The 66,873-nt window shown below is 40.3% G+C and overlaps 1 protein-coding gene and 1 long non-coding RNA gene across 3 annotated transcripts in view; both read right to left on the bottom strand.

Moving 5' to 3' along the window:
* The window catches only part of LOC146439864 (uncharacterized), a 3,101-nt gene extending 334 nt beyond the window's left edge, over nt 1-2,767 (bottom strand). Inside the window, exons 1-2 of the long non-coding RNA XR_014851314.1 lie at nt 2,642-2,767; nt 1,890-1,945 (exon numbers count right to left, since the gene is read on the bottom strand). This is a non-coding gene — a long non-coding RNA (uncharacterized LOC146439864). The remainder of the gene's footprint in view (nt 1-1,889; nt 1,946-2,641) is intronic.
* A 34,708-nt stretch (nt 2,768-37,475) lies between these two features.
* On the bottom strand, nt 37,476-63,640 carry LOC146439863 (centrosomal protein of 85 kDa-like). 2 transcript variants are annotated; one of them, XM_085056097.1, is made up of 10 exons: nt 63,495-63,640; nt 53,251-53,368; nt 51,394-51,570; nt 49,562-49,714; nt 49,128-49,282; nt 47,637-47,754; nt 47,261-47,311; nt 43,887-43,994; nt 43,286-43,499; nt 37,476-42,198 (listed from the first exon to the last, which is right to left on the bottom strand). In XM_085056097.1, the coding sequence occupies exons 1-10, from the start codon at nt 63,620-63,622 to the stop codon at nt 42,035-42,037; spliced, it is 1,386 nt and encodes a 461-aa protein (XP_084912223.1). In that variant the 5' UTR covers nt 63,623-63,640; the 3' UTR covers nt 37,476-42,034. The 2 variants fall into 2 exon arrangements, with proteins under 2 accessions (XP_084912223.1, XP_084912224.1); XM_085056098.1 differs by lacking the exon at nt 63,495-63,640 and adding an exon at nt 57,897-58,058.
* Between the last annotated feature and the right edge of the window lie 3,233 nt (nt 63,641-66,873).

Here is a 66,873-nt window from a genome sequence, read left to right as displayed (position 1 = left end):
GCTAAGCTCATTTTCACCCTTTTGGTCTAAGTTGATCACACTCCCTTCTGAATCACTGGCCTAAATGAATTCATTCACAGCTTCAAGATCTTTAGTTATCCTGCCTCTCTCCTCCAGTCTGGCTCATAGCATGGGTCCTCTGCCTGCTGGCTGGCCTTGCATGCAAACATCTTGCTGCTTTATTGCTGGTGTAGTGCAGCCAAAGGGGCTCCTGGCCTCAACATGGAGGCTACTGGTCACAGAATATTTGAACAGGAGCTTCTTTCAGTTTCTGTATGAATGTCAGATTCCAGCTCTACTCCATTAAAACCGAAGATATTAAAAAGAAATTAAATATTAAAATGCCTCCTCTTCTACTATGTGATATTCCAACGGCAAATCAGTGCAGTATGAGACCAGCCATAGGAGATTCCAAAAAACACATGCATTTGCCTGCCACTTGACTTACAGTGAGGGTGAAGGAGGAGTGGCTGATGGATGATGAGCTACAGGTAACCTTCTGGTCTTTGGCTCTAACAAGTCAGCAACAAAAGTAGTTGTATTATTTCTGTCTGTGGAGTGACGTTTGGACTGAACAAGAGAGGGTAATCCACATCATTTGGTGTTCATGGAAAAGCCAAACATAAAAAGCAAAATGCCTCTCCAGCTTGTAATTATTTAAATTATTAACAGAGAAGGCATCGACAATCCATTTGCATAGAGATTGGCTTCCTCTCCTGCAGCTCTTGTTTTCCTCTCCACCCTCTGTGTGGCTGGTCTCACCAAAACAAAGCTTAGTTCCATTTAAAAAACAAGAGAGAAAAATAAAGATCAGTGTTTATCCAGGGTGTAACTGCTTCTCTTTCTCCTTGTACAAATGCCTCCTTTGAGCCACATTTGGTGCAAACATGAACTGTGGCTGAGCTGGCATGTATCATCACAGGCTGGGAGGAGGACTGTGAGTCCTCAGGCCCCAAACCTCAATTTGCACTTCTACCACAGACCTCCATTTGTGAGAGACGATGGAGAGATAGACCCAGCTGAGCTCCTTTTATTTCCCCTGGGTGCAGGAGGAAGAATGTCTGCTCAAGACCACACGAGGAAGCTTGTGTTGCTACAGCTACTTGAGTTCAGATTTTGTTGCTAGATATAGGGCCATGCTCTGCAGAGCCAGCAGCCTGGCACCTTCCTCAAGTTTACTTTAATTAGAATTTTTGCTGTAAGCTGCTGATCTGAAGAAAGCAATTGCAGCAGCTGCACTAGCAAAGGCTTGTCTCTGCTGCTGTAGAAGGGTAAACATCCCTGTCAGCTACAGCACAGATATTTTATTATGACAAGGGAATACTGATGGACTTTGCCCTGAGTGTGCATCATGAAATATCAGGGAGAAGCTACATGTTCATTAAAAAATACCATAGCACTCCCATTTTAACTTGTGCATTTTCCTTATAAGTTTTTCATTCTTTTTGCCCACACCTGGGGCCAAGAAACTTTTCCACATCAGCATTTGAACCTTGGAGCAAAATGCAGATACAAAAAGGCCAAAAAAGGCTTTGGCAGCCCAAGAGATTTTCAGTCACATGAAACTCAGTCTTGCACCTTGCTCACATGGTAAGCATTTTAGGCAGGCAAGAAGGTGTCTGCAAGGGCAGGTCCAGACTCCTGTAGCCCCCTGTGCTGGTGAGGGAGAAGACTCACAGTCGCGCAAGGTAAAGACGTGGCAGTGGGGAAGGGAGGAAAGTGGTGATTATGGACAGAGGGAGAGGAAGAGAGAGGAGTCTCTTGGGATGGAGAAGGGCTGGAGAAGTAACATTGGTTGTGAAGGAAAGAAAGGCTGGGGCAGAGGGGCCATGGCCTGGGAGGGTTATTTAAGGGTTAGAGAGGGGTGGGAGAGGGGTTCATCACCTCACCTGTGCCAAAACACTGCAAAATCCAAGGCTTTACCTCTCCTCCTGAGCAGCAGGGTCTGCAAGGGAAAGGTGCTCTGACAGCACAGTGAAAATAGAATCATAGGTGGCTTCTCCTTAGGAGCTGCACCTTGGGGTGTTTGTGTTGGATGAGTGTGAACCTAAAGCAAACAGTGCTAAAGCACATTAATGAACAACCATTCCCAGATATTCAAGATGGAAAAAAACCCCAAACTCCTCAAACAAGAATGATGGTGTGAAAAAGGGCTTCATTTGTGTTGTCAGACAAGACATTGCTGTTGTCTTGCTTTTTTGGGTTTTCTTTCCCTCCAAACGCAGACTTTTAAAAACATCTATCAGTGTGTGAGGGAACATTATTGCTGCATCGGGTGTTTGCAATCTGTGAACATGAAAGATGGTTAATTTGTCTGAGCAGAGAGAAAATAACCAATCCTAGTTTGTTTTTTCTGTATTTCCCTGTGTTGATACTGGCTGTGTTCTGACTGTTCTTTGCACAAGCTGAATGGCAATTGGTAAGTGTGTTTGAGGCGCTGTAAGAGCAGCGTCTGGAGTTTGCCACTGACACTTTAATCTAATGAGAAATGCCAGGGACCTTCTGTTGGTAATTTCAAAATATTTTGTTTGGAAGAATTTTAAGACTTATAAAATAAATCAGTCTCGTTATATCAACATTTCTGGACAAAAACAACTCCCAGATCTTATGCTTAATGTTTTCTCTCCTGCTTGCCTCATACTTGGCTTGCAGCAGAGCTAGGAAGTAAACATGTCACTTCTCTCACTGCTCATTTATCAGGAAGGAGAAAAGATGGGGGGAGAGAAAAAAAGGAAGAAAAACTGTTGAGGTTCCGTGGATGTCTTGTGTGATGGCTTAACCTCTGCAATTGTGAGTTCATAAAGCAGTGAAGCCACAATTGCTCTGATCTCTTCCTCTCCATTTGCCTAGCGTTGCATCAGAGTCTTTAACACCAGAGTCTGAGGACACACATATTTGATAAAGCAAATAAAGGAAAAGGAGTGAAGCAGAACACATTAGAGCACACTGAACAAAAGCTTTTAACCATTAACCAAGAACTACTCCAATCAGCAAATGTCACTAATGCGTTTGAAAATATAGCACAGCTGAAATGCTTGGGCATTCTGATTTCCATTAAAATGAAAGGTGTGGTGCACAGAAAATGACCCAGATGGTCTCTCCATCCATTAAAGAGGGCAGAAGGTAGAATCCCCAAATGGAAAATAGCACCTGGATAACACCACATCTTTCTTGGGAGCTACTGTAGTTCTGAGGCAGTGGCATTTATCCACATCCCCACAGAACAAATCTTTCTATAGGGATCTTGCATCTACAGCTGGTGACCTGAACCTGGCTTTTTCTATATATAAAAGTGATTTTCACTTTAGCAATTTAACATACAACTATTTGTATTTATATTACCTAGATCCAAGCAGAATTTTTTTCAGCCAGTTGATGCTGCAGCAGGTGATGCTCATTTGCATTCTGCAGGTGTTTGGGCTTTCCAGCAGGGCTTCAAGAGAAGGAATATTTTCTTTGTTTCCTATAAAGACTAAGGCTTTGAATTTTCACATGGAGAAACATATTACTTATAACTAGATCTGAATGCTTCCATTATGCTGGCAGAGCTGGCTATAAAGTGCTGCTCCATGTATCTTTTGGGTGACATTTGTACTGTGCCCATTTGGCCTTCATACATCTTTTTGCTGATGCAAGTGATCAGTTCTATTTTTGAGTGATGGCAGGGCCAAGTCTTGTTTCTGGGTGTTGTCACTGTGATGATTTAATAATTTAACGTTCCGTGATTTAATATCCTTTTTTTTTTTTCTGTATATTTACATCTCTGCTTGGAATATACTTGAGATATAAAAGTCCTACGCTTTCAAAAGCCCTTGAAGGACACACTGAAAATGTCAAAGGGTGTAGGTATTGAAATATGTTTGTCCTTTTCCTTATTTTATATGACATATGTTTTAAAATTTAAACATGCTGTTGAGTTAAAAACTAATGCCATAAGTGCTATATTGCTCTTACTGAGGTTTCCACATTTATACGTGTTTCTCCAAGGAATGTATGATGTTCTGTGTATTGTATTTAAAAACAGGAGCAAAATAACAGATTTTGCATTTAAGCAGAAAAAAGAACTGCGGCAAATACACACAGAGAGATTATTCTTAAAGTGCATTGCTCTCTTGAGCTGTCAGGTGATGTTTCTCTTTAAATGAGCTTTCTCATTTTGGATGCCTCCCTCCCATCTCAGTCCCCTGATGGACGATGCCTTCAGGCAGCTGTACACCTGGAATAACTTCTACAGAGAGCTACTTGATAACAGACAGCTTCAAATCTTGACCTTTTCTGGAGATATGTTGCACAAATGCTGGCTGGTCAACAGCTAATCCCCTTGCCTTCTTCCCAGCTGCCAGATGTTGCTAAAGCTTCAGGATGGCTCCTGCTCAGCCCTTAGGAAGATTTTTATGAACATATTTCTGATCCTGCACTTCCTCCCTTTATTTAACTTGGCATCTTCTGTACAGTCTGGCAATGGCATGCTCCCCTGAGATCTAGAAGTTTGTCTTTCTGGTTTGCTCCTTCTCAGCATCACAACTTATCCTCTGAATGCCCTTAATTGTGCTCCCTCCAGGTTTCCTTCAAGTCTTGGAGAATTTAATTCCTTGGTCACTTTCTCTCTTCCTTCTGCATCTTATCCACAAGTGAACTTGTCAATATAGCATCTGCCAGGTGAATACTCCCAAACCTTTCTCTCAACTTCAGATCAGCCTTGTTTGTCCAAACTAAACTGCCTGTGGGTCTCACTGACATCATTTTATAGGTGACAGTGTGACTTAAGCCTTGCTCAGTCTCTTCCCACCAGAGCTGCTCACCTCTGCTCTTAATTACTGTGAACTCTGCAGTCCTGAAGCCACTACTCTGTTTGATGGCTGTGCAGTTTTGTCCTGAAGAAGTGCTGCTGCTCATCTTGTTTTAATTAAAGTAGTTTCTCCTCAAAGATTGTTCTTTGGGCACAGCACTTAAGAGATCAATTCCGCTTCTTTTTCACTTCCACTGCAGATAAGAAGGGGGGAAAGTAATTGGCATAAATGTCTCCAGCAGCAGAGGCTTCTTGCTGTGTATCACTGAAGTGTTGTGTATTCAACTGGCATCAGACAAATGGATGCTGTTTTGGTGCTCTTTTTAAAGGTTTCCTAAGTATAAGGAAGCTAGTCACTTATTTCCTTTCAAATAGAGCAATCCTGTAGTACCTGAAATCCTGTAGTAAATTAGTAGTCTGTGTAAGACTGTACAGAAAGGGAAAGATATACCTTAAATAACTACTGTCACCAGTCTCACTCATTGTCTCATGGGCTGCACTTCTTCACACCCAGATGATCACAAGCTGCCCACAATCAAAACACTCAGAACTAGGATTTCAGTTTCCAAGTCCTCAACAGATCTCATGGGAAAGAAAACTCATTTCTGGGTAGACTTGATGTGCCTCTGAGAATTTAACAATTACTGTGGAATGAGCTTTTACCTCTGAACTTTGCTTATCTTGTCTTCCATTAATCTTAGGCACTATTGCTATCCATTGCCTTTATTTCCTCACTTTGGTTGTCTTTCTGGCTGTAAATTGATTTCTGGTTGTGTGAGAGGGGTGGGAGTGGCACATGTGATGTAGCCTTGTTGCCATAATCTTGTTTTCATCTAGATAAGAAGACCTGCATCCTGACAGCAACACATTTCTCTGTGTTTACAAGTCTGACTGCTCTGTGTGCATGTCTGTGTACTTGGTTATTGAGTGCTGTGTCCTATTGTTTTAACCCTTCATTTTCTTCTGGTGCCCTCACGCAGGCAAATTTTGGTTATTTCTTGGTATTTCATTCATGCAGTATTTTTTGGTATTTCATTCAGACAAATCTTGGTATTTCTGCTTGAAATATTTCTGAACCTAAAGTCTGAATGATGAAATAAGCTAAATTTTGCAATTATGGTGATTTATTTTGGTCATTTAGCCTTTTGCTGGTATATGAATATTTAAACCACAGGACATGAACTAGATGTACGAGGTTTCACTTCTGTTTAGGCTTTTTACATGACTGGATTATACTTCCCCTGTTGCAAAGACCTATAAAAAATTTAAAGATGACAACATGAACATGAAACAAATCGCCACAGCCAAAAAAAACCTTAAAATGCTGGAAGTTACTTCTTGAGCAGCAATAATTCCAGTATTTGTTTCACAATTTTCCAAAAAACAACTATGTGGGTTTTTTTCTTCCCTGAAGTATAAAAGCAGAGACACATTTATGTATTTATGTGGATAGCTAATTTGGAAATTAAGTGTTGGTATCCCTTGACATCAGGTCAGCTGAAATTGTCTGTCTGCAGGAGTTGCTCAACATGGAGTCTGCCTGGAGAAGAGGACCATACTCTTAGAGCTGAGCAGAGCATGGGTCCTTCAGGAGCTGTCTTTTTGGCTCTTTCAAAGCTGATATTGCTTCAAATAGGTGAAGTTGCTGCCATCAAAAAGAGATCTGGGCACCACAGGCATTCATTCATGGTGGTAAAGAGGAAGATGGTGGTAAAGAACACCTTATCCAGTGTTCTGTCCTGTGTAGCATTATTGCCCCATTCCCTCTGATGAAGAAAGTCGGGCTCTGATATTATTTTCTGCAATAAACAAACAATTTGAACACTGCTTTTGGTGAAAAACATGTATACTGGGCCTCCCCCCAACCTGACTTCCTTAAGTTGTCCTTTTGTGGGTTGACAGTACTGTCTTCCCCTCAGACCCAAAACTTTTAATATTGTTCTTCAGATGTGAAAAGCATTGATTGAAAGATAACTTAAAGCCCTATCCCTGTGTGTCTTAGTTTTAAATGTTCCAAGATTTAAAGAATTTTGTCTGCATGAGCCTTAAGACCTGATTTTTTTATCTTTATGCTGTATTAATTTGCAAACCTGAAGTTCCAGCTATTAACACAATCCCCAAAAAACCAAAATTTACAATTATCTTCACTGATTTTGGAGTCCTTCTATGAAAGAATATTTGGGACTCCAGTCTCAACAACAACAAAACATCTTCATTTTAGACTCCAGCAGTTTAAAACACAAGTCATTAATCTCGGAAATCTATGCAGAAGTTTACCTCTCTTCCCAGAACTCACTATTTCCATCTGATCTATCTGCTTTGGGTTAAAAAAAAAAAAGAAGAAAAGGGAGAAATTGCCGTGATGTGTGGTGCTGCTGCTATGCAGTTACTCTTTGTCTATTTTCTACAGCAACACTGACTTTTTAAATTTCTTGCAGTTACTCCATCCAAAACACTTCTCCTGCTCCTGCTACAAAATAGCTTTCAGTTCTCTTGCTTTAATATTTATTAATTTCCTTACCTCACTTCGGGAAAATATGTAGTTTGAGGACATTGTTGTGGTTTAATGAAAGCATTCTGTAAATTTCTGTCCATCAGCTGCTCAGTCTGAAACATTTTCAAATTGCCTGTGATTAAAGGCAAATAAATGAGGGTTTAATGGGAATTCCTCTCTGTTCGCTTCTAATTGTTTACCATACAGCGGCTGTGAGGGAACCATTCTTCACTGTGGGATCAAATGGTGGCTTTTCATCTGCTTTCTGTTTGTTGCAGTTTTTGAATCGTTTTGTTTGGATGTCAAAATTATATGGCTTGAAAATACCATTCATTCTGTCAAAACAGTTAACATAGGGTTACGATGGGGGATTACAAATTCCAGTAAGATGTGCTTAATATTAAGAGAAAAGCACTAATATTAAGAGAAAAGCACTTGTGCTGAATCCGGAGTTTTCTTTCTCCATGGAGATTACATTGCCATGTAGATTTTAATTTTTTCTAATGTTTAGGTTATTAGGACATTGTGGCCTGCAGTGAAAACTCAGATTGCGATTGAATTTGAGGATTTAACTTTTCATTTGCAATTATTCAAACAGAGGATTTGTTCCTTAAGAAGTTCATGAATGAGCGCCTTGGTGCCCTTTAGACATGACTTGGTTTTAATAGAAATGCAACAGAATACTGAAATATGGAGGTGCAGAATCTTTTCTGGCTAGAGCCTTTCTGACAATTGACATTTGATAAGTGTCAACAGAAATGATTTTTCTGACTGACTTTAAATGTTAAATACATATCAAAAACGGGGACCTACACAGCACCTCTTGAAAGTGTAGTCTCCTGCATTTATATGTGATGCAATGCCTTGTGTCCAAATTTGAACCTGGTTCTTACAGGATAAGACAAGGAGTACATCCTTTATACAAGAGGATGTGTGTGTGTGTGTGTGTGTGTGTGTGTGTGTATGGATCTCCCTTCCATCACTGCAGTCATGCCAGGATGTGCAGCACCCCACATGTTCAAGATGTGCACTTTAAACACCACATAACTGCTTATGAAGGGGCAGAAACAACAACAGGAGCAGAGAAGGGGTGCACTGTAAGAAGGGGAGAAGCCTTGGAGGGTGGATAGAGGCTACATCAACTCCACACCAGTGTAAGATCTGGGATGCACCAGTCTTCTCTGGCTGTGGTTTCCACGTATCATACTCCAGCAGGTCCTAAGTCACAAGGAATGGGATACAAAAAACATAACAATGGGCCAAGAGAAGGAACTGGACATAGTGAACAAAGCAGAAGTTGTAGGTACATGAACATGCTGTTAGCAAGAGAACTCCAGTGTGTGCTCTGGGAATGGTGGCAGGAGCTGGAACATCACATCTGCCACCTGAGCTGCTCAATGGAATTCTGCCTGAAAGTTTATGCTGCTCTTTTTCTTTTAATTAACAATGCTTGTGGCTTGCTGCAAAGGTCAATGACTGGACATATAGGAATGAGGTGTTAGTGGAGCTGTCTGCTTGACTTTATTAAATAAAGATTAATTTATCCTATGTGCACAGAGTACATGGCAGAGGTGTGTAGGGCTTTGGTCCCAAGTCAGGGTTTTTGACAATCTCCTTAAATAACAATTTGTCATAGCCATTATTGTCACTTTTCCACAGTGCATATTCAGAACATGGATGAGCTATTTTTGCTGATGCTCTCATGGGAAGTTGAGGGTTGAACTTCTATCTGCAATCTTATATTACATGCATAATGAATCATGTAAGACCACTGGAAAACCTTTGCACATGCCTTTTATCTTCTTTTCCAGTACACAAGCTACAGTTTGAGGCTTATTTTATTTCACTCCACAATAGCAACTGCATCTTTCAGACAGCAAAATTTGCTGTTTAATTTCAGATTGTGAGAAAAACTGGGGAGGGGAAAAATGTTACTCACTTTGAAAAAAACAGTAATAACAAAAAAAAAAAATCTCTGAAATGTTTTTGTCTTCCTCAGATATGTGCTGCTTTCTGTGATTTAGCAGAGTTCAGCCAGAGCTGATTTATGTACAACTGCACTAAGACTGGGCTCTGATCTCTGACATACAAAGAACTGGCTCTGGCAAATATATGTAATTGCAGGAACGGTAAGAAATTTTGAGGGACTGTCAGGAATGTCTGTGATATGGAGAGATTCGTTCTGTGGAACAAAAAAGCCTCTATACAAGTAGGTAAAATAACATTATCTGCTTATAGCTGTGTCTGAAAGGCTTGAATATCAAAGAGGGGAGAGATTCTGAAATCGGTGGCAAAAAATTATTTTGCAAAAAATTTAACCTGCAGGTAAATTTGTAATTATTACCTAACAATTAAAATGGTTTCCTAAAACACGATGAAGAAGCTGCATTAGTTAGGTGGATTGTTGAAAGCAACATAAGAAAAAACATTAAAAAAAAATTGAGAGAAAAGAAAGGATAAGCAAATCTCTTTGATTAGACCAGACTGTCAATAACCTACCAGTTGTTTGTTCTTTCTGATTTCAAGGAGTGCTGTTCAGCAATAATAGCATATTTGTTACTCAGCAGTCAGTTCTTCCTATGCTAATTAATGCAGTATAAAAAATTTCGTTATTCTATTAACAAATGCACTGGTTATAAGTCACAGTTAAATTTGTATTAGACACTTATACTGGCTTTATTGGAAGTGGTATTTCTTGAGGTTCAACTGATTTGGTCTCAAGAGCCCTCCACAGTTCCCACCATGGAGATGGGTTTTCTCTATAACTTTATTTCCAGGGCTGTCTGGGTGAAAATTTCACAGTTCCTCATTTTCTGGTTTAGATTTGAATTAGGGTTATTACATTCACATCAAATGGAAATTATAACTGCTAATCACATTATGTTCAGTGTTGTTTACCCAAGCTTACGGGTGTCAAAATAGATATTGCAATATTAGAATTTGAAGAAGCCGTCTCTAACAGTTGTAGTATGCATTAGTAAATGATAAACAGCTCAGATTTTTACTCCCTTGTTGGGGAAGCCTCTTCTGGCACAATTGCAAAATCTCATTAGAAGTCAGCCCTGAGCTGTGATTTTCAGATTGTGTGCATGATGCTCACTGTATTTCATATTCTAATACAATATTTGCCTTTCTGTATTAGTAACGCCACCTCACTCTTTCTGGGTTTTACCAAGTTGGAAAACTCTTGAAGTTAATTGAGGTCAATTATTGCTATGAAGAAAAAAGGACTTAGACTTTAGTGAGCATCTGTCCAATGTGTGGAGCTGCTTCTGCAACTACACACCTGAGTCCTTTCATTCTGGACTCTTCCAACTCTCTCTCTTTAAAAATAAGCCAGTTCCTGATCTAATGGGACTAAAAGCCTAAGTATCCTACTGGTACTAGCAAGATATCCTTTAGAGTAAAGTATTTTTCACTGCGAGTGAACAAAATCAATCTTCAGTATATAAAGATAAAGTGCCTCCTTTGCCTTCTTGACTGCACAGCCAGCGTTCAAACCAGAGTGTACAATTTATGTTCTTAATCAATATGTACCTCAGTTTCTTGGAAACAGCTTTGAGATGAAAGAACTCACTACATCTGTTTACACTCTGTAGTTGTTACCAGAGTGGTATCATTCTATCATAGCCTTTTCAAAGGCTGCATAAGGAAGATTAAGGAGGAGGGAGGCAAAAAAAAATCAAAACAACAAAACCAAAATAAATATAAAAGCTGCAGACAACCCCTTTTGAGTCAGCATAGCTTATCTTCCCAGGAGCTCTGTCACTGTTGAGAAAGTGCAACACTCGTTCCTTTTCAATGGTTGTAGACTTAGTCTTTCACCCAATATGTATTATTTTGAAGGACTTCCATAAAATCCACTTGGCCAAAATGTCAAAGAAACCAATGGAAGGTTGGTCAATACTCACCTGTGCAGAACTCAGCACAAGGCAGCACTGACTGTGCTTCCTATGCTCAGTGGCTGTCAGTTAGGGAGAAAAACCAGTTAGGGAGAAATTCCTGTCATCCATCCTAGAAATGGGAGAGCTCTTTGCTTGTTTGCTTTTTAATATATGAATGGAGTTGTTTTGTTGTTCTGGGGTGGGTTTTTTTTTTTTCTTTTGGGGGTTTTTTGACAATGGTATTCAACTTTCAGGGACATGGTTTGGATTTCAAGAAAGATGTTTGCTTTATTTAAGATTAGTGGGAATTCCTTTAAATTTAAGGAATGAAATCATCAAGAAAGATTTTTAGAGAATTTTCCTATTTTCCAAAACTTCCAAGATATTTCCAGTATTTGTTAATTACCAGAGAATTTTTGAGTAGTACCAGCTGCATTACTGATGTGCCCTCTTCAATGATAAACCCATGACTGCATGCATCATTAGCACTACCATTTGGGATCCTGAAAGCTGTGCCCACACTGTTTAATCTTTCACAATCGTACATTGGGCATCTGCAGACAATTTTCCACTGATAAATAATGGTCAGTGAGCAGAGGGTTTTCTTCAAAGAAAAGAAAATATGTTCACTATTTGTAACTGAAAGGACAAGTGAAGATGATAGATGATTTCAGGTTCAGATACAATAAAAGGTGGAAAGTTGTAACCAGGGCAGTGAGTAATGCAAAGGTTTCAACACCAAGAAATGCTCATCCCTGTCCTGGGGAGAAAGGCAAAGTGCTTTCTGCCTCCATTTAGAAATGTATCTTCAAAAGGCTGGCAAACATGTAGTGGGCTCCTCTCCTTAAGAGGTAAGAGCTCCTCTAGATGCTATGATCTCTTGCCAACCGTCACCCTGCCTTGTAGCCAGACCTGAAGAGCACTCCTGAAAACAAGAAACTTGTGATAACCTCCTGGTCACCATGCTGTTGCCATTTAGTGTGAGCCTGAGGGACTTCCCCTAGCAGGACACAAGCAGGATTGCCACATTTAAAACTTGGCAATTTGTCTTTTAGACACACCTCCTCTTCCAGCCAAGGCAAATGTTGGTTTAGTGCTCCTAGTCTCTTATCTGACTTCTCAGAAACGTGTCACTGTGTCCTTTTCTTCTCTCAGTGATTTGTTTGCAAACAGAACAAGCCTGGGCACTGGCCAGGTCTCAGCATACAGGACTTTTCTAACACAGGACTTACTCTGCAAAGACTCCCCCATCCTCGGTTTTGAACAGAGAGGGGTGCATTTTTCTGTTTACCATAGAAGACCTTTCAATTATCATATATAAACCCTGCTGTTGTACCTCTTGGGTTAAATTCACATGCAAACCACCTGCTGTCCAGCACCGTGAAGTGTGAAGATTGCTCTGGCTTTCAGCATCCAGGGTTCAAAGCCAGAGAGGGTGTCACTGTGACTTCTGAAGGACTCACAGCCAGACGTGGTGACAGTGGCACCCTCTGTGTCATTCCTCTGTTTGAAACAAGCTCTGTTGCAGCTTATTTTGGAAAGATGTGGAGCTGTTTGTCCTCAGACAGTGTGACTGGGGCCTGTCAGGAAAGTTCTTTTCCTTGTGTAAATTTATCTAATATTGAGTGTCCTCTGCTCATAATATCTTTTTTCTTAGAAAGTAATTTTTAGAGATAGAAGTCCATCAGCTGAGTATCTGCTAACAAGCAGCATAGGTCAGACCTTAATTTTTTCCTGAGGTTGAGTTCACTGAGTAAGGGATGTTTAATTGATGGCTACTGGTTGAAATACAGCCTCTCCCTAATCCTTGCTGATAAAAGCCTTGCTGATAGAAACTCTTCTTTATTACCAGCTCTCACATGAGGGAATCTCTACTCAGCTGTAGACCTAAAAAGCTTCATTTTCTGCATGGTCACAGGGGGGGCTGATGCCCACATTTTAGAGCTGGCTACCCAGTGGGCAGCAGAGTTGTAGTAGAAAAGTCACAGGTCTGCAGATCACAACATGCAAGGGCAGCTTCTCTCTCCAACTGTGCAAGTCAAAGCAGTTGTTATTTGGTGAGAAAAGTCATGTTTTGCTCTTATCTGTTAGTCACCCAAGAAAGCTATCTGATGGCAGAGCTAAAGTGGGAAAAATCCTCACTCTGCTGTTATTAACATTCCCCTTTTAGAGACCACCAGTAGAAAAAAAAGAAGAAATGAGACTAAAAAGGCAGAAGAGATTTCACAAGCAAACACTCTTCCTGGAGCCTTTGAATTAATCAGTAAAAGGACGATTTTGTTCCAAGCATTGATAAGTTGTCATTATAATTCTAAGAGCATTTCAACAGCCTTTCACCAGTTGCACCTCTGAAAGTCTTGTGACTTGTTCCTTGCAAAAGCTGCACCACGTGTAAGGCTGCTCTGCTTTTACAAGATAACGAGGCACCAAGAGATGCCAGGCACGGTGCCAGATAACAGCGCCATTAGAGCAGGACAGCACAGCACCTCTGACTAAACACCACCTCTGCTCGTTCTGAAAGCATCAGATGGTCACAGCAAATGCTGAGGGGTCTGCCTGGTGCGAGGGATAGCTTTGCTGAAAGCGTGATCTCGAGCTGGGATGTGTGACCCTGGGGTCACAGGGAGCCATTAACCAACTCTTGTGGTGAATTAGAGAATGTCTAATATGGGGGGAAAACAGGTGTTCAGATTGCTAACAGTGTGATTGTAAACAGAAGGCTATAAAAGGGCATTTTCTACTACTTCAGTGGTATTTTAGGCTTGCATCTTCCATTTGGCTGGTTTTTTAGAATAAATGCAGATACCTCAACCTCAGCGTAATAATACTCAGCAGAGTATTAAGTGCTGGCTTTTGCAGTCAGCTATCTTTATTCTGAAAACAGTTTGAATTCCTTATTTCTTCTTTTTCAATTCCAAGTAAATATTTGGTGAGTAAATTTATATTCTATAGTTAAATATTAGAAACAATTAGTTACATCTATTAACTCAGAGGAGGATTATGTAGTTTTCTCTATTTTTGGAAGCTGCAAAGAGTATTCCAAGTTCAGCTTATTTTGGGACAATTTAAAGACCAGGTAAATATAAAGTTTTGTGACATGGGAGAAGAGCAGGGGATACAAATAATGGTTTGCTTGCACAGGGGACAGGAGATGAAAAATTAAGCCTGTAGTTCCCCACCTTGGGACAGCAGGGGTTGAAACCCTCAAAGCAGCCCCTCAATGATATAATAAAGCTTGCATTACAGAAATGAGATTTCCTTTTCATAAAAAGAAATTCTAACAGATCTTGAAGGTCTCATCTTTACTTTCTTCCTGCTTTGCAGTACTTTGCCTCAGTCCCACCCTATGTTGCACAGCTGCACAGAAGTACTGTACGTCTATAAAAAATTAATTTATTAAGTCAGTGGTTTCATCTTACTTATCTCTGTAAAATGTGTGTACAGCTGTCCCAGTACACAGTGATATATTCATAGACTACAAGAATAAAGTTACACTTGAGAGACAAAATTGATTTCAAGTTCAGTGGCTGGTGCTGGCACCTGGCCTCCTGCCTGGGAGAGTTTGTTGCTGTGCTTGCAGGGTGTTAGTGCAGGTGATATTACTGACACAGAATTGGGCTACTCGGATTATCTCGGTGTGAAAATTTTAAATTGGTATAACTGAGAAACATAATGCTGTAGGTGATGGCTTTTGCATTTATTTTAAAGCTTTAATTTTAGGTTTATGAGCTCTTCATGGAGCTGAGTGGTTTTTTAAGATCAATTTTCTGGGTCTGCAGTTTTAAACGCTGTTTTAAATTTCGCTCCTGGGCAAAATCAATTGCATGGTCCCTGCTTAGCCCAAGGAGATCAAACATGTTGGGTCACCTAATGAGTGGATGGATGTTGCCCTGAGTGCAGATGATAGGATCTAGCATCCCACTGGAGGCATTGTCACTTCTGTTTAGAGAATACACCATGGCCACAGCCAATCCTTAACTTCCATGAGCTCTGGTTGATAACACACATAAGCCTGCGTGCATCTCTTTGGGTGGCAGGGAGGAAAAATGGTCTTGCCCAGAACCACTGGCCACCCTTGGGAAGTGTGGAGAGAGGGATCCCTTTCTGCACCCTGGGAAGCCTTGAAGTCCTGGGCATTCTCCTCCCAGCCTCAGTGCCAGGGTTCATCTTTTGCCTTCCTCAGCCAGCCAAGAGTGTGTTATTCCCACATCCTGGTGGGATGAGAAACTACAAAGACCTTGCTCCTTGCCTTCAGGGACCTGCATTCCCTGAAGGAATTAAAAAAAATGTTGCATGCTGCAATTGCTCATTCACCAAGCATGTGTTTGCCTGTCTCTCGATTATGCAGGCAGACAATACAGATCAAAGAAATCAGAATTACAGCTCACCAACAGCTCTGATGCTAATGACCCTGGGATGCAAACTGAAAGAAAATGCTATAAATCTTTCAGCTTTTCTCTCCCGAGAAAGTAAGGTTGATTTCACTGAAAAGCCTGCTAGTTGCCTTGCTTTAGGAGCCAATGTGCTCCAGCGGGGACCACAAGGATGTCCGTGGGAAGCTGACCACCCAAATGATTGCAGTAGCTCCATTGTTTTAAGGTGAGTGTCCCAACTTTGAAATGTGAGGGAGCTGAATAACCAAGTTGATTGTATATGCTAATGCTGCTGTGAGTGTTAAGCTTCCCTGCTCAGATTTTGAGCCAGAGATGAGGTGGCTTCTTTGGAAGAATGTGCCCTCCTTGGGGTGCTTCAGAACCAGATAAACCAGCTCACACTCCTGGGCAGTGCATCTCAGGAGGGTTACCCTCACTGCTTTGGAGAGGTTCAGCTGGACTAGTAGTGATATCACGATAAATTACTAAATTTAATCTCTATTGAAAATTCAAGGCGAAACCTCCTCCCCTTCCCCTTCACAGCATCCCAGCAAATGGAGAAGATCAGACTGGTGCTAAACGGATTGGCAATAAAAAGGGTAAACATTAAACACTTGGTGTTCTTTCAAAGGATAATAATGCATCTTGACCAGCCTAAAAGCTGAGTTTGTGTATATGTATGTGTTTCAAGATACAACTACATTAAAAATCAGTTTAGAATAATGTAAACACTACACAAATTTTAAATAAGAGCCAAAGCAGCAGAATGAGAAACCACCATTCCCTGTTCACGGTGGCTCTAGAGATATCTGGAATAAAAAAACCAATACAAGTTTGTTTTCATGCAGGTGCATGAAATGAATGCTTGTATATGAAAAAGGATGAAATGGCAACTGTATGTTTTGGTGTTGAGCAAATCTTGCAATAGATTTATCATATTTGATTTGTCCTTTTTTGTACGCAGAGGATATCACCAATAAAGCAATAAACCTCTGCTGAGGCAGGGATATGGCATGGCAATAGCTGTAGCTGTTCCCAAGGTATGTCAGGATCCAATTCAGTTTAAATTCAGGCGTGGGAGGACCAAGCAGACCGTGCACAGGAGCTGGGGGCCAGCCTTTTGCTCTGGAAGATGCAGATGCTGGGCTTGGAGCATAACTGTGTAATCAGAGGCAGGATGAGGGAGCAGCTCCATGAATAGCTGGTGCTGGAGAGAGGGAGAGCTTAACTGCATTGCTCACCTAGGTAAAGGAAGAAGCAATTTCTAATTGTGAAATTCTCATGAAAATCATGTTCTTGTATTTCTGAACAGCATTTCATAACACTGTGTGTGCATAGGGAAGCTAATGTACAAAGCTGGATACATATTCACTATCACAGCTTGACTGTTTTTATAATATTACTTAAATGCCAGTACTTGCTGTGCTTTCTAAATGTTGATCCAATTCGTGAGGGCTTTAAAGAAAGTGTGTGGGTGGCTGATCAGCATGGTTCTTTTTCTGTTTTATATGAAATGATGCTGTCATTTACCAAATAAAAAGAAATGATCATGCATATTTCTGCTTTGTTTTTTGTTTTTGAAGACAGATGTGTAAGTTGTCTATGTGTATAGACTGTCTAGTACGTTCCTGCTGACTGTGATTTATTTCAAGCCATCCTACACACATGCTAAGAGAAAACTGTTGAATTCTTAGTTGCTTCGTTGATTTGCCCATAAAACAAACTAAGGGTTCAGACTAGTTTTTAGTAGACAGGATTCTGTACCAAAAAATGTTTGAAATACCAGGATGCTCCAATGTCTCAGAGGCTGACAATACAGGTTTCCATGCAGTAGTGTATTTAAACATATATTTCCAGTTAAGCCTGGGAGCTATCCAGCCTCCTAATTAGCTAGTCATTAAACATCTGAATGGTCACAGGAACTTGGTTAACCTTCTTTTCCCTTTTCCTGATAGTAGTCTCTAATTAGTTATAGTGTTGTTCAGAATTCTTTTTCTTCTCTGCACTTTGAGAGAAAACATCTACCTGTCCCTGAAGAATTCCTGATTTAGAGACAAAGGGTTGGAGTAAGAAGTACTACTGCTGGGATGACAATTGTCAGAGGCACCTCATCAGAGACGTGGCCAATGTCCTTCATCAGTGAAAGACAGATTCTTCTCATATTACTCTCAGTTCTGCTGTTTCTGATCACTGCTATAATGTCTCAGCTAAGGCAGCAAAATGTATAGCCAGGACCAGGAGGCAGAGCTCACCAGCCTCATACCCATTACATTGTGAGTAGGAACTCTCTTTGCACCCTCCAAGAGCTCAGAACAACATAAATAAAGGAGGCATGGTTTAAAAATGAACACTGAAAAGCCAGGTTGACAGAGAAAAATGCCACAGCCTTTACTGTGCCTGTCAGGCTGCTGTACTTGTGTTACAGGAAAGTGATGACAAACCTTTTTGATGTTTGATGACACATTAATTTAAAAGACATTGTGACAGTGTCAGCTCAAATCTCTGTTCCTGGCACTGGTGCCAAATTTGGCAGTGGATCACCATCACCACAATAGTGTGTGCTTCTCTTTTGTTGCCTGCAGTGAAAACATTCAGAAAAGAAACTGAGAGATCAGCTCCAGTGTAACCTCCTCAAGAAGGAGGGCTCTGAGTTAAATCAAAGGTACCCTTATTTGTTTACGTTTTCCATACCATTTTTAAGTAGTTTGTCATGTGGGTTCACCAGCTATGGAAACTCCAAGACTGTAACTCCTTTGAGTGTAAGAAATCTGAACTATGTGTATGATAGAAACATGATAAAGGAGCAGTATGTAATGTCTATGAATATAGACAACAGCACAGGACAGAACATAAAACTGGGTGTAAAGAACTACTAATTTTCTCTTAACTATGACTTCATTTCAATTGCAATGTATATGACAACCTGGGCTTACTGATAAGCACAGGTCTGTCGCTGTTGAGCAGCTAGCAGAGTAATGAATGCATCAGTTCTCAGTGGCAAGAAGGAATGACCTTTATTGTTTTGATTTCATCACATATATAGAGTTCTCAAAAGTCATCCAGATTGGTCAGTCAGAAGCCTTCCCCCAGGCCTGATTGGCCAGGCCTGCACTGCCCAAGTTCTGGGACACTGTTCCAACAACATCCAAACTTTATCTTTATTTATAAAACACAAGAAAATTTCTCATGGGAAAAACCTGTGCTAGCCACACAGGTCAAAAATACAGCAGGTGAAATAAAATGTGACTTTTCAACTGCATATAGTTTCACTGTTTACAGTAGCTCCCAGGTGCATTTGGAAATACTTTTTTAAAAGGGTGTTAGAATGGTAAATGCCCTTCTTGGGGTGTACCTGCAAGACCTTGGGGTGTACCTGCAAGACCTTGGGGTGTACCTGCAAGACCAACTGTGGTATCTTCCAGAAGAGGATCCAGATCTACTTGCAAATTTCCAAAAGAGGGAAAAGTGGATTTCAGCATCATTTGACTTGTTTATATTCCTCTGAAAGTACCTTTGCTCACAGAAGTGTACACCGAAATCTTAATGAAATTGAAAACTGTGAATATTTCCCCAGTTACCTAGTTGATAACCATGCTGGTTCTACTTGGCTTCCTAACCACACTAATTCTCCAGGTCTGTGCATAACCAGGGGGGTTTTGCATGAACAGCAGCAAATTAATGAGAATGGTGAATGTTTATTGTCAAGCATCCTCTCCTAGGTTGTGACAAAGAGAGCAAGAAATTAGTTTATGTAATGGAGGAGGATTTCTGTCATAAAAAAGCCTGTGCATTTCCAGTGATTTATTGCCTGGTAGACCTGCAAACATAGAGATCCCCAGAGGCTGAAATTCTGATTTTGTTCTACACAGAAAGGCTGGATGCCTGTTTGCATTGCCTAATCTCCCAAATTATGCCTAATCAGGCATTAGCTTTTGATGTCAGCTTGACCTTATACAAAGATTTATGACCTTCTTAGTGTGTGACCAAGAGAAGAATCTCTGTCAATAAGGGGACCTGATGTCCAGTTCTAGCTTATGCTAAAAACCCAGCTTGCTGCTTCAACTTCTGCTCATTCTCACTTAAAAGTATAGAAAGCAAATCCCTCTTTTACAGAGAGAGGCAAATCAGAGGAGCTTTCTGGAAAGGATTCTTCAAACCAGGCAGTTCCTCACCACAAGACTGGAGAATTACCACACAGCTGCCTTCTCCCAGGAATGCTTCCTGACCCTCTTACCTTGTTGTGTTTACACCCTGTAGGGAACTTCAGGACCATGTGGTGTCTAAGATGCTGATCTTATCTTCTCATCATGACTTGGGATCCAACACGGTAGTGGACCAGCAGTTTTATTGCTGCTTTAAGCATGTGTGTGCAGCTAAGCCTCTTTTTCTGTTGCTGTGTTTTTTATTAGCTTTCTGAGATTGCTAAGGAAACTGTTTATCTGAAACAAAGCAGTGGCTTGATTACTCAAACATGAGCAACAAGGCTAGGTGCCATGAATTGATTTTTTTAAGAGCCCTATCTGCAATTTGAGCTTCTTCACCCTAGAAGCATGCTATTCATTTTTTGAAACCCAAATCAATTCCACTTTTAAAGAAGTTCTCTTTTCACCCCATTACTTGTTTAATTGTTTTTTGTAAATTTTTAGAAATTGAAAATGTTTTTGTTTAGCAGGTGTTAGATGTCCACTCTTTAAAGTAGCACCAATTTTTACAGAAGACTTCCTTATTGCATTGGGTAGATTGAAAATCTAACTATGGAAATGGACTATTCCTAATAGTGTATGTATATATATATATTATATAGATGCATATAACAACATTAATTTATACTATTCTTAGCTTCAGAACACTGAAAATTCATGCTGATATAAATTCAGATTACTTTTTAGTGTAGACCTGGCCTCATTACATTATTTTGATTAATACAGAATCAGAAAGGACCATCACCCTAGGATTCATAGAGATAAGACTAAACCTGCCAATTGATATTATGAAAATGTGATTTCTCATACTATATAACTATTTTGCATAGTTTCCTAGGAGAAGCTCTCACAAAATCTTTGCCCACAATAGTCAAATACCACTGGAGCAAGTCTTGTTTTTAGCCTTCTGTTCAAAATGTTGCAAATTGGGCAGTCACAAACAAGATCTGAATAAAGTTCTGTTGAGTTTAAAAGCTCCTGAATTCATACTCTAATTGCTCCTAGAACATACTAATCAGGAAGGTCTGTAGAAAGTGGTATTCAGGTGGTGATACACTCTAATACATGGTCAGTCCTAAAGCACCTGTTGATTTTACCATTGTCAGGTAGATATCCTTTGGTCTCTTCTTAGAGAAGGATAAACATGATGGAATGGGGCTCATCTCCTGCTGCCAGAGAGGGTCAAGAAAACCCTTAAACTCAAGGCTCAAGACTCAGGACAGTTCCTGCTGGCTGATATCCTGGTCTGTGTCCTTTATGTTGAATTTTTTCCCGCAATAGGATCTGTTCTGAACCACAGTGCATTAATCAGCATGGGTCATGCTGGCTCACACTTGCACTCAGATATCACAAAGAAGTGAAATTATATCTGCTTGTTAGTGCAGCAGTGTCCACATTTCTGCCATGCTAGACCAAGCTCTCTGAAGCACTGAGACCCTTTGCTCCAGGCACTGCTTTCACCTTCACCAACCACCTGGTTTTTGCTGTGGTTTGGGGTCAGCTATCACACAACATTTTGAGGTGTTCTCTCAACATCTTTCTTGATTTTTCAGTGGTTTTTATACAAGTCCAAAGTCCTTCCATTTATGTTTCTTGTTCTAGGGACTCTGAGCACTACTTGTGCTTTGGTGACATCTTCTGGATAAGGCTGCTACTGGAAGGACTAATTAATGCACCTCAACTTCTTGGCTACTTTGTGCTTGTTTTTGATCTCTTTTTGGGAAAAAAAATCTCACATATGCCTGGTTCCAGTGATTAGCACCCTGTCTGAAATTTAGTAATGGGTTCAAGACTCCAAAGTGAAAGATGAAAATGGATCTGATTAAAAGCAAACAGAAACTGCCTACATGGTGTTTCATACACAGATGCAATGGGAACTTTTGTCTAGCACTTGGATAGAAGATTTCTTTAACTTCATTTAGCATTTTTCTAATTTTCCTGTTGGGACAAATCTGTACTGTGCTTCCTGTTGGCTAGAGTAATCAGAAAAAAAAATGCTTCTCTTGGCCAGAGCAAAGACACATAGCCAGGTTTCCTGCTTTTAGCAGCAGATGCCTGGAGGAGAGGATAAGGTCAAGGTAAGCCGGGAGCAATAATTCCAAAACCGCATTTTTAGCCACAGGCAGAAATGCCATAGGAGAACTTCAAGGCAGAAGTAGTAACTTGTATGTAATAGGTTGTGATGGATTTTTCTTTGATAAAATCTTCCAGGTGTTCTTTTGAGCTCATATAACCTTTCTAGCCCAAATAATGTCACTCAACGAGGAGTTTATAATCTTCTCTCTGTCCTCTGTGGGGATCAACCTTTTCACTTTTCTTTGGTTTTGAACTTGATACTCACTAGCATTATTTGATGCCCTGTTTACTTTTATTGGAAAGGATGGGCAATATCATCTCTGCTCTATTTACAACCCAAAACATTTTCCTGTTAGCTGGGAATCCCTGCTCTGTGGTGGCCCTGGCCCCTCCTAGGAATATTGTTATCATATTTCCACCTTCCCTTCCCTTTGGTGCCAGGTGAGAGGATACAACCACTTACAGCCCTTTAGCCACTGTGTCTCAGAATTTCTGGAGAGCTCCAGAGCAAATGCAGTTAGGTCCTGGCCATTTGCTGCTGCTTGTTTTGTGCTTTTGCCACACCTTAACTTCCCCTTCACTTTGTCCATAGTGTCCACAATTATTCCATAGTCCTTCTGCCAATTTTGCATCTGGAGAAAGACCTCCTGGGTGTTCTACTCCAAAAGAGGGAGTGGAACTAGCACTGGAACTTCAAACTACTTGATGATAATTGCAGATGTAAAGAGACGCACTGAGGGGTTTGACTATAGTTCATTTTGTTTAGAAAATTCTATCACATGTTCATCATCTGTATGTCTCTAGATTCTAACCTTAATGAGTTCAAAAAATTGTTACATATGCCATGGGGACTTGCTGTTTGTTTTTAATACCTGTTACAAGTTGTTCCTTGCACATTTTTCATCTGTGTGCTGAAGAGTTTGCAGCCCTCATTGGATGGACACCATGTTTTGTTTGTTCACAAAGATATTTCCTTTTTTTTAATAACACCTTTTACCCTGGCATATAGCCATGCTGATTTCCTTTCCATGCTCCTGATTTTTTTCTATTATTTTGTGATTTTTTTAAATTTGCTCTGTGCTCCCAAAGAAGCAAATCTAAATTGTCTCACTGGCCCTCTGAAAATTTAACTCTTGCAGTTACCCCTTCCACCTTTATTTTCTTTACAAGATTGACTCTTTGGGTGTGTGTCTGTATTTTAATCCTTTAAATTAAATGTAATGAAGTAGAATGGTGTTGCCTTTTGCCTGTGGATTTGATTTTAACTTTTCCGCTGATGTCCCTGTCACCTTGGAAAGGTGTATATGACTCCAGATGTGAATTTATCCCTGCTTTTACATATTTCATAACTCTCTTTGAGAGAGTGTGATAATACTGTTTCAGTGTACTAGGCATTACTGCTGGAGTATTTCAAAAAGAACTAAGCAATTTGTTTTCCTATCATGGTTTATGGGAAAGCTTTTGTTTTTTTGAGGACCAAATTGGAACAACTTTGAAGCAATTTTTAAAAACCTCTAGTCCAAATATTGATCCTATCATTTGTCAGTCTCTAAATATGTTTTGAAAACATATTCACCCAAACTTTGATGAAGCAGTGTTTCCTGTTTTACTGCTATTCCCCCAGCATTCCTGGGTGCCCACTGTGCACTCTTTCCCAGACAAGCCATTTTGCACTGGGAACCTTCTGGGGCAGTTGTGCCTCCAGAACATTTCATTACTATCCACCCAGCACTCAGAGAAGATGCACTCACTGAACAGCACTCTGCAAGGTTAAAATAGCAGTCAGTCAAAAAAAACATCTCTGTTGTTGCTCACAAGCAAGTTGTGAATAAGCTTAGATCCGAATCCACAGTTCCTTAAGTGGCTCTGCAACACTCACTGGGGTTTTGTGGGAAAGGGAGGTGGATCACGGCTGAGCTCTTGTGTATTTTGAGCTGTGAGTGAGCCTGGGCACTTGTAATGAAACACAGAGCTTAGCACAAATCCACAATGGCATCACCTGGGGGAAAGCTGTCCACACCAAAGCACCTCTAATCCTCTTCAGTGGAAGGAAAACATAACAGTCTGCTGGCACAAGAAAGGCAATTAATTTTGATTTTTGTCAAAGGAGTTGCTGAAACCAAGTTTCCAATACTGACTGTCAGAAAAGCTTAGGGTGGGTTGTGGTTTCATAGGGCTTTAAAGGTAGGAGTTTGATCAAATTTTTAAAGATTTTTCATTGTTTTTGTTTGCTGTTAAATTAGAACATGTTTGCAGATAAGGTTCAGGAGGACAGGGAGACAGTCATTAGGTCTTAATGTTTTCCTCCCCCCATAATGGTTCATTTACAATGCAAAGAAAGATGTTTCATTCTAGGTCACGCTGAGCAGCACTCTAAATAAAGTCAAAACTGCATTTCCTTCCCACCTGTGCCACCAATGAGCACCCCTGAAGGGATGCAATCTGCCTGGCTGAGACTGGACAAAGGTTGGCATGAGGGCTGAAGATGTTCAAGCCACAAGAACCTCTGCACATTTTATACTGCCAGGAGAGCAGCTGAACAGCTGTCTGCCGACATCTGGAATGGTGTCACGAATTTGTCAGCCAGTTGCAGCACTGAAGAGAGAAATCACTGCCCTTCTTTGAGCAGTGGCTGTTACAGGTCTTGTACAGATACCGCAGATCTTAGGACACGGGGCCAACCTTCTTATCCTGGCCATAATGAAATTTGGCAAGTTCTGCCACTCTCAGGGAGAGAAAGTATGACACCCAGAAGGTTAGGACTCCTTCTGTTAGAAGTCCTCTATCTTGATAGGTTGCTGGTTGAAGAATTTAATGATTTTCTTTCAGGAAGATGGATGGCTGCTCTCCAGGTGGCTCAGAACCACTTCCTTTCTACTCACTCTTCTGCAGCCTGATAGTGATATTTCAAATCTAATCATCATTTAAAATCCTGGTAGCAACCAATTCCATATCTAATCTAAATCGAGCAAAATAAATAGGTTTACACCACAGGTGAATTTGCCCTGATCTACTTCCTGCTTTTCAGAAGTCAAAAAAAGTCCCAGGGGTTTTGAAGCAGAACTTGCAGAATTACACCATGCTTCTGATATGAGATGTTGTTAGTCGGAGATTGACAGCTGTCCTATCTTCCTTGTTGGCTGGGAATTCTATGGCAACTTTCCACTGGTCTTGTTCAGTATTTCCTTAGCACTGTTACAGTTCCACCCAGAAGCTCTCCTCGCTGTGGCAGTTGTTTCTGGGAGGTTGGAATTACTGTTGTCTGCTTCATCCCTGTCTTGAAAAAAAGGGACTGTGAGCATTAGGTCAAGCAGACAACTAATTGTAAGACACATTTGCAGTGCCTTCTAACACTTTAGTATCTTATTGAGACTCCAAGGTCCATACTGATAAGAACCACGCTGGGCTAGAGCTTTTTTGCTTGCAGTTTTTCGATCCATATGCTTCAGTCCTCTATAACATAAAGTGCAAAGAACTTGCATTGAAGAAATTCGAGAACATTATAAGTGCTCGCCTTAAAACAAGAAAAATATAAGCATAGAAATAGCAAATACAGAATGATCCAAGACTGAATTGGAATATGCTTTTTGTATAGGTACTGAACCCTCTTTATATTTTTTGCCAAGAACCTCTAAATCATGTCCCAAGAGGTTGTTGTTTTTCTTTTTAATTAGACATTATTGTGCCTACAGAATTACTGCAGTGTATGTGCACATATACATGCACTTACATTACATATTTATCCGTAATATATTACACTTATATTACATATGCTGGATGCTTTTATTCTTACTTGCAGTGAACTTTTTGAAATGCTGATATTTAGTTATTCAAATGCCTAAATTTTCTGGTGTCATGTGTTAAAAAATGAAATTATTTGCTGATTCTGATTCTGTTTGGACTGGAAAGTTCATTTAAAATTACTCCATCTCCCCAGTTCTCTGCTGTCCCAAACATTTTTTCAGCACTGGTATGTTTTTTCTGAAGCTCTTGCAAATGTTTGCCATCATAAAGGTGTTGCTACAATTTTTTCCCATGCAAAAGTCTGTTAAATGAGAAAATCATGATATTTACAAAGATGTACGATTTAAATTGAGTGCATCAGACCAGTCCCACTGTTAGTAGCAATTAATTTCTCATGTTTTGATGTGACAATTTTAACATTCATAAGCTTAAGCGCTGGTAGAGTTTGAGGTCTCCAGAGCCTGAGTGCTTTGTGTCAAACAAATTGTTCTCTAAGAATGGCATCATTGTGTGATTGAAAGAGGAAATCATTAGTTTAGCCATGATGTTTTACTGAGATTTGCATTTCAATCACACTGAGGCAAGAAAGCAGATTTAAAATTAGTGGATTTAGGATGGCTTTTTTGATCATGGCTATGGGGCTAGAGGGACTGAACTTAGACCTGTCAAGATAGACTTACCAGTTCAGAGCTCCTCTCTCCACTGGTTTAAAAATGTGGATGCTGGCCGGGTACTGTGTGTAATACATGGAACAATTTAAGAGTCCTTGAAAGCTACAAGGAGCAATGGAATCTCATGTTCTCACCTCAGACCTCACCATCAAGCCTGGAATCAGCACCTTCCTCTCGCAAATTCCTCCCTTCTGTGCTTATCTCACGTTCCCACTGTGGTGGCTTATTTTATGGCAAGTTTCTTCTGTGGCCTTGATGGTGCTTTGAGACAGCAAACTGTGCTCTTGAAGTCCTCACAGCTGGGACTGGGGTTCTGGCTGTGCTGGAGTCACAGCAGGTTTGACTCCCTCCAGGCAGGGCCAGCATTCCCCTGCATCCCTGGGTGGGTTTGCAGAGCAGTGGGGAGGAGAGGAGTCAGGAAGGGCTGTGGGTTTGTTTTGCCAGGTCAGGAAGGGGAGCTGTTGCAGGTTGGATCCTGCAAACCCAGTCCCTACCTCCAGAGCTATTCAAGTGGTGGCTGAAAACAGAAATATCAGTCATGAGTGTGCAGAGCAAATAGATTATATTTTGTCAGTAGCTTACAGGGTGAGGGCTTAGGCACTTCACGTGAGCTTGTTTGTAGTCCTGTTTGATGTTACTTTTTTTTTCTTTTATCATCTTCTACCCTGGCAATAAAATAAAAAAAAAAATTATTAGCAAATACTATATAAATATCAATGCCAACATAATACCTTTTACAGTTATGTAGGAATTGCTCTTTGTAGTGTCAGCTATCCTTAGTGTGTGAAATATTTTATGAATACCTTAAATGAAATGGGCTGAGTGTCTGCCAGGATATAGACACCTTCATTGCTCTGAATTTAAATGATATGTCAGGGGAAAGAACAAGATTAAAGCTTCATGCATATTTTAAAAGAGAAATTTGGGTCATCCTGCACAAATGTTTAGTTTCTTTTTTTTTGTCTTTTCTTTTCTTTCTTTTTTTTTTTTTTTGGGGGGGGGAAGGGGGGGAATGAGCAGAGCATTGTGCTTGCCCCCATGGGAGGAGAACCTTTCTGTCCTTCACGATCCTTCTTTATCCTCTGCCTCATCAAAGGGGTCAAAAATTGAGTGAGGGAGAAGCAGTGATCACTATGCAAATGTGTATGAGCTGTGCCCACTCCTGACAAGCTGCTTCTCTTCCCTTCTTCCCACTCCCTCCTGACAAAAAGCACAAGGCAGGCTGTTGCCAGAGCCAGGTACAGTGTCTCCCAGAGCATAATGGTGCTGTGGACAGGAGTGATGGGGACTTGGGCTCTGCCCTTCAGCCCCTCAGGGGTGGAATAGGGCAGTATGAGGAGAAGCTGCACAAGCCATAGGTTGGATGCTCACCTCCTACCCTCTCCAAGGTCCCTCGAGGCCAGTGTGGCCTTCTTTCCAAATATTTGTCTGCAGAAGTGTAATGTAGGAGAGATCAAACCCTCCAGTAACAAGAAGTGACCACTTTCATTTGTTTTGCTGCACATCTGGCTTTGACAGAACAGGGGGATAAATAGTCTGCTGAAATTAATGTGGATTTTTTTTCAGCACTGATGAAAAATAGAGGTCTCTGAACATTCTTGCAAAAAAAAGGTTGTGGGATGTGGTGGGAAATGGATGGTGGTTGGTGCTAAACACCTCTAGAAGCTACTGCACTTCCTCATGGAGAACTGAGATGAGACCATTCTCCTATGTATGACAACCTATGTTTTAGTGAAATGTGTCAGCTTCTTGTGTTGCCCATCTCCAGCCAAGAGAAATTCCCAGCAGGAATGGGACAGTTTGCCTGATGTGCTGATTTGCTGTCATCATGGACAAACTTTAGTCATGTTTGCCCTCTCTCCACCAGACACCAGCAGGGGCCTGGGAGCTGCCTGGGAGCACCCCTCTCTGCCTTCAGGATAAATAAATTTGCAGCTGCTCTTATGGAGATAAATCAGGACCAAAGGCTGGTTTGATATGGTTTTTTCTTGTCTTTTCAAGAGAAACAGAACAGCTGATGGGTGAACCGAATTCCTTCCCACACTAATAAAGTACCTAATGTGCCCATTGCTAGGTAAATGTTGTTGGTGATTAAATGGTGACTGGTGATAAATCACTAATAAAAAGAAATTACAAGACAAAAAGTGATACAAGACTTCTTTTTCTTTCTGTAGAGACCAGGCCTCTGAACAGTTTTACTGAGTACTCAAAGAAGATTGCAGGGCAGAAAAAGACTCTCAGCAGTTAAAGCAGAACAGTCCCAGGCTGTGATGGGCTTGGACATGGTAGCAGATGCTGCAGGCTCCTCATAGCTCCCTGAGCCTTCCAAATAGCTTTCTCCCATAAGAAATAGCACAAGGGGGTACACACTGGCCTGGGTTTATCATGTTGCATCTGGGCTACTTTGACAACCATCCTGACTGTTTCCATTTCCCTGCATGGGGCCTTGCTTAGATGAGGATGGGAACAAGGTGAGAGGGCAGACAGCCCAGGTCCACACAGAGTAAAGAGCAGAAAGAAAGAAAACTGTGGGACAAGGGAGCTCTTTGTTCCATCCCTACTGCTTTCAAGCTTGTCCGGTGAGAAAGTCCCTTTCAAAAGGACTCTGTTGTTCAGTTTGGTGCTCTTAGTAGTGATCACTTATAAGAGGCACTACAATGAGTGGAGAAAGATCATCTTAGGAAGGGACTTCCACCTTCTGGCAAGTTTTAAGGAGCCAGGGTGACAGGCTGATGATCACAGTGACAACTACTGCATCCCAGCTGGAAGAGCTGTGCTCTCTGCCCTGGGTGAGGGTGCCCCAGGTTCAGCGTGTCCCTGCTCTCAAGTCCATCTTCCTTGCACTTCACTGAGCAGTGCAATAGGGTTCTACCCCCATGGCTCACAGCTGCTTCCAGCCAGCTCAGAGTTTGAAGACATTTTCCAGCCCAGTCAGAGAAGGGCTGTGTGTTCAAAGAGGTATTACTTGTGAGAATCCCCACACACACCCATTCAGCCTTAGTCTGGGGTTTTCCAAACACTGCACTCATAATATCTAGGGTTTTAAATTTTAAAATTTTTCTTGAAGCTGAATGTTTTGGGGTTTTCTTCCCTTTGTTTAATCTTCCTTCATTTATGGGAGAAATATCCCAGAATGACAGAGGACATTCCAAGAAGGTCTCTTGTGCTTCTAAGCTCTCCCTGAGCCATAGTGAGGCAGCCAGGCACAAGCAATCCTGACATGCACTGAACCAGCTATCTCTGTGTTAGTGATGCTTTTGTTGAAATATTTGTAGGCTTTTCCCTTTCTCCCTTTGGTGAAAGAATAAGGATGTGCTTGTTAGAAGTGTACTGCCTGCATTTTGAATGAGGAAGCTGTACTGCACAGGATTTTCTTGGCACGAGTGTATAGTCTTTATTCCTCAGGTGAATTCACTTTATTTCCTCTTGAATCCAATACAGTATTTTACTAGTAGTACTGTTGAATGGTTTTCTCCAATCTAATTTGGGTTTGTTTTGCTTTAAATTGTTTGTAATACTGATTGAAAGAGCAGAACCAAGAGTTCATAATAATCTTGTTAGTTACAGATGCTTGCATACTAACAAATTAAGAAGAGTCTTTAAGACTTCACAGTCATTTCTCCAGGTTCTCTTTTGCAATAACTTGATAGTTCACTTGCAGAAGTTTTCTTCTTCCTGGTCAGTACTGACACCACTTTAACAAGCAAGGGTAGGAGTGTGGTCTGTGGTGAGGACAGACTCCTTGCTGGTCAGCAAAGTGAAGAGTACCATGCTGAATGCTGAACAAAAAGCATCTAAAAATAAAGATCTCCATTCTGAAGATGCAGTTCATGGCTAGATTAGCCAATAAAAGGTGTTCTCCTCAAAGCTACCCCTCTGTGAAGGGACACTTCAGCCAGAGGCCCTTGGATGTTTCTAAAATGGACTATGAGAGCGTCACCTTTTCCCTCTGCAGATGGTAGCTGGAAAGGGTTGTGCTATTAAGTCTGTCTCAGGAGAAGGTCAGACACATTTTTCAATAGCTAGCAAAATGTCAAGTGGTGAGAAGAGTGATTGATAGGACAAGAGAAAGGTGCACGAGAGCAAAACGAGCAGGGATTTAAGTAAAGATTGCTTTCAGCCCTTTTTTTCAGTTTTCTTGTGCCAAGTGTGGGCAACAAGAGCTCACCCAGCTCCTTTCCACTCCTTGGCTCAAGCCACAGCGAGCCAAGTGTCCCTTCATTCACCTCTCCCCGTAGCTCCTGCAGTGGGTGCAGCAGAGGCAATGCCACCCTGGTGTCACACCCAGGGCCTGGCAGGCACCGAGGAGGATTGCAGGATGTGAGACACAGAATGTGCACTCAGGCTATGCTCTGCTCCCTTGCACTGCAAGGGTAGGGAGTCACAGGAGGATCATTACTTCTTAGGAAAAGCATTACTAAGTAGTAATAAAAGTCTTTGAGTCATGGCTGGGGAATACTTTCACTGTACTGTTGGATTGAGTGGTGCCACCTGCCCACACTGAGGCCAAACCCTGTTTCCATGCTGCTCCTGCACAGCCAGGGATCCCTGCTGCATGGGAGCATCTCCTGCTGCTGAGGTGCATCAGACACCATTTACAAGGGGAGTGCAGGAAGTCTGGCTTGTAACAGAGATAGAATTATTCATCTTACACAGCTAAAGACTGGACCCTAAAATGAAGTAAGATACACAGGTAGAAGGACTTCCTGCTAGACCTTTTGCACCCATGGAGTGGGATAATATCCCAAGCTGCTGGTGCTCAGGTGTGAAGCAAAGGCACAAAGTCAACTGCCTTTTTTCTTTTTTTTATTTGAAGGAAATAAATAGAACTGCAAACAAAACACTTGTGATTGTCATGATTCAAGATCTATCCCCTTAAACCAATCCTGTACATTTTTTTCTGTTTTCATCAGTGCTGCAGATCTCTGTCTGCTTGGCCAGAACCCTTCCTTGTGAAACTACTTTATTTCTGCATCCTGGTATTTCTTCTGGTTGGGAATGAAAGAGCATAATCTGTCCACTCATTGTGGAAAAGTACAATGAAAAAAAAGCACGAGCTTTTCCCTCTCCCCTGGCCATTCTTCTGTGGACACCTGAGGCAGCAACATTCTACCATGATGCACAAGCACAGGCTGATAATTGCCAAACTACAGTTTAGCTGACCCTAATGCAGGGGATCCAGCTGGTCTGGTACTTGATGAAATAAAACTTTCATTCCGTGCAAGCTCTACAGAAGGAGAGAAAAAACATCCCAGGTTTTCTTGTAAAAGAGCCTGTGGATCCAGGGAAATCATGCTGCACGTAAATGGAATGACAACTTTTTGGCTGAATTGAGTCTTTTGGGTACTAGTTAGGAATATTTTTAAAATCTGGGTTTTTTTCCCCCCCTCATTTTATGAGGAATGGATTTAGTTTTGTGCAGTTCCAGCAATCTCAATTCTGGAAGTGGGGCAGTTTTCTCAGATTACTGACATGGGGCAGTAGGCGATTCAAGACAGAAGATGCAATATCCCAGTTTTGTCATCAGATTGAAAATCACTAATTTTTTTTAATATCCAATTTCACATACACAGACTACTGTGTGAATGCTACATGCTACTTATGGAGATGCTGTGTAGTTCTCATGGAAATTTTCATCCAGGGGTGTCAAGATGCTTCCCAAGGGAGCCTGTATCATCTCCACTTGACATAGATGTATACTGAGGCACTGAGCTAGTTGCCCAAAATTGTCCACCTCAGCCCAAGCAGAACAGTCAGCACCACATTTGGGCATTTTGTGCCTATTTTCCAGGACATGATGCCTCTGAAATATATTTCAGGCATGCCACAAATGCAAGGCCGACCTCTTCTTGGTCAGTTTGTGTCAAGATGAAACAAATCCTTCACCCTCTATTCTGAAACAGTTCAAAGCATTCCAGACTCAGATGTAGAACATATAAGTGCAGAACTAATAAGTTTCTTTTTATTTGAAGCTCAGTTTATGTAATAGATTTTTTTGCTTTAATTAAACAGAAACCATGCTGTATTCTGTATTAATGTGCACATAAATAATAGTACTACAGTGCAGTGATATTTTTAGATATTCTTTCTGGATGTCTGTGTGAAACCTTAGACCTAAGACATAAAATGTCACTACTGTTGCCTCAGTCTGCTTCTCCATGACAGCTCCTTAGATCACCACTTTAATCATTTGGGACTGACTTGCCACATAAATGGTTTGTTTCCAAATGTCCAAGGCAGGGCTGAGCTTTGACTTCTTGCCATGTTTCTATCATGGAACCCATCTATCATGGGTGAAGTCTTCTCCCTGTCCCTTTTCTCCTTGGTTAAGGACCCTGCGAGCTCCTCTGTGCTCCCCTGGATCTGTGTTTTGGCATCCATCCACACCTCCTGTTCCCTGCCTGAGGGACTCCTCTCAGCCTAACACAGATGACCGTGGAGAAATGTTAGCTTAAGCATCAACATGTGCTAAGTTCAGAACAACAGTGAACCTTCAGAGTGTTGTACTTCATTTTTGGGGATCAAGTTGTTTGAAAGATGGAAAAAATCATGTTAGCATCATCACCTGCCAAATGCATGGAAGTTTTAACAGAGTGAGCAGCATCTGCCACTCAGGAGTTGGGGAAAGACTCTTGTGAGTAATGGAAGGTGTACATAAAAAAATGGTGAACAGCAGCACTAAATGCAGCTATAGCCAGCAGAGACCAGATCATCTCCCAGGTTTGGAATTATGGAGCAATGAAGATTTACCCACTACAGAGGATGCTCTGGTTAGGTGTTTAAACAGACTGGCCATGCACAAATCTTTGGGTCCAATGGGAAGTACCCATGAGCGCTGAGGGAGCTGCCTGATGTCACTGCAAGGCCACTCCTTGATAATCTTTGGCACTGAGGGTCTTGAAGACTGGAAGAATGCAAAATGTCATTGGCATCTTCAAGGAGGGCAAGAAAGAGGGTTGCAGGGAATACAGGCTGGTCAGTCTCACCTTGATCCCTGGGAAGGGGATGCAACAAATTATGCTGAAAACTGTTTCTGAATACATTAAAGACAAGAAAATGACTGGGAGTAATTAGCATGGATTTATGAAGGAGAAACCATGTGTGACCGACCTGACAGACTTCTACAACAAAATTATTTGCTTGGTGGAGGAGGGGAGAGCAGTGGATGATATCACCTTGAGCATAGGAAGCCTTCCAGCACAGTCTCCTGTAACATCCTCATGGACAAACTGATGAATTATGGATCCTATTGCAGCTGTCGGCTAATTTATCTGTAAGCCTGTAACTGCAGCTGTTTTCGTAGCTGGAAGAGAGACTGTAATTCTCTCCTGAACTAGATGTTGTTACTCTGTGTCACCAAGGTCTTTGACTTATTCTTCTGATTTGTAAAGTCACCACTTGCAATGTATGTTACAAACAATCCGATTCTGTTTAATTTGTGAAAACAGTTCATTGCCAACTCCACCTTGCACAAACCAATCTATTGGGACTTTAGAAAACTGTACAGTTTGCAAGTGTATCAGCCCTGACGACAGATACATCACACTGTGAGGATTTCCCAGGAGAAAATAACACTAGAATTACTTTTTTTCTTTTTTTTTCTTTTTTTAAAAACAATTTAGACAAGTAATCAGTAAAAATTGTTGATTTCTCTTTGGCAGGGGAAGCATTTCTGCTTGGAACTCCAGAGCTGCTGGAGAAAGTTTAATGCCCAAATGAGGTGTCTAAAGGCCTGAGTCTCCTCTTGTTTATGCAGGCTGGGATCAGTGATAAGCCTTGAGAAGGTCAAGGCAAAGTCTAGCAAAGTCTAAATTACTTAATTTTTTTTTCTTTTTTTAATGATCAATTTTGTATTTATTCTTACAATCTCAATATGTTTTGGAGGCACACTGCAAATATTTAGTTTTAAGCTGCCTGGTACCCCCAAGTTGTTAACTGCTCTCTCAGCCATTTGGGGATCATTTTCTGTGCTGACATTTACAGCCAGTATAACAGAACTTCAGGGAAGATTTGGGGCATTTTAAAAATTCTAGCACTTTGAGAAGACAATTTTCTTTTTAAATTGGTGAAAAGTCTAGGTGTTTTCAGCTCTTCTCACCTCCAAGATATAAATGGATGTCTGAGATAGCAGGGTCTGAGCACATCATCACTTTTGCTGAAGTGACTAGCAACACCCCCATACTGGGCCAGCACTGGGAAGCCTGTAGAGCTGCCCTGGTCACCTGCTTTGCCTGTGCACAAAATCTGGGCTGCCTCAGAGCACACAGCCAGCTGGGCAATGTGGCAAACCCAGGCTCCAAAGCTACCACTGGCCAGGAGCAGGATATACTCACTCCCTGGCTTTCCACGGTGATAATTAATTTTTATGAATGAGGGTGAGGGAAAGGATGTTAGAAACAGATTGACTATAATAAGCTTTTAATTAAAATGTTCAAACCCCAATTTAAACTAAAAATATCCCATTACTTATCCTTGCTATTCCCGGGCACCAAGGCAGTGGGTGATAATGTAACTAATGATCTGACTGTCACTGGCCTGTATAATGAATTGTGTCTGGGGGCTGATGGGATTATGCCATCAGTCAAAGCCCTTTGTAGCCCTCCCTCCTCCAGCAGAGCTCCCAGCAGGGCAGTGAATGCCTGTGCCAGCTCCCTCCCAGCTGTGACCTTTATTGTCTCTCCCCAAAGAGATGAGCTCCCACGAGGGGTGCAGAAGTGGGGGTGAAAAATGCTGAAGTTGGAGGATCTTCTGCACATGGTTATAAGACTTCAGGGATGATTTTCCTGGAAGGTGGCTGTTTTGTGGCTTTAACCTGCCAGTAAACCATTTATTGAAAAAGTTACTGACCAAAGAAGGCTCCAGAAACTGAGTCCTGCCACCCCAGCTCTGACATAGAGGACCAACCAGGTGTCGTCCAGATGAGGGTGACAGCCATCAACTTGCTGTGGCACACCTGAACTTCCCAAGGAGAAAGCTCAGTTTGAAAATCCCTTGGGAGCTTTCAAGCAGCTCAGCTGAATGCAGACTTGTGTGCTTGTGCTCAGGGCATGATGGCCACCTCATTGCCTGAGCAGGGCTTTCAAGGACCAGAGTAGGGTGTGTCAGACTCCAGAGCCTGTCTCACAGCCAGGATGTGTTTGCAGCAACACAGAATGTTTTCACCAGCCCATCCTGTCCTTGTGCATGGTTTGGACTTGCCCCAGGCACCAGCAACACTTTCAGGCCACCTTAAAACACAGCTTCCTGAACAGCTCAAGTGTCTGTGCATTGGGAAAGACAGATGATCTCAAAGTTTGTGTCATCACTCACTCTGATCAGAGCTCTTTCCCTCCCTGTTGCTGGATTGCCCCCAATTAACTTACAACAAATTAGGTACTATCTCATTTAACCATCATGAAATAAAAAATAATAGAAGGTTAGAAAATGCATCAGTCCATTAAGTCATGTTGTCCACACTGCACCCATGAATGCATCTCAGCAGGGCTGCAAAGGGAAAGTTGGCTTTTTGAGACACCAGGAAAATCTGTCTTCTGCCTCAGCCCACACCAAAGCACTGTGAGCACTTTCGGTGCCTGGAGCTGCCTCCTGACCCTTGCCCAAGGCAAAGCTTAGCCCTGGGAGCTGGGCTGGCAGGGAGCTGATCCAGCACTAGCACAGGATATGGCTGGGCCCCCACTCCAACACGGGCTGACAGCAGTGGGACTCTGAAATACCCTCCTTTGGCACCTCAAAGCTCAACACAACCCATTGGGTCTAGGTGGGGGTTTTGGCATCTCCCTGGTATCAGTCAGGGACTGTTATTCCCATGTTTTAATGTAGGGGAGACAAGCTTTTTTGTTACTAAATTCTATTCAGACCCCACTCAAAGAGGGGAGCCAGAAACCTCTCTTCCAACCACCTTTAGAATTACAATTCAGTCTCTCAGCAGGGGACACCATTTCTCCGAACCAGAATTAGACAATGGCTTCCTTTTGCCTTTCTACAGGCAAACACTTTCAGAGGTACACAGAACATCAAATCAATTTTCTGGTCTATTAATACCTACAGGTTGCATTCTTCAGGAGAGCTGCCAAACTGCTTATCAAAGCACCTGAAAACATTAGCAGAACCTATCAGGTTCCCACAAACTGGGAGCACTCCAACTCCATGACTTGAAGCGTGCCTTTATCTCCATGGAATTCAGACCTGTGACCAAGAAAAGGAGGAGAAAAGCGGCAGCTGACCCCAAAGGGGGAGCAACTGACACAAAGTGGGAAAAGAAATATGCACATATTAAAATGTAATTAAATACCATCATTCATACTGTACACTTTCCTTTGCCACTTGGAAATTTTCCAAGTATACCGAACCCATTCATTTACAAAACAAACGACCCAGCATCGTTAGCACATCCTGCAGACTTAATTTACATAAGGCAGGCAATCTATTGCAGATTTACCTGTTGTAAATTGTACTCATTCACAATGCTGCGGTGTTATTTGCAGCGTTATTGTTTAAGGCTTTATTTTTATCCACACGAGGAGTTGTATTTTGTTTGTAGAATAAAAGGCAACAGATTATTTTCTACCGCTACTGTTGTTAGCAGTGCTTTAAGTTGTTGTACTTTGAAACTAAACTTGACTATGAGCAGCTCAAAAAAAGCCACCCTCGGCAATCGTTTGGAAAGCTGGCATCTGTGCAGCTCATTACACACATTTACACAGGGCACAGAATGTTTTTAATTGAGTAAGAAGCCCATCATGCAACCTTCAGTCACAATGCTGGAGAAAAGCAAGGGATGTCCACCATATATAATGCATTAGCTAATTCGAGTGCATTTCTCAGTGTCTTTGAAAAGAAAAGCCAATGTCAGCTTCTGTGCTCTGCATGATGGAGTGTGAGGGTGGGAAGAGAAGAACACCACTCCACATGCAAAGCTCATTCAGCACCTGATCAGCATCCAAGATGGACAACAGGCACATCTGTATAAAGAAGCATCAGGGAACACTGCTCTAAAATCCTTTTACCACACTGAAACAGTAGTTTTTATATCAAGGCCTTGATTTAAAAAAAAACCAAACAATAAACCCCAAAATGTAAGGCCAGGAAGAGAGAGTTTGGTCAGCTGGTATTCCAGCAAAATAGACCACCGAAGGGAAGCTGGGGTGGGTGTTGGGAAGATGTTTCATGATTCCTCTCTTGCCTCCAGTGTTGGTCACTTCTGTCACATGCCAGATAGTGGACAAATGAGAACCATGAAGAATTCAGTTTTGTAACAAAATTTATTTCTGCTCTGTGGATACAAATCCCAAACATCAACAAACAAATTCCAGTGGAAAAATACCAGTCATTAACAATGAAAACTTTTATTATTATTTAATAAATAGAACTTTGGCATTCAAAATTCTAGCTGTAAACCCTACTTTAAAAAAAATTACAAAAAGAGGCAAGAACAACAAGCCTAAAGCTGAGCCAGCCAGTGGCTCCTTTACTTTTTACAATGAACACATTGTGATTAAGTCATGACAACTCTATTTACATATGAGGTATTCTGAGCAGTTCAAAAATTGAACCCAATTTACAAAACTACCAGTCTTCAGGGACTGATCCAGTACATATGTCAGCTGTGCTTTTAAAAGAGAGCTCCAGACACTCCTCCCCACTGAACTAATGATATACTGCAATTCATATGCACAGAAAAAACACATTATGAGTTGTGTTTCCTGCTCACACATCATATTCAAAGAAGCTGCATACTACAACCAGGCTAACATTCAAAGTGTACACCTAGTACCTAGTTTAAGTACTTCTGTTTCTAGACATTATGCAAGAGTTCCTACTACAAAAGCTTTTTAACAAAGTAATGGCAGGTGAGAAGAAAACAAGGTGCAGTCATCAGCATCCTAACAACTTATCTGAAGTTCAAGGGGAATATACACTTACTTCAGGCTAAAAAGGCACAAAGGTATGCAGCTGTGGAATTAATATTGCTAATGAGCTACCAGAATAAATCATCCCTTTAGATAACAACCATCGATCTGTTTGCAATCTAAGAATGCAGATTAGTTCAGAAGATCTTTTCTCCACTCATGGTGGAACTCATTATATCAATGAGAAGAGCACAATTATGCTTCCAACTCCACCTGCATCACACCACTGAGAAGGACAAGGAAAACTGGAGCAGATTATGCCCTGGTGGAGAGACCATAGCATGTTGTCACTGCCCGTGCCAAGGCAGCAGGCCATGGAAGAAAGGGTTTGCTTTCTTCCTTTCCTTGTGCTCTTACCCTTCCCAAGAAAAATGTCCAAAAAACCATTTGAAACAAAAGACAGGCAGTGAGGGCAAAGGAAGGAAGGAAGGAAGGAAACGTTTTGAAGTGAAAAGGACGGAATTTCAGCTCTTGAATGACTTCGTGACCACCATCAGTTTCAAATGCTGGAGCCCAAGTGGGTGGTTATAGCAAATCTCCACAATTTCACACACCTGTCACACCACAAAGCTGCACAGCGGAGTTCAGCAATCTAAATCACATTTACGTGACTGAGCTGCATTACTTCTATATAGCAAATACTTCTATATAGTGAATACATCACCTATAGCTTGTCCGCAGACAGTTACTTTCCATGTCTTTTTCGAAATACATTCTTAAATACAGTAGTTACTGTAAATATCTTCAAGAGGATCATATAAATTCAATCTGGAACTGTACAAAATGTTACTGTACAGTTTGCTGACAGGCAAAACGGTACAGTATCCATTCACCTGCAGTTGCTTTTCAGCCCTTGGGATTGTCTAATAGCTACAGCAAAAAGTTGTCATGACTAAATCGAAGCAATTCCAATGTTAACATTCGTTAATCACCTCTGTATTAAATATGCTGAATGAGACCACACACACTACATTTTAACCAATTAAACAGTCATGCATATCTTAGACAAAGCTTATTCCATTTAGAGGCATCTGTAAACTGATGCATATATAGTAATTGCTACCACTACAACAGGCCAAATTTTAAGAAATCAAAGCAAAATACGGTATCGCTGTAAATAGTCAATTGGTAGTCTGCATCTTTGGCTCATACATCCATCATTTACCTCCCTACATTGTATTTGACTGAGGCAGATAAACTCAGGGGATTTTAAAATCAAGTGCTTTCAAGTCAACATAAATATTACTGGTTCTGTAACAAAAACATAAGAACACAAGATTACAGCACTGCAATCAAAGTATTATGAATAAAATGGGATCTCCTCCCAGAGGGACTTTCAACTAATACTTGAAGAGCATAAAAGCTCTGAAGTGCTTTGCAAATATAAACTACTGATATCAACTTTGCAGTACAGTATCACCATTTAGCAGGAGGGACAGTGGAGGCACACCAGCCAAGTGACAAGCTTAACAGTTCAAAGTGACTGCCTCTGCTCCCCTCTCATTGCTCTATTAAACTCCTTGCTATTGCCACCAAATGTAGAAAAATATGGGGTTTTGTAATTTTTTATAGGTACAATGTCACCATCTAAAGAAGCAATAGTATGTAAATTGGGTGTTTCCTCTCTCCCTAATATTACTAATTTATTCTCTGAAATGCTGTTGTTGAATTCTGATAGGAGACAGATGCCATGAACTGAAAACTACTTCACTGCAGGGCCAAACCAAACCAACCACACCAAAGGAATGAGCTGAGGCTTTAGTCACAAAAGCCAGCACTGTCAGAGGCACAGCAAACTGTGCAAACCCACTGGTACAAAGATCCATGTTTTCAGTTTTGCACTAGTATAAAAGCACACCTTTGATGCAGCAGGTGTGTATTAATGTGGAATTAATATTGCTAATGAGCTACCAGAATAAGTAATTTCTTTAAATAACAACCATTGATCTGTTTGCAGTCTAAGAATGCAGATTAGTTCAGAAGATCTTTTCCCCACTCATAGCAGAACTCATAACATCAATGTGAAGAGCACAATTATACTTGCAACTGCACCTGCATCACACCACTGAGAAGGACAAGGAAAACTGGAGCAAATTATGCCCTGGTAGAGAGACTGCAGAGCGTGCCTTCAGAAAGAGTACAGAAATTTAAAATAAAATGGCCTTGTTTTATTTCCTTGAAGTACACACTAGATAACCTCACTTGAGATTTCATCTAAGACACTGTTTTAGTGCTCAGAGGAGCTGAACCAGTCAGATTAATCTATCTGATAACACCATGTAGCAGTAATATAAATAGGAACACTATTTTTCACAAATTAGTCCAAGTCTAGTTTCAAGATAGAGAAAACTGTCAAATAAATAAATCCATACAGCTAAAAACAATTAAACCACTAAACTGTAAAAACAACATTAACAGTAACTATTAAACAATGAACAGAAAGCAAAACATCACCAAATCAGAAAACTGAAGATACTCACTTTCGCCATAAAAATGTTACCCTAGTAACATTTCAAATTAATAAGCTTTCCAAGAGATTTCTGCTGGTATCCCCACTCCAGATCAGTTGACTGACTTGCACCTGAAAGCATCTGAAAACTTCTTGTAATACCATACAAGTAAGTGATGCACGTATTTTTCTTAACAATGTGATTTAAAAGTGGTTTTGCTCTTTGCAAGTTTTTATTTCCTTCAGTTAAATACTATTTTCTGCCATGCATAACTGTGCAGCTAACTTGCAGTAATGTTCCAGGAAATGTCATCTGTCCCATGGGAGTTACACAGTTCTGCCAAGTGACACTCACTGAATAAGCTATAGAACATGAGCTTACTATTTTATGTAATTACTTCCTACAAAAATGGAGAAATCAAGAATTCCCAAACACTGTTGAAAAGTTTTCTGTCCTCAGATAATCAAGTACTTTACACTGCTAACTGGAAACATTCTGTTTTGAGCCTTGATTTTGCCAAGGGTCAAATACCCTTTTTGTAGCTGTGGTAAAAATGGCTGAAGTGGTGCACAACCTTATCAGAGGCCTTCAGGAACAGAACACAGACCAGCCACATTTTGAAATGGGAAGAACCTAAGGAAAAAATAAGTACAAACACTAAAATATAGTTGCTGTTGTTTTGGGTTTTTTTCTTACAGCCATGGAGTGTGCTGTGGTTTTCTGCCTTACAGCTTCTCCAGGTTTGTCACAGACTTTGTAGTATTGAAACTTACAGCAATGTGAGAGTGTTTCAAACAATCTGATATGGCTATATTTTATGGACTTGTTTGCATAAAGGAGTTGAATCTGGGGTTTTTCTGCTACTGGACAAACAAGGTACACATCCATTACTAAAAACATCTTTCTTACATCCTAATTTCTGACAACTTGGAGAGCAACTACTTTTTGAGTGCTCCAAGATTGTTCTAATTGCAATTCTTAGAGTGAAGTGCAGTGGCAGAAGCCTCTGGCTTCACCACATACAGCTACAGGTTCTTTGACCCTCTCCCCTAAGATCTGAACACAGATAATGCCACACAAACCCTTGACGAAGGGAAGGACTGAGAGTAGTAGCAGCACAGCTGTTTCAAAGCTCGGATTCCAAAAACTAGGTGAAGTAACAAAATGAGCCCAAATGAAGGAAACAGAGTGTCCAACTGAATCATTCTTCACAGCTTGTTCCTACATTCAGTAGTTTGGAGAAAGGATTTCTTGCAGCCTGTACCACTGTTCACATGATGAGTGTCCCCTGCACACCAGACTCCCGAGATCAACTACATGCAGCCCTCAGAGATGTGTGTCCGGTGCTATTTGCAGCCTTCCCATATGGCTCCTTAATGGAAATGCAAAGACCTGTGATACAGCAGGACTTAATCAGTCGTTTGCTACTGGATGGAGTGTTGTCATTGAGTGATGCAGTTGTCCCCCATGTCCTGAGCGTAACGATCTGACATTATAGTCCTTAATTCGTCAATATCCTTCCGCAGCTGACAAACGTCCATGAGCTTCTTCGAAAGGGTCTCTGTGCTGTGGTAGTTTTCACTCTCTTCAGAGGAACAGCTCAGTGCTACAAAAAACAACACCCAAGGTTAAAGCTCCAGCAGGGGCATTCTGTGAATATTGCAACTAGTCACCCCCTCAGAAATAAGAGGCAGGTCGCCACTTTGATTACATCAAGACTAATCACACTCCAATGTGATGAAAAGCCTAAAAAATGTGGTATCATATGAACCTAAACTTCATTCAGAGCCCATCAGTGCTTCTCTGAAAGACATGGTTTTCTGCTTGAACCAAGATCTAGACTTGCTGAAGTCTGCTGAATCAGAATAGCAGTGATGAAAAATGGATAGTGCAACCATTTTCTAGAGACTTTGGGGTTTTTTATAGTCACTCAGAAAAGAGGGCTAGAAGGTGTGTAGTAGCTCTTGCTGCAGGGAGTCCTGTGCTTTACCTTTCTCCCTTGCTGATGGTTCAGTTCAGCAACCTGACGAATTCTAATTAACATTCAGAAAACATTAGAATATGATACATTCAGGTCAACAAAACAAGCTTGTTAGAAGGCAAGACCTAACACAGTCTTTGTCTGACTGCTTTTAGGGCATGCTTCTCATTTCCTGGTTAAATTTAACAGCTTAGTAAGTGCTGAAGACTAGATGAACAGCACTAGAGATGAAGCTACCAGGTACAAGGCTTATTTAAAACACATGTACACCCCCCACCCCAAACCAGACATATACATATTCAAGCAGTAGATCTGTATTCCTATCACTTGATCCCAAGGGCTTTAAAAGCACAAGATGTGTTTAGCCTCTCTTAACCCTCTCAGCAACTGCAGAGTGTCTCAGGAAGGACAGACTCCTGGCTACACACCTTTCTCTTCTAGAGCAGTGAACATATCCATGACTGGGTCCACATGAAGAGCCAGCTACCTGCTCTCCTGACTTGGCAAGGACCTGTGCAGTCACATGCATTTAGTGGCCCAGAAGCTGAGTCCTACTTTTCCAGAGAGCTCTGTGAGTTCCTGCACCACTGCTCCAGCTGCATAGCAAGGGAACAAAACCTTGTCCAGCTGGCAAGTTCAAGCATCACTTTAGCTAAACTTATTCCTTTGTGTCAAAACAGTTATTAAACATGGGAAAGTCAACACCACTTACATCTGATTCCCAGCAGTAGGGAAAGGTTAGGCTCCTTGCCCTGAGCTCTCTGGGTAAGAATACTGCACAGTGCTTTCAAGTCAAACAAGCAGTGGGACATTTCCTTGAACAACTGGTCTGCTACAGGCATCTTCTCAGATACTGGCTGCTTGGACTGCTCCACCAGCCTCATCTGCTCTTTCAGGCAGGCATTCTCTTCCATCAGTCTTTGGTTCTTGGTGAAAAGCAAATGGAAAAAAGGGGAAAATTACTCTGCAGCATGCACTGTAGCACAAAGTTTCCTGTTTCAAATCACAGATAGTACAATTAAAAACAATTAATTTCCAAACATACAATTAATAGTTCTGTACCCCTCCAAAGAATGGCATACAGACAGCTTTTACATGGCTATTTCACGTTACCATTGCTTGGCCACCTTCACCCTTTAAGTTCCCATTTCTTGAGGTAGGGGTGGTACGCACTGCATATCTGCATGCAAGCCAGGACAGGTAAGTATGTAATTAAGCCCACAAAACCCTACCAAGGGATCTTACAATCATTCTGTAAGGTTCTTTCTGGCTGTGGTGTGGTCAGGGGTTGTGTTAGTGGAGGTTTGACTTACTTCAGAGAGAGTTTTATTCAACTGCTCTATATTTCTTTCTTTCTCCTCAAGCTCATTTTTCATCTTCTGAATTATCAGCTTTTCTTGCAAAAGTTTCTCTTGCATAGACTGAAATGAATGAAAACACAGGTTAACGATCTTAAGCAACAACAAATTAAAAAAAACACTGCAATATGGAATCAGCTGCCGTCAATTCTCCAGTTTTCAACCACAGAGTTGAAACTGAGAAATCATGAGATACTGCCAAAGTGGAGTTTTCAGGGTGAATTCAGCATGACCACAGGTGCCTTTGTCCTTAAAAGTACTCATATTTATTCTACAACTTGGCTTTTAAATCTGAAGATATGTCTTTCAAGGTCATCTGGCAAAATTCAGAAATAGGAATATTCAAAGCATCTTGTCTGAATACTAACAGTGAATAGAGACTATATAAATTCCTGATGCTTTCAAACAGAGAGATCTCTTCAGCTGTGACTTGCCACCTGTAAGATTTATCAGTACTGACACGAAGGCAGGGAGCAGTGAGGCAAGGCAGGGCCAACACCGAATGAAGACTTTTTTAAAGGCCTGGCTGGTCAAAGATGGTGTTGCAGCACTGACAAAATTTCCCTGCACATTCAGTTTGACACCACATAAACAATGGGGAGTCAGTACTCTGTCATACTCGTTACAAAACTGGAAAACAATTTACAGATTTAACGTGGACTAAAAAGCCCCCAACACTTTATTTTCATATCAGCAGTGAGAATGAGCAGGCAAAACCCAGAAATGACTACTTGTTTTCAAAACCATTTTCATACACTTGATCTGCTTTTTTCATCCACAGCATGCCCCTCAAAAGGAAGTGCTGTAGTAATGTGTATCCTAAAGATAAGCTCTTTGTGAAAGAACAGCTACACACGCCAGTGGGAGGAAGAAGGCAAAGGAAACACCCTGGGCCAGGAGAGGGCAGGAAATAGCTGCTTCAGGCATTTCCTTTGCATGCTTCAAGATGTGCCGAACCTGCAGTGATGTTGAATCGTTGCCTTTAGTTTTTTAGAAACATTATCTGCTGAGAAAAATGGCCATTACTGGGTCAGACTGAAGGTCCCTCTAGCTGTCTGTGGCATACAGATGTCACACTTAAGAAGCATGAAGTGAGCAGGGCAGATGCCCAAAACACCCTCCCAGCTTCCAAGTTTCTTCCAATTTTAACAGTCTTTGATGAAGAAGTAGTTCAGGGCCACCCAGAGCTCCAGCTACAATAGATGCATTAAATGCACTTACACATTTCATGTTCATGTCAACAACAGATAAAAAAGGTGCAGCTTTCTGGAGGGTGGGAGGTGGTAGGGAAGACAGAGTAGGAAATATTAACCTTCCCCAGTGTATTTTCAGAACTACATCTGCCATTGAATTTACATGACTCTTCAGACTAAGCAGAAAACAACTTCTAGAATATTCCAAACAATGTGCACATGTGCAGCTCAAGAGTTGCTCCATGTAATGGGAATTACTAGAAGTAGAAATCAGTGTTTATTTTCACGAGATACACCTAACATCTATCATTCTCTGTTACCCTCATCTTAAAGCTCAGAAAAAGCACATGTGCTTAACAGCCTGGATGAACCTACAGGGCTAGGATTTCCATGTTCCTCATGGTGCTATGAATTCTCCATACTTCACCCTTAATTATTCCGTATGCTTTCCAAAGTTACAACTTGGTGGCAATATTCCCAGGCTGGCAGAGTTTGGGTTTATTGTGACTGACAAGATTGACAGATGTACTTTGGGTAACACAGGCACTGGACAATCTGACTTACTTCTACTCTCTTTTTTTTGTACCAAAAATGTTACTTTTGTGATATCTAAATTAATCACGTACATATGGATTTCTCTTTAAAACACCATTGTCATCTACAATTTTTCTCCTTCTGAAGATGCACTATATATGCAGCACAGCATCTTTTCAAGACCAACCAGAATTTTAATCCCTCTCACTCAGAACAACAAATCAATGAAGCAAAACCATACAAGGAAGATCAAAATAATTTCACCATGCAAACAGAAACTAATACTGCTTTATACAATGGCTGTCTGAAACAGAATTTGCTTTCAGCTTGCAAGTTAAAACAATAAACTGAAGTACATTCTCAAGCATAAGTTTACAATGAGGCAGAAGACAGGGAATAAAATGAGATCATCCTAGCTGAAGATAAATTGCATCTCTGTGCTGATAAGGGATTTCAATTTCTAATGAACAAATTTTCAATGCTTCCCAGGTCACAAGTATGGAAGGGCAGGGAGATCAAGGATACAAAGCAGCTGCTATAGTCTGCAAGTAATCAGAGAGCTGACACCATTTTCAAATCTTATTTTCTGTCCTTATATAAAATACCTCAAGAGGAAAAGTAAGAGAAAGTCCTGGAGAACAGAACAGTACCCGATTCACAGTCACAGCTATTCAGCATTTCCCAGTCCAACTCCCTAAAGTAATTTCATGCTAAGCACCCAAAACACTGAAGATCACTAGTCTCAAGATAAAGGCGATGGTGAGAAAAAGATCAGAAAGTTTAGGAAACACAGAAAGATTTAGTTTGGTGACAATACATTTAGCAAGTTTTGTGTATCTCTGATAAGCACAACATATATATGGAGTATATATGTAAATAATTTTAACTACAAAAAGGGACAGAGAACCTTAGAAAGGTTATAGAGTTCAAGTTGAACTTCTTTTTAATTATATAACACCTGGAACAACATTTGCCTGTGTCACAATTTCTGCATGTAACAGTCTGCTCCATGCAAACGTCTCAGTTTGATAAAATAACTTGTCTTCAAACCTTGAGAAGAGTCAGATCTATAGAGCTGCAGCTGACTCCAAGTTGACAACCTCTGCTGTCTAGAAAAATCTTTGGCTGCAAGCTAGGTGCCCAAGGTCCACCAAGAGTGTTAAGGTATCTAAGTGTCAGAAACCAGCTGAACAGGGTTCAACGCGCCTCAGTGATGTCAAATGTGAAGTGGGATGGTTTAGAAAGGCACCTGTCTCTTCTAACAAACTGAAGAATGAAGCCCCTAAGCAGCATCACTTTTGTACTTTGGATGATCCACTAGACCAGCAGAATAAGGATGTGACATAGCAACAGTTTTTCACTTTTGGATCAGTTCCAGTGAAGTGCTAAACCACGGAAACATGGTTTATGTTATGTGTAATGACTACACTATGAGACTGCAAGAGAACATGGGTTGACTACAGTCCATAAGATTAAGTTTTTGGCATTTCTCCCTTCCACGCCTATTCAGAAAGACAGAAGAATAAAATTCAACTTTAGCAAGGTTGTTCTTATGAACTAAAAATGCACACAGTAAACAACAGAATATACACTCTTCTTTACCTGCATGTCCAAAATCAGTCCAGTTATCTGATTTTGTTGATTGTCTATGACCTGGAATACAAAATTGAGCAACTTAGAAGGCTCAAATCTCTTCAGATTCTTACAAAAATCAGCTTACAAGTGTGTAGACATAAATTTTAAGTAGCATCTTTAAAAACGGGAATGACAAGACAGTTCAACTCTGACAGAACACAAAATTCATGCAAAATAAATGTACTGAACAGACACAGACATGTATTGAAAAGTCATCTGAAATAGCAAAAAATATGTAATTCTTCAGTGAGATACTTATTTCTGAAGTTAAAAAAAAAAAAAAAAAAAGAAAGTGAAGGACAAGGTTAAAGATGCCACCAGCAGAGATTATCTGCAGACTAACCTTACTGGCTTTCTCATTCTTCTCTTTGAGACATTCATTTTCACTCTGAAGCTGTTTTGTGTCCAACATAGGAAGCCGGATACCATCTTCCAGGCATTTTTCTACTTTCTGTTGTAAACTGTCATTCAACGTGAAAGAAATATTAAGTGGGTTAATAGAAACCAGAGAGTCTCGTGTTCTAGGAAAAAATTAGAAACTTGCACCATCTTCCAACCAGAACTGTAAAACTGTACCTAACAGAATCCAGCCACATGCAAGAGCATATAATTTAAGCAACAACTGCATGAATGATGCAAAAATTCTAAACTACTCAAGCTTCCGTGGTACTCACAAGGACAGATTCATGCAGATGAATGCAGGTTTTATGGGCTCTATTCTGTGCTGGGTGTCCCAAAAAGCACAACTCCAGCAGTACTGTGTAGGGAGAGGGGGCAGAGAGGAGCAAAGAAAAGCTTTGTGGTGCTCACAGTTGCACTGTGCTATTGAGGGAAGCAAAGCCAGCTCCAACATAGAACAGAGGCATCTGTGAACCCTCTATTGCTCAATTCAAGTCCATAGGTGTAGCTACAGCTGCCTGCTCACCTCTCAGCAAGGAAATGCATTTTATTAGTGCTAATCTTGCTATCTAATTTAGAAAGTAGTGCTCACCCCAACTATTTGTAGGCTTTCAGAAAAGACAGAATGATCCTCCCCTAGGTTATGAGAGCACGAAGGCCTTCCATTGGTAAGATGGAAACAATGTGTCAACAATTTGGCTGGGAAGGTGTCCCAGCCAGCTCGCCTTTCATCATGGAAACCTTTCAGACTCCTGTGGTATGCACCTTTACCCACTGGAGGTAAAGTGAACTGCAGGAACATCCACAGAAACCTAAAAGTGATTCTCCCCTACTTCCCTGTTCCCTTAAAAAAAAAAAAATTGTTTCAGTAGCTCCCCTGCTCTAAAATGGAACATAGTAACAAAGTCTCCATGTCTTACCTGGATATTCTTGGATATCTGTCCCACTTGTTTTTTCATATTTATGTAAGTTCAATGACAACACACTAGCTACAGCTAAATCTCCTTGTAAATACCTTCACCTTTGATGAAAAGGTAAGAAAAAGCTAGAATTTCTTGAAATTTTTGACTCTTCCCTGATATACCCATCAGCCAATATCCAGAGTAGCTCATGACAGGATCAGTTATCAAACAGCCCTGCTGACAGCTTCTATACAATGCCCCTTTGCCATACAAATTTATTGCATCTTCTACCTGCCAGCAGGCTATGATGCCATTGCTACAGTGTCCCACATCCCTAAAGACAGTAGCAGAGTGTCCTAGGCAGACTCTTCTCTGTGGTATTGATTACAGCTTGCAACAAAACAAGTTGTAAAACCCTTGCCATGAAAAACCATAAGCATTGTAATAGATTAGGATTACAAATAGCATTAGGTCTTGACATCAGGTGGGGAAGCACACCCATTCCAGGGCACAACCTGAGCAGCTGTTCATACCTCTGCACTGTTGTGACCAGCTCCTTTTCTTTTTTCTTCTGAGAAGCCAGCTGTAATTCTCTCTCTCTGCACTGGGACCTAGCCTCTCCGAGCTTCTTTTCCAACTCAGCCATGGCTTCTTGAAGTTGCTTGTTCTTCTCTTCTAGGATTTGCAGCTAACACAAAGTTACATTAGTCAGACATGGTGCCACACCAGCAGGACTTGGGGCAGACCACAGCCTTGCAGTGAGCTGCTACATAGTTTCACACCTGTTTCACTTATCTGACTGTAAGAAATGCAAATACCAACAGTGCTTTCTAAAACACTGAAATACTTCTCTTCCTAAGCGTAAGGGTAAAAAAAAAGAGGTATTGAAACAGTAGAAGACTTGAGAATAGATATTAGGGTGCTTACTTATATATTTAAAATGTAAAACAAACCCCCTTGACCTTACCTGTTTAGTCTGCCCTTCTATATCATCCAGTGTTGGTAGATCAGCCAGGTATTTTTCTAAGGTTTCAATTCGTCTTTGTTTTTCTTTGTTTTGCTCAGACTCTTTCTGGCATTTCTTTTTCAGGCTATTAATATATCGGTCTCTAGTTTTAAGCTAGAAGAAAGAAAGGGTAACATGTTTTACGATAACAGTAAAAAATAAACCTGCTTTGGAAGAAGAGGCTGTTAACTCTCCAAGAATTGTACTCTCAGCTGCATGAAAGGGATGGCTAAGACCAGAAAACAAAGCCCAAAATGATTGACCCAACAGCTCCAAGTTATAGGTCCACTTGTGACCTCAAACCACAGCTGCTTCACCTCTGCCCAGAACAATCCACGTACCTTATGAACTGAAAATACAAACAGTTCAACAATTAAAAAAACTCTTAATTCTTTCACCCACTAAGATATTCATATGCAACAAATAATCAGGATAAATTTAGGTCCTCTGGACTAGGAGAACAACTTGAAACACAAGGCCCAATAACTTAACCTACCAAAAATGGAAGCCAAAACCCTGACTTTTGATGCAGTCTGACAATCACATCAGAGGATATCAGAACAGAATAGTTGCTTTCTTAAACACCTTTTCTACAGGCACTTTAATTGTCCATAAGCCTGGAAAAGATTTTTTGTACTTTATTCACATTCCTGGTACTTACTTTGCTTTATTACCTAGATCAAAAAGGTAGAAATATAGGTGGGAAAAAAGAGTATTTTCCACTGTCCCTCCCTACCCTCTCTCTCCTTGAGAGCTTTTTATTCAGTGCACAGAATGGATGGGTGTTAAGAGGCAAATCAGGACTGCAGTGAATCAGGGTCCAACCCACAGACCATCCTGCTGACAAAAGTACTGCTGCACAGGTCCTCACCACTGCCACTACCTGCCAGTACCTACAGTCCTACAGTGAGGAAGCCAGGCAGGAAAAGTTTAGAAAGGAGGAAGCAGCAGCATCCAATTTCTGCCCTTCCTGACTCAGTGAAGCACACTGAGAGTTCACAGGAAATGGTAAGGCAGAATTTTGAGATAAATTATGCATTCCTCTTTGTCTTCCCACCAGACACTTCACTTTATCATATTGCTTGTATCCCTTGAACCTTCATTAATACAATTTAAGCTCGGTATTAAAGAAGAGGAGGTAACAGTGACAATGTATCCCTAAAACATTAATTAGGAACCCCTTGGTAAATGGCACATTCCTGCTTGCAATAAAGGAAGGCTGTCAGTACATTCAAAACTACTCCTGGGAATTGCTTCAGCCTGCAAAGAAACCCTTTGTCAAAACAGTTCCAAGAACACAGCTATCTTTGTCTCAGACTGAAGTCCATTCTGCACATACTACGAAAGCCACAAGAGAATCACTCCTGCTGAGTAGGCACATACAGGCTGGTAAGTGCATCTCAAAGCTTGAGGGACACATTTACAAAGCATGCTAAAAATAAGGATTTCATTTTCACTATGTTTTTGAATTATACTTTACTGTAATAAACACTTCAAGCTACAAGAATAAACAGCTTTTTTTTTTATTCTCAAAGCTTAACTGATACCTGGTTAAAACTGTCATCATGATTATAATTTCACCCAGTATCACTTTTTAGGATGCATTCTCTACAGGTTCAGATTTATCTGTTACCAACACCTGAAATCATTAACTTTCAATATTTCTATCACAGATAGTTAGCTGTCTCTTGAAAAGACTTCAGACACCCATATCCCAAGTTGCTTTCTAGCAAACAAAACGTATGCTACTGTAACAGTGACAAAACAACATGTGCAACAGGAAAGACACTTACTTTCTCTTCCATCTTCTTTTTCTCCTCACTAGATTTGTTTGAAAGTTGCTTCACAATTTCACTGAGTTGTAATTCCTTATTCTCAGCTGCTGCAATCTTTCGCTCAAGCTCCTCGAGGTGGGACGCTGATCTTTCTGAAATGTGAGGTTGCAGTGATGTGCTCTCATACTGTGGTTGCTCATGAAAAGAAATAATTAAAAATTAACACACACATACCACTGCACACTTGAACTGCAGAGCAGAAAACAGTCCTGCATTTTTCTTCCACTGTCAGGAAGGGTGGGGTTTGAGTTTTCAAACATTAAAATACATGGCAACAGGATGTATTTCAGGAATCTGGAGCAAAAAGACAAAGCTGGACACCTTTACATTCATAAAAAAGGCATAAGAACGTTGTATGGCCACTTTCCCCCTCAGATTTATGGAAGAAGTGTGATTTTTCTCCCAAAATAAATCCCTATAAATGCATATAAAAAGCATTTCCAAAACAAATCAGTGCCACTGCAGTATCATACCATCTCCTGGGAAGAAAAACACTATAAAATGGCTATGAATATATTGAAGTCTGAGATGCCTCAGTCTCAAGACCGTCCCACAGCAGAACATTAGTACTAGTCAAACCTTAGAGCTATCACACCTGGGGTGAGAATGAGGCAGGAACAAGCATCAGACTAGAGCTACCATCAGAGGGCAGGTCTCCTATCATTTGTTCTGTATATCAAAACTTCCATATCCACTGCCCAGAGACAGACAAGCACAAAATGGAAGTCAGCTGCATGTGGGATAAAAAAGGAGATTCATCCCATTAGGCTTTCAATTTTAAGGTTCTTTTAGTAACAGAAATTGGTTACCTTTAAAAATACTGTCCATATAATTTCTTTAACTAGTGATACTCCTTTAGCAAAGCATTAAGAGATTAAAATCTTCATTAAACTAGATTTCCTTTTATGAAATCATCTTATAAAAGGCACACAAATCAAGCAGAAATCCAAACATGTTATAAACTTTCAAATTTCTTTAAATTATGAAAGAGGAATGCACCTGCTGCTTTATTTGAAGCATAATATGATATACTAAGATATATGCAGTACAATTTCAGTTTCTGCAATATTGTTTCTTTTGTTTATTTGTTTGGCTTACTTTTTTGTTTGCACCTCCCCTGTAAAAAAAAAATCTTAATCTAAACAGATTTTAAAGCATTTTGTAAAAGAAGATCAGGAAGCACCAAAAGCCACATTCCTAGATGTCTCAAAAAGTTTCTGTATACCTAACTCCACACTGAGGTTACATTTGAATTTCTCTGCTGTCACACAAGCCACATTCTCACCTGATGTACAGCTGTGTTATTCCAAGTACACAAATAATGTCATGCTGAAGTACCCTAGCTGAGATCCTGTGCAGTGCTTGTGACAGAAAAAGATAACATAATAAAAGAGGGACAGAAAAGCTATTTCTCTGCATATCTGCCTTTAACACTCTCTTGCTGCATTGCATTCTAGATATGCCAAACCCTGGAGATGCAATTTGTGTGATGTAAGCAGCCAGAGTCCTCAAGCTGATCTGCATTTCCTGGTTAACCTTTGCTACCTCATCCTTACACCCTCACTGTTATCTCATACTTATCAGACTTCAAATCAAGTATGTACAAAATTTTAACCTAACTTAGATTGCTGTAAATATAAGGTAAATTACAAATCTTAGAGGGTATTCTCTATACAATTCACAGCTATGCAATTACACAGCCATCAATAATCACAAAAGCTCTACACTTTGGCCTACAGAAAATTGTGAGCATGTTTTTAGGTGACAGTTACTGGGCAATGGAAAGCTTTGCTGAAAGAAAAATATTCATCCTACCTGTAAGTTAGTCATGTATGGTTCTTCACAGTTCACAAGATGGCTCAGTCTTGCATGTTGAGCTCGTATTTCATTCTCCCTTATCTTCTGATGTAAATTGTTAATTTTCTGATTTTGCCTGTAATACACAAATTTAATTTGGAAAAAAAAAAAGAATGGAACAGAGATTAGAAAAATATAGATCTTAAGACTTACACTGAAGAATACAGTAACAATGGGACTTGACTGTCTTATATCTACATTAGCTGTGGGCTTTTTCCCACTGCAGCCAGGCTGCAACTATAGAAATACAATTTGAAAACTATCAATTTTGTGTGGGTTGAGGGAGGCTTCTGTTGTCATTTGCTGCTAGGGCTGGAAGCATAAGCAGGGAAAAGCATACAGAAAGCAGAACAAAACCAAACAAAACTGACACCTTCATTTTACTTGGACTTCCCTGCTCAGTCCCTCTTTTTACCAGAGCTGACTTTTGATAAAAGTTGAAGAGATTTACAAATCAAGGGGAACAGAAAGAACTTAAGAAGAAGAGGCTATTACATAATATAGTCAGCACAGTTTTCCTGCAAACTCTTGCTTTTTGCTTTGCTTAAGATTTTCTCAGATAACTGCTTTATGTAAGATGCACCCTCCCTTAGGGTAAATTACTGCACTGTGTGCTAAACGAGTACCTTGCACCAACTGCTTGGCCAGTGTACAGCAGAAACAGTATCAGCGTTGTGTCATCATTTCATTATACCACAAATTATATGGCTGTTTAAATCACGACTGCATTTGAACCAGCAGGGCTTCAGGGCAAAATACCTGCCAGGTCTCTGCCCCAGGCCAAGTCACAGCACCATGAGGTGTGCAATAACTCTCCATGAAGCAACAGGCACCTCAATACCTGACCCCAGAGTGTCAGCAACCACCAGAAACACACAGAGACCTTCTCAATAAACTTAAAACCAACTTCGTGCACTCCATTAATTTTCACTTTTCCTTCTTTTTTATTCTAGGATATATTTCCATGAAAGCATGATTTTTTTTTTTTTCCTCAGAGCTTCACCTCTACACATGAAGTATGACTGGATTTACTGGAAACAATGATGCTGAACCCAGATGACTAAACCCAATCTTAAGGGGAGATAAACAGCGAATACAGGTCAACTTCAAGGGAAAAGACCTGCCTTTGCACAAACTGAAAAAGCAAATCCTGCAAAGTACAGAAAAACATCTGTTGCTTTTTTTAGAATTCTGAAGGAATTAGGAAGAGCATCTTGGAAACATTAGCATGTGTTTACAAAATATGCATTATGCAATCTATAAACTAATATGAAATATGTGTTAGTTGAAAAGATGCCAAATGCAAATTTTACTAGGATGCCAAAACCCAGTTAAAGGAACTATTTTAGTTACTCACACTCTTCTAGCTAGTTATCAGCCAACTGTACCTCAATTATTTGGTGTACAAGAGGAATTTCGTATTCAAAAATATTGAATATAGTAGAGGTTATACGTTTCTCATCTAGATGTGTTAAAGGAAACATGATGAATGCCTTCAGAACACCTTTTTTTGTTTCCCTATTTTTATGTCTATAAAGAACCGCAATGAATGGAAAACCAGTATATATAAGTTGCTATTTGGTAGTACCTTAGAACAAGTCATTCAACATGATTCATAAGAAGAGAGTAACTGAATGTATTTATGTGACTCCATAGCAAGTCTTATAATACTTTGTATCATCACAGGAGATTTTGAGAGTTTCCTGTTCCCTCTACTATCTAGACGGAACAAGCTTGTATAAATACAAAAGGAGTATGCAACACTGACACACTGTGTACAATTCTGGCTGTCCCCTGTAAGATGGCACTACAAACAAAAAGCTTTCAACTTATTTTGGAAGATTAGGTACAAGAATATGTTCTTAACTTGTAACAGACCTTATATAAGCCCAAGAGTTTGTGTAATCATATGAGAAAATATAAAGCCTTGATGACTTCTGTGCATGCCTGGTCATAGAGACCAAAACTATTTAGTATGAGTTATCCAAACCTATGAACTGAAGCAAATTTTAATTTTTTTATCACCTTATTACTTACTAGACAGATCTATTAAAATTTCTTTGCCCCATGTGTTTCAAAATCATTTACCCCCTTGTCCCATACCTCTTAAAAGCACTGTGTGATTTTCTGTTTATGGCTGACTGTAACTTAGTAGTGCCTTCATTCCCAGGCAGGATTTCATGAGCCTGAACTTAACACCACAGCCTGGAGTAAATGTTTTAAAATATTTTTGAACTACCAGTGCAGTCTGAACTACATTACCGTATTTCCTTTCGTAATCCTAGCCTACCAAATCCCTGTTGGAAAAAAGGTGAGACAAGTCAATCCAAGATGAGACAGAACAGAGTTTAAATAGCTTTTCTTTTCACTCTGCAAACCATGAAACTCTCCATCATTATAAAACCTTGCCAACAAAACACACTGTAGAAATGTTTTAAGGCTGTGTAGCTCCCACAACTTCTTTACATAACTGCCTCTCTGAAGGTACCTAGGTATCATGGAAACTACCTTCCTTCACTTCTTCCCTGTTTTTTCCCCATAAGTGAGTGTTGTAATTCTGTGTTGATGGCAAAGGAAGAGTTACTGGTGTATTACGTGAGTGTCACAGCACTTTTCACTTCATTCAGCTCCTTCATCCAAGAGGAAAAAACATGGTTTTACTTTGTCTGTCTTGACACATCTCTTCCTTTTGCACTCAGACTAAAGTAGAAGAGAAGGCAGTACTCTGATCCAAAGTTGTCAACCAACCAAAGGGACTCAGCCCTGAGAAGTTTGTTAAAAAAAGAAAATAAACAAAATCTGGAAAAAAAAAAGTCACAAAAGGCAGGAATAAAAACCATCCTTTTGGAAGGGACATTTTAGTGTTTCTTATATAAACTGATCTTCCAGAAGGAAATGGCATTAAAATATGTGTAAACTGTAACTATTCTGTCCAATCAATTAATACAAACATGAGACTAGTAGTAACATTGTTTTCACAAACACTTCTGGCACAAATCTTTCCAGCTGTCCCTCAAGGCGTAATATTGTCTCCAGAAACTGGGGGTGGCAGTGCAGAAACAAACAGACAAAAAGTGAATCTAAACTCCTCTTGAGGTAGAAAAAGACTGCTTGGTACACAGAAGACTGTTACAGTCACCCACAGAGGAAGTCTGCACTGAAGACATCTTTTTCTTCAGGGATAATGATTTAAAGGTTTTAGTTTTTTCCATCAGAAGCTACCTGCTTGTTGTATTTTCAACTTTAATTTCAGTGATACCATTTTTTGAACCTCCAGCGATAATTTATAAATAACTTGAGATCCAATCCTCTCTGTGCTGCTCCCAGGTACATTCTTGTTGAGGGAGCTCAGCAGAAGTGACAGGTTATCTATCCAACATACAAGACTCAAGGGGTGGCTATGTGCTTCCCTATGGTCTCCTGAACCAGCTCTTCTGTCCCAGTTTCCCCATGTTAGCTATCTACATTCTAGCCAGATTATTAACAGAAAACCCTACCATTTTAACAAAGTAATGACTTTGGCTTACTTCCAGGTCTTGTAAACATGTATTTTGTTCCCTTCCATTACCTTGAACATTCTTAATTTTTGTAAACTAAATTTCAAGGCTTCAGTCGTGTCTCACTACTGCAGATCAGTGATATTTTGTTAGAAAGAAAAAGTACAAAATCTGCCATGGCAGATGTTATCATTCTCTCACCATTCCCAGAATTACCAACTACCACCCCTACATGAAATCCTAACACTAAAGATTAGGCTATCTAAAATGCTGATTCTGTGTAACTATTTCCTTGGCTTTTAAGGAGAGTAGTATTCCTTATTTGTCTTTCTGGACGCCACAGGTACTTCCATTCATAATCCCCCCATCCTGTGACTCTCCTTACAAAGCTGTCTAGAATTCAGAGGAAAACAAGTGATGCTACTTGACCCTAACTGAATCCACTGAATTGAGAAAAAAGAAAGTTAGAGCCGTAACAATGAAGTATCAACAGGAAGAGAAGGAAGGTCTCTATTCAGATTCAATTGCAGTTCTGTCCTTTAGGTCAAACAACCCCCTTTGAAAACTCAAGTCAGCACAGAGGATGTGAGATAGCAGAGAACAGCACTCAGCTCAGTGTGCACAAGCCTGGACTGTCTTCAGAGACCAGCATTAATAAACTGCTTAATATACAAAGTGCTTTACCTTAAGTCTCAACAATATTTGTATGACATAACTGACATTCACATAATTTTCTCACATTCACACAGGAGAAGTGTGGACACATGCTTATACAGACACTTGTATGCATTTGTCTGGAAATAAATCACATTTCTTGAATGCAGGACCAGCACACCCATTTTCCACAAGCCCATCTTACCCCTTAAGTACTCTAACATGAAAGAGCCTTTAGAAACCCACATCTGCCAGAGAAGCACTTTCTCCCTTCAACTTTTAAGTTGTTTTTCTTAACTTAGATTTATGCTGATTTAAAAATTAAAGTCCCACACCCCAAGTCAAGGTGCAGATCCAGTATCTTCAAACAATTCAGGGACTTTAAAACAGAGCTTCCTCCCCCACAGAAGGGATACTAGTAACTTCATAAATCAAATGACAATTGATGCTTACCTTCAAAAGTCATGAGTTAACAAGAATTTGACACTTTAAGTGAAAATGTCTGAGCAGAATTCTTCAGAATCAGGATTCAAAGAAAAATACAATATAGATTCTTCTGTATTACACATGTTTCACACTGCAGCTAGAGGTATGCTGCTTTGTTTTGCTGGTTAAGAAGTTGCATACAAACTTTTATATCCCTTTGTTTTAGAGGCACGATCTCTAGGGACCACAAGTCCAAACGTGCGGAGTACTGATAGGAAAGGAGATTCTTAGTACACAAAGTCCTAAAAACAATGTGTATGCATTTTCCGGAATTCAGAAGATAATGCCAAAGAACTCCAACATCAGCAAAGCTCGTGAGAAAATAAGATCTCAAACTTCCTATGCAATAAAGTCTGCTTTTTTTTGTGAAACTGCTTGAAGTTTTCTTTCTACCAGACACAGCAGACCTTACCTTGAAGGGAAGATGGGAACATTACCTTTGGGAGTCAAGACATTATCTCTGATCTGGATTGGCTTTTTATGGTATTTTTGAATTACTTTTCTGAATTGCATGAAGTTTGAAATGCTTGCCTGATCCACACAAGATAAGCCAGTGCTGAAGAAGCTAGGCAGGCAAGAGCACAGAGTGCAATTCTACCTTCTCAAAAGCCTTGGGCTACTTAATCAAGGGGGTGAGGCATGAGAGAGATGACTGCACCCTCCCTCCCATGGTGGAAGGTCTTCAACTTCTGCAGTCTCCTGACAGGACAAACACAGAGCAACTCTTGCACCTCCCCTGCTGTTCTCAGCTCTGCCAAATAGTAGAACTGCCTAAAAATATTTAAGTCTACAGAATATAAAATGGTTTGGCACCAGTTCCACTGAGAAGTATTTGGGAGTGCAGCTGACCAAAACTCCACAATGTTGTACTGCAAAAAGCAAACACCACACAACCATGGCCTGTGAGAGACGAGTGCTCAGCCAGTGTGGGCTTCAGGGAGGCTTCAGTGGCCAGTTTGGACACTTTAGGGAAGATGTGCTCATCAGGTGGAGAGACTGCAAAGAATAACAAAAGCTACTTGATGCCTAGAAAACATTACCTAGGAGGAAAGACTAAGTCATATGAGGAAAAAAGTTTTCTAACATTTTAGCTAATTAATCAACAAACTGCCCAACCCAGAAAGGCTGCAGAACATCTGGTATTGCAGATACCAATAGTGTAAGCATCCAGTGAGAGCACTACAGCTTGTCCTTCCTAGGGCGTGGCAGACAGGTTAAATAGCTGTCTACATCCTCTCATTAGTGCCAAGATTTAGGTTATTAGATGAATACTAACTTCATCAATGTTACTGGCATTCACATCTGAAAAAGTGACCATTTAAAACAGCTAAAATAATTACCCTGTAACAAAACATTCCTGAAAGTTTACCAGCTCTGGATATACAGAAGCCTCACCCACAAGTCACCTGGCTGATTCATTGGTGGTACAGGAGAAAGATAAAGGCATATTTTTTACACTTTTATTGGAAACAATGCGTATTTTACAAAGCAGAGCACCGAGGAGGTTCCTCACACTCCACTGTCTGTACAGGACTCACTGTTACACACACATGTACTCACCACCTATGTGCTGGATAAAGCTTCATGTTCCTCAAAAATGGCATCAAATTATCACTCAAGTGAATATGCTAATGCTGCAGATCTTAACAAGCCAATTGAAATTAAAAGAATTATAGCTTCATACTAGCATTAAAATGAGCATTATCACAGCACATACAGTTTGATGTTGTCTACTGAAATCAGGACAATTTGATACAATGCAAAGAAAATCTAATTCTCTTGTCTCAGTGAAAAAATCTAATCCTAATTCAGATACGGATTAAAAAGTTAATGATTTAGCAATTTTTTAAAAAATGCAAATGTTGTTATGCTCTGAGGAATAATAGCTATTCACTAAAACTGTGCTTCCAAAACTACCTTTCCTTAAAAAGCTGTTCAAATGCTCTTATGCTGTCTACAAGAGAACATTGCATGCACAGTGTTATTCTCAGCAGCTTGTGTCATATGTCCAGATACTTGGCATTTATTCACGTACCTATTACATGCAGCTTGCCACACAAACTCTGCCAGGACACTAGAGATACTTACAGTGGCAAGGCCAGTCTCAAGAGGCATTCAGCATTGCACCAAACACAGTAATTTCAGTGCTGTTAATGTACTGAACAGAGGAGCAACATGAAGAATTAAAATGTGACACTGTAATTTTCTAAACCAATACAAACGCTGTTGGCTCCCTCTGGTGCTAAATATATGTAGTGTTACATACTAAGCTGCCGGAGAAGCAAGGCAATGATATAATCCAATTATTTCGTACAGTAGGTGACAGACATTATAGTAATAAGTGCTACAGCAGCAGATTTCCTCTTACAGACTAAATCCTTAAATCGTCATTCATGGCCTATACCAACAGTTCTTACGTGGAGAAAACAATGACACATCTTTCAGAAGTGCCACTGTGTTCTGGTATGCACACACAGAGCAGGCTTGCTTCCTTACACCACGTTTTCACTTCCTAAAAGTGCAGTCTCCCCCTCATTTTTTTTAAGAGCAAGCTTAAAAAACATTTCAGGTTCTTACTGATTAAATTAGCAGTGACTCCTAGAGTAGTTTTAAAAACCAAACCAAAACTACCTTTAAACCCACTCATTTATGCTGTGTACTACTTCAATAAATGCTGAACAGACTACCCAAATTAAATCAATTTAATTTATCTATTACTGAATCTGCTGTTCAACACAGTGTACAGATCAAAAATCAAGCTACTTGTTCTATTCACAGGCTCAAGTGGCTGTTTGGGATTTTAAAAACTTAAAAACGCTTGAATTTCTAGTGACACACTGAAGTATCCAAATATGATTTACACTGTCAAGCTTTATTCCTTGAATTGTTTTTGTGACTACTGGAAACTTACTTGCAACTATTCCTATCTGTTAGACAAGGAAATTTAATAACATAATCCACAGGGCCAAAATTTTTGCCTTTTTATCTTTGTGTGGGGAAGCAGGCAGAATGTTTCACTCTCCCTCTTCTGCTCTTCCCCATTTTTTTCACAAGATAAAGGTAGAACAGCTTAAAGATACTACCCTGTACGGAGCACCCATTTCCTACTTATCAACAGATTAAAGCACCACTAGGCAGAACAAGACGTGTGATGTTAATCTCCTCCACCTCCTTTATAAGCAGGACACCAGTACAACTACCAACAAAAGAGTATTTAACTTAAAAAAAAAAGTTAATGACCCTGTGGGTAAAAGGGAGACTGGTGACAAGGGCAAAAGGGGGTGTTCCCGGTGTTGGTCTTCTCATGCAGCTGCTCCTTGTACTTGCTAGCAGCAAACAGCTGGCTCTGGAGCACTGTGCCAGCTGCTGTCCTGCTCCTCTGGCTACCAGGCAGCAGGGGGTTAACCATGTTGAATTAACTACACTTTAGCAAACTTTGTATTTTTATTTTAGGTCTCTATTACCAAATAAATTCAAACTCTGAAAAGAAGTTTAAATTAAGCTCAGGAAGACCAAGAGCTGGAAGACTTAGGTTTGTTCTCAAACACCATTCTGAAGCTCAGTGTGCAAGAAGGCCTTGCATTCCCACATGTTAAATATGAGTAATTCCACATTTCCACCTAGTACCTCTTTGTGCCCTAATTCACACTTAAGTCTTATAAACACACCATCTAATAAGAAAGGTAACACTGGTGCTTTTTAATGGAGTTCTAGTTCAAGGGTTTTGCACAGTACATATGTACCATTTTCTTCATGAGTGAAACCAGAAGTGTTTTTATTTGTAATAGAAAGCACTACCTTTTCTTAAAAAAAAAGTTACACAATCTGTTGTAAAAACTTTGTAAATATGCAACATTGATTTGTACTAATCTTAAAGATACAAACTATCTATTTTAAATGATTTTATTTCATTTTAAAATAACTTTTCGGGCAAGTATTTTGCTCAATACTCAAAAAAGAGCCTGTTCTGTGATGTGTTGTTACACTGAATTATTATAAATTACAACATGCTTAACTGTAACACCAAGTGTCTACTTAAATATGTAACATCACTAAGTGGTCTTTGCTCCACTTCAACAGCTTCCAGAGTGTATTTTGCCTTTTCAGCTGAATGAAGACGAATTATCTAAACTGACTCATGGTGAGAAATCCAGAAAGAACTGCATTCACTAAATCACACAAAAGGAAGTACTTGTACAAAAAAAGAACCAGCACACCATCATTGGATATCAAGAAATGGCTTTTCTTCCTCCACACTGACAGTATCAAGTAACATTAGAAGGCAACCAGGTTACCAACAGTCACTTCAGAAACTTCTCCCTTGACTGTAAACACATTACCAGCATGAGAAGAACAACACCAACTGCAGTTTTAGTTGCCAGTGTATAAGAAGCCTTCATTAGAGTGCAGAGGATGATAAGCCCAGCAGAAGCACCTAAGACCACCGCAGCCATCATGGGGTCACAATGTACTCACAAACACTGCTGACAGCTTGGGCCCCACGCACGAGGTGGGCTGCAGGTTTGCTACTACAGCTTTACTACTCACATAGCAAGCCTGAAAAAAACACTGTCATTTACATGGCCTTTAAGCAGCTGATAAAAAGGCTCTGACACAGGAGATGTAAACAACAGCTAAGGATGTTTCCATTTTACTGCTTAGCCCCTTGGGAGATCACCACCTCCACAGGAGAGCAGGCAGACTGGGATGGTGACCCCATGCCTCAGCTCCTGCGTCCCATCTTTGCTGCAGCAGCAGGTAAACATGCACTAATATCCTACAGCAAACTGGGGAACCTGATGCCAAGCTCCATCACAGCAATGCCACCAGAGGTACTGTCCAGACTGCTAGGGGACAAATACCTTCAACCACTGCAATTCCTCGCTCTGTTGCAATACAGGAATGAACAGATCTTGCACAAGCATAATTCTCCTAGTACTAGAAACTTAACAGCAGTGAGCTGCTGTCAAGGCCCATTCAGATTGACAGCAATTTTAATAAGAAGTTATGTATTAATTGACATGAAGATTCTGGATTGAATATATTTTTCTCTGAACAAATCCTCAAATGAGGATTTGAATAGGATTTTACTGCTGAATATTACTGCAAAGGCCAGTTTCTCAAAGCTTTATCAACTAGCTTCAAATATAATGCATTTTTGTGCTTGTCATGGAAAAGAAAATCAGCACAATGCAGCTGACCAATTTTCATCTTGCAAGTCACTTCTAAGACCTTACAAGCAGAAAGATGCTCTGTACAAATCTGCAGCCTGGTAAGAAGCTCAGAGAGGAGGCTGACAGCAGAAGTGGCTGTTGGGCTCACTATTCCTTTTCCACTCCAGAGGCATTAAATGTCCTAAATACATTTCCAACTTCGTGTAAGACGTCAGGCCAACTGCCAGTCTTCTCTCCTAGCAGGATTAGCTGCTACATATTTGTGCATAAATAGTGGCTGGACTGAAACCTAACAACTTTACTGAGTAAGCAGCTCTCCTGAAAGCCAGCTTTTACACCGTAGCTTTTACTTCATCTAAGCTAATGAAAGCAGCAGGAGCAGAGTACTTACTGATCAATCACAAACTCCTTCTGTCTTAGCAGCCCCTCTTTAATTTTCATTAGAGATTCCCAGTTGCTGGAGTCCTGATAGGTGGTAGCTGGGTAACTTGAACGAGATGTTCCAGGTGAAACCTGCATAAAATAAGTGTAGGATTAGGCTCCAAAACAGTAAAGGTAAATAGTATCCTACACATCATGGCATTTACAAAGTGGTTTGCTCTTTGAGAAACCTCAGGACTGGCCTTCAGAGTAATTCAGATTTGCTCTGTATAAAACAACTGGATTTATAAAAAAGTTTCTTGAAACAAACTTCAGCCCAGTGTCACTGATTTTATCATTCTCTACTAAACAATTCATAGCTCTGAAAGCAGTTTGGAATGAAAAGCTCTTTTAGAATTTAACTACCTCATCAAGAGGAAGACCACAGAATGTTCATATCCTGCTGTAATCCTTGTAGCACCTCACAATATGGCTTGATAACTTTAAACCTGCTGGTGACTGCAGGTAACAATTACCACTGACCCATTCAATTCCCACCCGTAGCGTTGGCGCAGAGAAACAGAAATTCCCCTTCATATGTATGCACTTAAAATACAGAATATGGGAATATAATTCTGTCTAAATTGTAACTGTTTCTGAGAATAACAGTTTCACAAGAAACAGGTTTTGGGTTTTCTATTCATTTTCACAAAAGCAAGGCTCTGTGTCTTGCAACAAACTGAGGGCAACAACTGAACTGAATATGAACCAGTAACATCACGGTTTGGAAGAAAAGTAAAAAACTAACTGGGATGTTTAATCAAGAAAGCATTTATTACAAATATATTACAAATAGCTACATCAGGAATTCACATAAGGGAAGGTTTAAGTTAGAGCTTCTGTGATCAAACTGAGGCATCCCAGCATCAGCTGCTACGAAATATCATTTAATTTTCACCAGTTGTTTGAATCACAGTTCTTTCACCAGTTGTTTGAATCACTGAAAAAAGATTACTCTTTTCATTATCTGAGAAGCATCCTGGACTATGCTCTCTTTCAAGTTTTTGAAAAAGAGCAGAAGGAAAAAAAGTGAAAACATGGCTATTAAAAAAAAACAAACAACCAAACCAGACTTTAGGCTATTTTTTCTTGTATAGCTCAACAATGTTTTAAATTTCATTTGAAATTACAGCAAACTGTATAAAGACCAAGACATATCATCAACAATTAAAGTAAATTAAACAATTGTCAAGCACTCCATGTTTCTGGTCAAAGTTTTACTGTGAATTATAACACTGAATGGAAAGAATTAATAGCTTAAACCCCAGTACCATGAGGTACTAAAGTCAGGAGCCAACTCACAACTTACCATCTCTTCTACAACTGTAAAAAGTATTTTTTCCCATTCAGTCTAGTTCAGTTCAATCCCTGGCTTGCCCACTGATAAGATGTGTTTCTGGCCATTTATTCTCTTTTAATTTATAACTTAAAATCAGGTAAGACGACAAGACTTACCATTTCTAAAAATCTTTCAAGACTGTTACACCCCCTATCCCTCCAGGTCCAATTTATCTGCTTCAGGGAGTATTTCTTTTTGCTTAATAAGCTGCATGGCTTCAATAGTAAGATCAGTTATGAATGATAAGAAAGAAAATCCAAACAAAAACAAAATCTAGAATACATCAGCAGTTCTACACATTAAATACTGCATGCCAATTAAAAAAGAAAATCTAAACTAGTGATATAATCCTTTTTTTTTTTTTTTTTGGGCAGTGATCTAATAAAACTCAGAAAAGATACCTAGTCATGACTCTCCCTGTAAGGAATACACATGTAGAGAAAGTTTATTTTCCCTGGGTTGCTTCACCCAGACCACACCACTTCAAAGTCATCTTCAGCGCTTTCAGAAGATCTTTGGATTGTCACATATGGTTCTGTATTAGTTGTACATATGACTGGCTGAATTAAGAGGCACCAGCATGAACCTCTTCCAGTAAAAGTCTCTCTCAGTGATCCATGCCATGTCATGCAGTACAAAGTGACAACAACAGAACTATTACTGGACTTTGTGTTATGAATTTTTTTCCCTTGCTTTTCCCGCTACAGTGCTGACAAATGCTTTCCTACATCCACCTCAACACTATTACACTACAGTCAAAAACGAAGAAAGAAAGAGTCCTTACTGCAGCTGGGTTCAGATCTTTACTTTTCAGAGCCAGGATTTAATCTCTACTCAAAAGAAAACTCACAAGCATTTGACATTATAAACAGGAAATATAAGGCTTTATGAAGCCAAATCAATTTATTGAGCAAGATGGATTTTGTCTTTAAGACTGAACTATAAAAATCAAGCAATTAAAGACAACTATTTAAATATGAACCTATCTTAAGTGAAGACATCTTGGAAGTCACTGGTAGTTTCTCTAGAAGAATTCTTCAATGCAAGCCCATTACGTCAATCCAGCACCTCTGCAAACTTAATAATTTGCACTAAGGTTGGGAAAAAACTCTTCCAATTTGGTACAGTAAGTAACCGTACAAGTCAATTAAATATTGTGGCTGCTGAAAAGCAATGCAATGAGTTTTGCAAAGTGAAGAACAGAGTAATATTTTGTGAATTACATGCTAACAATAGTGTGTTAGTTTGGGGTTTTTATTAAATCTAAAATATAAGGCCTCCGTAGATGACTCACTGAGGTGCTTTAACTTTGGAACATACCCAATCCTATGGAGTATATACATGCTGTACACATATATATAACAACAAATAAAATATTAATCTGTATTACAATTTTGTGCTTCAGTTTTTCACTCTGAACAAAACAAAAATGTTTGATTCTGATATCATGTTTCATCCAATTAAAAAAAAGAAAAAGAATATACTAAAAATACTTCTCAGCACTTCCCAAAATAACAAGACACTTCACTCATTTGTGAGCACATGGTGTTGACTACTACAAACAGCTTTCTAGCTGCTTTGAATTGTGTGGTAACACACAGGCAGTCTGCTTATGTTTGAGTATCTTGTCTCCTAAGGATATCAAACCAAATAGTGAGACCAGATACACTTCCAGGAGTCATATTTAGAAAGCCATCCACAACTCCAAGCCCTTAACTTGAATCCTCCGCAACTACAAAACAAAATACCATCTGGAAAGACACAGCATTCTTTTCTATCTGTCCTGCAAAATACAACTATTTTTGTCACCTGGCACCTCTTCTGAGAGTATCAGCCTTGTCCTGAGAACATCTGTTCAGTTAGAACAGTATCCTTTGCACAGTGACATCCAAAGGTCCTCACTAGCTTGTTTTGTGACAAGGGCTTGGCAAGCCTTCAAGTTACTGCTGAGGCAAAGTTAGCTGGGGGAACAAAAAAATCTTTGCTATACTAAACTACATGCAAATACTTA

Source organism: Lichenostomus cassidix, chromosome 3, assembly GCF_008360975.1.
Source record: "Lichenostomus cassidix isolate B80296 chromosome 3, HeHo_3.0, whole genome shotgun sequence".
Lineage (NCBI taxonomy): Eukaryota > Metazoa > Chordata > Aves > Passeriformes > Meliphagidae > Lichenostomus > Lichenostomus cassidix.
The sequence above is the reverse complement of the archived record's forward strand: the minus strand, read 5'-3'. Positions and strand labels throughout refer to the sequence as shown.

What these genes read in the sequence shown, in the direction of transcription:
- LOC146439863 (XM_085056097.1), bottom strand. Translation starts at nt 63,622, where the DNA reads ATGCAGGTTTCACCTGGAACATCTCGTTCAAGTTACCCAGCTACCACC. An exon ending in AAGGAGTTTGTGATTGATCA is followed by an intron (nt 53,369 to 63,494) that starts GTAAGTACTCTG and finishes TGTGTATTACAG; the next exon opens with GCAAAATCAGAAAATTAACA. An exon ending in CATACATGACTAACTTACAG is followed by an intron (nt 51,571 to 53,250) that starts GTAGGATGAATA and finishes TCTTTTCATGAG; the next exon opens with CAACCACAGTATGAGAGCAC.